The 72,089-nt window shown below is 41.0% G+C and overlaps 1 protein-coding gene across 1 annotated transcript; it reads left to right on the forward strand.

Annotated features, from left to right (window-relative positions):
- Nucleotides 1–54,136: 54,136 nt before the first annotated feature.
- Nucleotides 54,137–59,678, forward strand: LOC149146328 (uncharacterized). Its single transcript, XM_089452722.1, has 2 exons — nt 54,137–55,154; nt 55,606–59,678. Exons 1-2 carry the CDS (start codon nt 54,137–54,139, stop codon nt 59,676–59,678), a joined length of 5,091 nt encoding a protein of 1,696 aa, XP_089308848.1.
- Nucleotides 59,679–72,089: the final 12,411 nt, after the last annotated feature.

Genomic DNA, 72,089 nt, shown 5'->3' on the forward strand with positions numbered 1-72,089 from the left:
GGGGTATCCAGTGAGCTTTTCCTTTGGCTAAAGGACTAAGAAGTCCGCAGGGTACTCCCAAGAGTCAACAGAGACCAAGACATCTTCCACAATTCCTTCGGGAGTCACCGTGGAGCGATCTGCCAACTACAGGACTGTCGAGGTCTTCCTTAAGGAACTTTGAAGGTTGAGTTTAAGCATGGTGTCCCTGGTCATCACATTAATGGCAGCCCCTAGATCAATCAAGGTATGGGGGATTATAGTGCCATTGATGTGGACATCAACTACAGGACTCCCAGGGTCCAAATACTTTGGACAGATTACTTGCCCCAACATTAAATCAGACAGTTGTCCCATGACATTGATAATAGAGGCATCTCTCTTTCGCCTGCCTGGGTGCCTGAAACACTTCTCCTTAATCAATTTGTTATATATTGGTACATATTTTATGGCCTGGAGAAGTGGTATTTTCACACACAACTGTTTAAGTTTTCCCAAAAGTTCAGTCTCCTCTAGGTTTGGTTGCGTGGTTACAGTTAGTCGCTCAAGAAAGGGTGGAATGGCTTTGGGTTCACTTTCCTGTTTCTCTTCCTTATCCTCTGGGGGAGGAGGTTGGCGATCTAGAAGGGTCTTCCCAGATCGCAGGTTGATCTCCTGGATCTCCACAGCCTAGGTAGGGCATGTTGCCTCCCCAGTGTATACCTGTTGGGCCTGTCGGTTATTGGGGTTCGGGTTCGGTTGAGCAGGCATCTGGGGTTGTCTTGGAGGAGCAGGAGGCAATGGTTGTGATTAAGCCGGTGGTGGAGGAAGAATGGCGGGAGGAGAGTTGTATTGGGGCCTCCACCCCAGTTGAGGTGCATTCCACTGAGGTTGTGGCTGGACATGTGAGTGAAACGAATGAGTAGTGGGCTGAGTATGGTATGGAGGTGGATAAGACCACAGAGGAGGTGCGGACCAGGAAGGATGAGCAGGGGGACCCCAAGAAGGTATGTGAGCAGATTGGTTGGGGCTATAATAAGCTTGGGATGTCCCTTGCATCACCTACTGGTAAGGTCTGGGCCCATGCAGCCTCCTTTGGTTGAGGAAGTAGAGAGGTTCAGTGGTTGCCTCAGTCCCTTGGTACATGGCTTTAAATCCAGACAAGGTTGGGAATTGGTTCGTGGGGTGGTTTTCCTCACAAACGAAACATACCACTACTGAGTGCAATGGAAACTCATTCTTAGGGTGCTTCCTCATACATCTGGGACAAAAAATGGCCAAAGCCCTCTCAGCTTTCTCTTTCTTTTGTTGGATTCGGAAGGTATCAAGTTGCATGGCAATGGTCTGTCTCATCTCACTTTTGAGGTCTTCCATCTGATTAGCAAACTCATGCTTGGAGAAGGTAGTACTAGCTGAAAGTGGATTCACCCTACTTCTTTTTCGGACTGCCCTAGATTGGTTTCTAAACACAGTCTTTATGTCCTCATAAGGTAGTTGGTAGATGTCTCCTCTAGCTAGCATGTGAAGGGTATCTAGAAGGTCTTCAGGAACTCCTCGGAGCAGAACCAGCTTTAGAGATTCAAGGTCAAGTGTGCACCTGGCCCGTTTATAGCTAAGTTGGAACCTTTCCTCGTAGTCTTCTAAAGACTCATCATTTCCCATGGTCATTCGAAAGATTTCTCCCTTTGTTTCCTTTGACCTACAGTAATCCCGGTATTTGTTGTTAAAGGCTTGCTACATCTGAGTCCAAGTGGTGATACTATTTCCAGGTAACCCCATGAACCAGCATAATGCTGCATCCTTGAGGGTAGAGGGAAAGAGTTTCAACTATTGCTCGTCATCTGCATAGTCATAAGTTCGACAAAGGACAACAAACTCAAACAGGAAGGTATCAGGGTCTTCAGTGGTCAATCCATGGAAATGAGGTAAGGCTGAGGGACTTATGTTCTTCATCTTCATGTCCCCGTTGGTCTCTCGGATGGGGAAGGTACCTTCTATTCTCTCATCATCTTCTCTACCATTTCTTTTTTCAGCCATGGTCTTAAAAGGAATGTTTTCTTGCTCTTCTTCTGTTATAGGATCTTCGTATATCTCAGGAGGTTCACCTATAGGTTCTTCTGGGTCACTGCCACCAAAGAAGAGAGAAGGGTGACTCAGTGAAGTGGTGGGGGTGTTGGGTAGGAATTTTCTGGTATTATCTCTGTTCCTACGAGGCATGAAAAGATTTTTGGTTGCTTTTGTTTGTTTGTTTTTTTTTTTTTTTTCTGCTTGTACCTACAAAACTGAAACGGATGGAATTGTAACTAACTGAAATTTATCTTGCGGAAATGAAAATGTGGAATTGAAATGAAAGCAGGAAAGGACTAATCTATTTTGCTACAATCAAATTGCGAGAATGAAATCCTAGAATACACTTGTAGAATTGAAATTCTATTCTACGCTTGCAGAATTGAAATTGCGGAATTGAAAGGCTAATCTATGAAAGCAGAAAATGTCTAATTTACTTTTGCAGAAATGAAATTGCAGAATGGAGCTGAAATAAACTACTTAGCAGAAGGTTAAAGTAGGAAAATAGAAGAAAAGCAGCAATCACAAATACTCTGACGCTTCCCCGGCAACGGCGCCAAAAAGAATGGTGGGCTCCAGTATTACAGCAATAATCCTGCAACTCCTAGGACTCCCTTCTTTACTTTTATCAACCCGGTAGTTCATAACAAACTTGGAAGCGACGGTGCTGTATGCAAAGTAATAGCTCTTGCCGCAGCTGTCACTTGGTCAACTGGCACAAGTCCGCTAGGAACTTAAGCCAACTTCTATGAGCTCTGAGAAGAAGCTTTTTAATTGATGGATGGAAGCTAACTCAAAGAAGGCTGATCTACTTGCAGAAAGAAACTGGAAAGCTAAAAGGAAACGTAAACCCTAGCAAACCCTAATTTTACCAGCTAGCCCTACTAATGCAAGAAAGAGGGTGCAAGCTATTGAAAGAGATGCCATTGAATTCTAGGAAGGTAAATACATGTATCTAAGCTACTTCTACAGTAACATCTGAAAAAACATCTTTTTGTATTTTTGAATAAGTTGCCAGAATTATCATGCATGCGATTTGACTGTTTTTTACTGTGCAAAGGTGGATTGGCAAGAGGAAATGCTTGGAGGAAGTAGGGAAGGTTCGGAGAGGGCCTAAGGGGTCCCTAACACCCTTCTAGAGAGTTTCACAGAGTTTGGTTATCAAAAAACCTCATTCGTGAGCCTCTATAGGAAGTCTGCAAGGGTTCTACAGGATGTTCTGGAATTTCTACAGGATGTCTGTAATTTTCTACAGGTTGTTCAGAAATGGGATTTTGGAGGATCGATGGAGAGAGAAAGGTGAAGGAGTGAGTATGGAGATAGGACAGGGGTGTAAGGAGGTCTAGGACTTGGCGGATGGAGTTGAGGAAAGATGAAGATGGTTGGATTTGTTCAAGGAGGAATGAGGCAATGTTGCACAACAATTAGGGTTGTGTGAGCAAGTGTGGCAAACGTGAGGCAGGAATCTGAGTTAGGGGATGGAGCAGATGGGATTGATGGAGTATGGCCAGATAGAGAAGTGGTACAGGTGCTCTGAAAGTTTCTTTTCCAACTGAAGCAACAAATACTTGTAAAATCAGAGACCTAGTTACGTTGACCTAATCTGATCTAGCTGACAGTAAAGAGAATGAACATAAGTTTTAATTGCAATGAAACCATGTATACTAACTATGCAACGAAGCAATCAAGAATCTGAACATGTAACCAACTTCTGCAAATAAAAATCAAACACTAATGATTGCATGGCAAAGAAAAGTCAGTGTTTTTGTTGGCAGCAAGGTCACCTTGATCCCAGCTCCTGATCCCACTGAGGGAGAGGTGAAATCAGAGGTGCTTGATGGCCCTTTTCTGAAGCTTTTCCCTGTTAATAACCTATCAACTCAATCTGAACATCAAAAGTCTTTCTAATCATCAACAGTGACTTAGTTAACTAGCAAGATTTAATCTACTTAACAGAAATGATTTTGCAAGGACATAAAGAACAAATAACAATACATAAAGGAGGCCTTGGCACTCGGGTTGGGCCCAACCCCAAGAGCTGTCGGCTCCTATAAAGAACTCAGATCTGATGCCAAGTAAAGCTGCTTTTCATTACTCAAAAATAATCATCACAAGAAAGTTATACAGCAGTAGCTACAAGAAAACGAGCTGAGAAAATGACAACACTATAGTGCAAATACCAACAGTTCCAAAAGTAAACTACGAAGGCTGAGGCCTTCCTATTTATACACTACGAGGGGCCTAGCAACCCTCCTTAATTCAAGGGACTCGGCTGTTCAAACTGCCAGTAAACAGTCACTCTTTCCAAAGCTGCTCGGCTGCCTTCAGGATTCGTTTTGGTGGCCTGTTGAGCTCGGAGTTGAGGGTGGAGATTTCGAGGAAGGGCCATTTAATGCAAGAGACAACCTCCCTACGAATCCTCACCTCAAGCTTGGCTATCACCTGGCCCATAATTGCTTGGTTTTGCTCCAAAATTTGTCCAAAAAACTTGAAATAACCACGTATTAGCCTCCTTGGTAGAGTGACCACCCTTATTCATTCAAATAACATAAACATACTAAAAAACATGCATAATCTATGAAAAATGGAGGATTGAACAAGGACAATTAGGCAAAATGAGCCCAATAAGTTACCCAATTCGGGGCTCATCAAAACACAAGTACCTGAGTAGTTCAAGACATGCTGCTAAGATTTTGAGGAGAGAGGCTCCAAAAGAAAGCGAAGGAAATATTTTCGGGGGTGGTTGTAACCGCTACAACACCACCATAATTTGAACAAGTATTTACACAAAAAATGGATAGGAATAAGAAGTAAATTAATATACTTGCTAGGAGTTACTATCCACCATTATTTATGTGTTTCTAAACACTTTAATAAGTAGGAGTAAAAATGTAAATATAGACATACTAGTGATTACTACCCACCGAAATTCATGCAAGGCCTTGTCCCTGATTAGGTAATTAATTTCTCTTCTTCATATATTAATATATTAGTCCTTGCAGAATTATAACAATGGATTTGGTAATAAAATTTGGAAATGTGATATATACACCTATTATTTAAGTGGTGTTGGAGGATTATTAAATTGAATATCAATTTGTTTGAATTAAGATTTATTATATTATTATTATTAACTGGAATGGAATTTGATATTAAGAAAACTTCTATTCCTAAATCAGAGCCTATACATTGAAATTCCATTTTAGGTAAGAAATAACTATAACCTCATCAAGAATGTCATTTATAATATATACATGACTGCGAACTTGCAAGATAGATGTTGCATATTTGGATTTATACACTCTAGATGTTGTGTATTTGGAATTATACACTCTCCAAAAGACCAACAAGATCATACAAAACTTACAATACATAGCCAAATTGATGCAAGTTCCACTAACTATGTTTTAGAGTTAGTTTTTGCTACAAGAGGTACATTCAAATCTAATTTTTTTACATTTCCTGCACTTTTTTCACCTATGTTGGAGGAGATATGAAGAGACAAGGATTTAATTGTTGCCCACAAATCCTCCAGTTGTTGGAGAAGGCCATCTGCCTCATCCTCTAATTGTCTCTAATGATTTTTGGCTTCCATCGATAATTCCATTATTGTCGGGACATCAACAAAGACACAGTTCAATTTTGTACACAAAGAGACATGGTTCAATTTTGTACACAAAAGTTCTTGGTTTGCCTCTAGCCTATCCATTCGTTGCTCCAACTATTCAATTTCAATACCTTCACCAAAAATTCTTGTATCCCACTCCCCATTGTAAATTCGCGACTCAGTGTCCAATTGTTAGGGGCCCGTAAAACACTAAGGACTAGTAAGCCCCTGCACCTCTCCCCATAGAAATAACTCATTAAGATAAGAATAAAGCCATAACATTAAGGGTTCCTTAAAGGGTTGACAATGGGAAGAAATTGTCTCCAGAAGTACACATATCATCATTCCCAAATTAAAAATTTACACCAACTCAATGCCAACAAGAAATGCTTGATAAGACTTGCCTCTACTACTTCAACAATAAAGAAATTTTGATTGACATGGAAAGTTTGCAAATTACCATGTGTTGTAGCGACTGCAACACCCTCCAATATTTTAGCCTGCATCCAATTTCAGATCCTTCCTTGGGTTTTTCCTTGATGTTTGAGGGCACTCGAGAACATCCTGTGAGCTCATGTTGAGTCTTTGCACCATCCTTACTTGACTGTTCATCATAAATATGTTTGCATGTTTGTCACAATGTCATGCTTGCAGCCATGTTCTAGCTATGCATAAGGTCTATTTTCATGTGTACAATTTCTATTCTCTATGTAAACATATGTAACACTCACACAAAAATTTATATGCATTGTCGCGCAAGTGTCTTCACGGTCATTCAACGATCTATCACAAGTGTCGCACTTGTCACTAACACCATTGGTCAGTCACACTGAGTGTATTTTGTCTTGATAGTTTGAGGCGTCTTATCACCAAGTCATGTTGAGTGTGTGTTCACAAGGTCATGCATGTACAAAGTCACTCGTTCACACACTTAGTCATTTTGCTGAAGCTATGTCGACTGGACCAACCCTAACAGCCGGACCTCTGCTGAGATGCACTGTGCAATTTCAACTCTTAGTGAACATGTACTGCTGCCCATTATTGCGCAAAGCTTGAGGTTTCTTCCCAAGAAGTCTCAGCTACACAATGCTGGAATCGACTCGACTGACTGTCACCCAGAACAACACAGAAGTTTCCCAACAAGCCATCTCAATCTGCATTGCCCACAAGAAAATCAACCAAACCTACAACTAGTCAACCAAAGAGTTTGACTGCGCAGTGATCCAGAGCCTCATTCCTCCAAAAACACATTGCAAAAAAGCTACCAAGCATTCCCACTTACATTGAATAAAGAAGTTGCACAGACATGCCAGACAAACACCCGCTTCCTGTCACTCCACTGCCCTAAAAAATTGTGCAGTTTTTCCATCCAGTCACCTTGTCATCCGACCTACTGCTCATCCTGAAAACTATACATTTTTCATGAGTAGTCTCCTAGCTTTGTAGCATCCTGCTAAACTTAGAACTACACAGGGATGTCTAGTAGGCCAACCTCCCAGCTATGCATAGTTATTTCCAGCATCCTCCCAGATGTAGAATTTTGTAGAATTTTTCCTACAAATCAGCTAGCTTGGATACCATGTAGAACTTTTTCTACAAATCAGCTAGCTCCGATACCATGTAGAAATTCCCACTGTAGATCAACCTGGTAATGCAATGTACTAAAGCAAAACACTTGATCTACTTCTACAAACAATTTAGCGGAAGCTTAATCAACCATGAGCAACATCAATAAGAATACATATAACTGAGAAGAAGGAATCAATCACACATAAGACAGAAGAATTTACCCGGGGAAAGCATCTGCCTAAAACCCCATCTCTATATTATCATACAAGTGGAAATATAGTTCGAATTACACAAAGTTTTAGCTCGGAAGCTATCCAGGTCTCAATACGATCCCTCTGCTACTCATAGACAGTCAAAGGCTTCTCACAAACCTTCTCCTCTACCCTCCAAGCCTCCTATTTCCTTGCACGGTTTCCTTGAGGTCCAGTGCTGCCAAGTGTGTCAATTGGCCTCTTCACACACTCACTAACCTCTAATATAACTGCACAAACTTGAAGGAGATAAATCCTCATCATGGATGAGATTACTTTATAGGAAAAATATTCATCCAACTGATAGTACACTGTCCCTTCTTTGATCTCAACTAGGTCTCTAACAGAACTGACATGCATCAGTTATCCATAAGTGAATACACAGTTATCTGAAAATAATAGTTGTCACATGCATGCAAGCATCAACAAACTATATCTCATTAATTTAACAACTTGTTAAATTAATCTAACTGAACTTGACTAAGTTAAACTAAGTCAACTGATCCTCTCAATATAGAACTCATCCCTAATTCCTTAATCAGTGGAGAAAATCAATGACACATTCCCCAATTAGTGGAGAAATAGTTGCATGTTCTCACAATGACTTCAAGTTTGCTTTTCCTTAACTAATTAACTCATGGAGAATTAATTAATTAATATTCCAAACTGCTGGTAAGACTAAATTCGAATTTACTTCCTATAGATAGACCAGGGACTACTATAAATAGGAAGGGATCATGAAATTCTATTTTTAGAAGATGTTATTTTTAGCAGTTTCACCGCTCACCCAAGGTGGCCAAAATTCTCAGTGGCCAAACTGCTATTTTTAGAAGTGTTATTTTTAGCAGTTCTATTTTTAGCAATTCCTAAATTTAACCTTTCTTGCTGCACACTTTTCAACACTACCTCTCAACAAGAAAGGCTTCCTCTCGAACCCAATCTTGTAACTCTAGAATGTTCTGCATGCAACACATCTACCAAGTGCGGTTGCTCCAGCAACAATCGGAACAAAAAAACTCCCAACTGACCTCTCTGTTGGGCTCGAAACATACTCTGATGCTGAAGTTCTACCTGTTGCTGACAAGTTCTCCCTCTCTGACCTCTGCGCTACTACAACATCTCGATGCATCTCGCACTGTTGCACCCTTATCTGTGCTACCCTGCATTGTGCAACACACTTGTGTCTCTTGCATTGCTGCAGCCTGCATGCTCTACGCTGTCCTGGGATTCCCTGCACTATAGCTCTCTCTGCCGCTCCATCCGCATTTGTATTTACCCAATCAGTCAGTTCCTTCTTTTCCACATCGGGCCTCCCATAGCAAGGTCTCATCCAAGAGGTTGGGTACCTCAAGGATCCTGCCCCTCCTCCTTGGGACGATCACTCTACATCGCCCCACCTCCTACCTAGAGGTATCGTAGCATGGGATCCCTCAGCCCACCTGGCTCGAAGTTGCACCCTAATAAAGGTCTCTGTATGAGTAGATGTCTCTATTCGATCTCCACTCAGCTTCCCCTGTTGTGGCTGCTCCATAACCTCCTGAAGCTATTGCACCAATCGTGGCTCCTCCACAATTATCTGAGACTTCTTCTGGCTCTGCATGTTGAGAGGTAATTTACTCTCCCTCTCAACCACCAAGTATCTAACCTTTTCCTTGCTCCTCAAGGCTTTGCATGCATCTTGTACCTCAAGTGCATACAGGTTCTTGGCTAGCACACTAATCTATTTCCACTTTCCGTCGTCACGAAATTTTCTATAAAAAGAGCTGATTTTAAATCAGCGATATCTCCCTCATCCGAACTCTAATTCACCCGATTTTTTTTTTTTGGGTATTTTCCACAAGGAATCCAAATCTGCTATTTATTTCTAAAAATTTTGTACAAAAATTTTCAGATGTGCTCTGCAAACTCTCAACCCAAAACTCAAAACTTTGAAATCCCCTCTGAGTATACTGTTCTCTCCTTGATCACATGTGCTCTGATACCATGTAGAATTTTGTAGAATTTTTCCTACAAATCAGCTAGCTTTGATACCATGTAGAAAATTTTCTACAAATCAGCTAGCTCCGATACCATGTAGAAATTCCCACTGTAGATCAACCTCGTAATGCAATGTACTAAAGCAAAACTTGATCTACTTCTACAAACAATTTAGCAGAAGCTTAATCAACCATGAACAACATCAATAAGAACACATATAACTGATAAGAAGGAATCAATCACACATAACACAGAAGAATTTACCTGGGGAAAGCACCTGCCTAAAACCCCATCTCTGTATTATCATACAAGTGGAAATATAGTTCGGATTACACAAAGCCTTAGCTCGGAAGCTATCCAACTCTCAGTACAATCCCTCTACTGCTCATAGACAGTCAAAGGATTCTCACAAACCTTCTCCTTTGCCCTCCAAGCCTCCTATTTCCTTGTGCAGTTTCCCTGAGGTCCAGTGCTGCCACCTGTGTGAATTGGCCTCCTCACACACTCACTAACCTCTGATCTAACTGCATAAACTTCAAGGAGATAAATCCTCATCATGGATGAGCTTCCTTTATACGAAAAATATTCATCTAACTGATAGTACATTGTCCCTTCTCTGATCTCAACTGGGTCTCTGACAGAACTGACATGCATCAGTTATCCATGAGTGAATACACAGTTATCTGAAAATAATAGTTGTCACATGCATGCAAGCATCTACAAACTATATCTCATTAATTTAACACCTTGTTAAATTAATCTAATTGAACTTGACTAAGTTAAACTAAGTCAACTGATCCTCTCAATATAGAACTCATCCTTAATTCCTTAATCAGTGGAGCAAATCAAGGACACATTCCCCAAATAGTGGAGAAATAATTGCATGTTCTCACAAAGACTTCAAGTTTGGTTTTCCTTAACTAATTAACTCATGGAGAATTAATTAATTAATATTCCAAACTGCTGGTAAGACCAAATTCAAATTTACTTCCAATAGATAGACCAGGGACTGCTATAAATAGGAAGGGACCATGAAATGATATTTTTAGAAGATGTTATTTTTAGCAGTTTCACCTCTCACCGAAGGTGGCCAAAATGCTAATTGGCCAAACTGCTATTTTTAGAAGTTCTATTCTTATAGTTCTATTTTTAGCACTTCCTAAATTTAGCCTTTCTTGTTGCACACTTTTCAACACTCTCTCTCAAAAAGAAAGGCTTCCTTTCGAACCCGATCCTGTAACTCTGGAATGTTCTGTATGCAACACATCTACCAAGTGTGGTTGCTCCAGCAACACTCGGAACAAAAAAAACTCCCAAATGGCCTCTCTGTTGGGCTAGAAACATACTCTGATGCTGAAGCTCTACCTACTGCTGACAAGTGCTCCCTCTCTGACCTCTGCGCTACTACAACATCTCCATGTATCTCGCACCATTGCACCTTTCTCTGTGCTACGCTGCACTGTGCAACACACTTGTGCCTCTCGCATTGCTACAGCCTGCATGCTCTGCGTTGTCCTAGGATTCCCTACACTGTAGCTCTCTCTGCCACTCCATCCACATCTGTCTCTACCCAATCAGTGAGTTCCTACTAGTCCACATCGGGGCTCCCGTAGCAAGGTCTCATCCAAGAGGTTGGGTACCTCAAGAATCCTACCCCTCCTCCTTGGGACGATCACTCTATATCGCCCCACCTCCTATCTAGAGGTATGGCTACATGTGATCCCTCAGCCCACCTGGCTCGAAGTTTCCCCCTACTAGATGTCTCTGTATGAGTATATGTCTCTACTCGATCTCCATTCAGCTTCCCCTATTGTGGCTGCTCCACAACATCCTGAAGCTGCTGCACCAATCCTGGCTCCTCCACAATTGTCTGAGACTTCTTCTGGCTCTGCATGTTGAGATGTAATTTACTCTCCCTCTCAACCACCAAGTATCTAACCTTTGCCTTGCTCCTCAAGGCTTTGCATGCATCTTGTACCTCAAGTGCATACAGGTTGTTGGCTAGCACACCAATCTATTTCCACTTTCCCGCTATCACAAAATTTTCTAGAAAACGAGCTGATTTTAAATCAGCGAGGTCTCCCTCATCCGAACTCCGATTCAGCCGATTTTTATTTTTATTTTTTTGGGTATTTTTCTACAAGGAATCCAAATTTGCTATTTATTTCTGAAATTTTTGTACAGAAATTTTCAGATCTGCTATGCAAACTCTCGGCCCAAAACTCAAAACTCTGAAATCTCCTATCAGTATATTGTTCTCTCCTTGATCACCTGTGCTCTGATACCATGTAGAATTTTTCTTACAAATCAGCTAGCTTTGATACCATGTAGAAATTTCTCTACAAATCAGCTAGCTCTGATACCATGTAGAAATTCCCACTGTAGATCAACCTGGTAATGCAATGTACTAAAGCAAAACACTTGATCTACTTCTACAAACAATTTAGTGGAAGCTTAATCAACCATGAGCAACATCAATAAGAACACATATAACTAATAAGAATGAATCAATCACACATCACACAGAAGAATTTACTCGGGGAAAGCACCTACCGAAAACCCCATCTTTGTATTATCATACAAGTGGAAATATAGTCCAGATTACACAAAGCCTTAGCTCGGAAGCTATCCAGCTCTCAGTACATTCCCTCTGCTACTCATAGACAGTCAAAGGCTTCTCAAAAATCTTCTCCTCTGCCCTCCAAGCCTCCTATTTCCTTGTGCAGTTTCCTTGAGGTCCAGTGCTGCCACCTGTGTGAATTGACCTCTTCACACACTCACTAACCGCTGATCTAACTGCATAAACTTGAAGGAGATAAATCCTCATCATGGATGAGCTTCCTTTATAGGAAAAATATTCATCCAACTGATAGTACACTGTCCCTTCTCTGATCTCAACTGGGTCTCTGAAAAAACTGACATGCATCAGTTATCCATGAGTGAATACACAGTTATCTAAAAATCATAGTTGTCACATGCATGCAAGCATCAACAAACTATATCTCATTAATTTAACACCTTGTTAAATTAATCTAACTGAACTTGACTAAGTTAAACTAAGTCAACTGATCCTCTCAATATAGAAATCATCCTTAATTCCTCAATCAGTGGAGCAAATCAAGGACACATTCCCCAATTAGTAGAGAAATAATTGCATGTTCTCACAAAGACTTCAATTTTGCTTTTCCTTAACTAATTAAGTCATGGAGAATTAATTAATTAATATTCCAAACTTCTGGTAAGACCAAATTCAAATTTACTTCCTATAGATAGACTAGGGGCTGCTATAAATAGGAAGGGACCATGAAATGATATTTTTAGAAGATGTTATTTTTAGCAGTTGCACCTCTCACCCAAGGTGGCCAAAATGTTCATTGGCCAAACTACTATTTTTAGAAGTGTTATTTTTAGCAATTCTATTTTTAGCACTTCCTAAATTTAGCCTTTCTTGTTGCACACTTTTCAACACTCCCTATCAACAAGAAAGGCTTCCTCTCAAACCTGGTCCGGTAACTCTGAAATGTTCTGCATGCAACACATCTACCAAGTGCGGTTGCTCTGGCAACACTCGGAACAAAAAAGCCCCCAACTGACCTCTTTGTTGGGCTAGAAACATACTCTGATGCTAAAGCTATACCTATTGCTGGCAAGTTCTCCGTCTCTGACCTCTGCATTACTACAACATCTTCATGCATCTTGCACCATTACACCCTTCTCTGTGCTACCCTACACTGTGCAACACACTTGTGCCTCTCGCATTGCTGCAGCCTGCATGCTCTGCGCTGTCCTGGGATTCCCTACACTGTAGATCTCTCTGTCGCTCCATCCGCATCTGTCTCTACCTAATCAATAAACTCCTGCTACTCGACAATGGGGTTCTTGTGGCAAGGTCTCATCCAAGAGGTTGGGTACCTCAAGGATCCCGCCCCTCCTCCTTGGGACGATCACTCTACATTGCCCCACCTCCTACCCGAAGGTATGGCTGCATGTGATCCCTTAGCCCACCTAGCTCGAAGCTTCCCCCTACTGGAGGTTTTTGTATGAGTAGATGTCTCTACTCGATCTGCACTCAGCTTCCCCTGTTATGGCTGCTCCACAACCTCCTTAAGCTGTTGCACCAATCGTGGCTCCTCCACAATTGTCTGAGACTTCTTCTGGCTCTACATGTTGAGAGGTAATTTACTTTCCCTCTCAACCACCAAGTATCTAACCTTTGTCTTGCTCCTCAAGGGTTTGCATGCATCTTGTACCTCAAGTGCATAGAGGTTCTTGCATAGCACACCAATCTATTTCCACTTTCCCGTCGTCACGAAATTTTCTAGAAAAGGAGCTGATTTTAAATCGTGATATCTCCCTCATCCGAACTCTGATTCAGCCGATTTTTTATTTTTATTTTAGGTATTTGTCCGCAAGGAATCGAAATCTGCTATTTATTTCTAAAAATTTTGTACATAAATTTTTAGATCTACTCTGCAATCTCTCGGCCCAAAACTCAAAACTTTGAAATCTCCTCTCAGTATACTGTTCTCTCCTTGATCACCTGTGCTCTGATACCATGTAGAATTTTGTAGAATTTTTCCTACAAATCAGCTAGCTTTGATACCATGTAGAAATTTTTCTACAAATCAGCTAGCTCCGATACCATGTAGAAATTGCCACTGTAGATCAACCTCGTAATGCAATGTACTAAAGCAAAACACTTGATCTACTTCTACAAACAATTTAGCAGAAGCTTAATCAACCATGAGAAACATCAATAAGAACACATATAACTGATAAGAAGGAATCAATCACATATAACACACAAGAATTTACCCGGGGAAAGCACTTGCCTAAAAACCCATCTCTGTATTATCATACAAGTGGAAATATAGTCTGGATTACACAAAGCCTTAGCTCGGAAGCTATCCAGCTCTCAGTACAATCCCTCTACTGCTCATAGACAGTCAAAGGCTTCTCACAAACCTTCTCCTCTACCCTCCAAGCCTCCTATTTCCTTGTGCAGTTTCCTTGAGGTCTAGTGCTGCCATCTGTGTGAATTGGCGTCTTCACACACTCACTAACCTCTGATCTAATTGCACAAACTTGAAGGAGATAAATCATCATCATGGATGAGATTCATTTATAGGAAAAATATTCATCCAACTGATAGTACATTGTCCTTTCTCTGATCTCAACTGGGTCTCTGACAAAACTGATATTCATTAGTTATCCATAAGTGAATACATCGTTATCTGAAAATAATAGTTGTCACATGCATGCAAGCATCAACAAACTATATCTCATTCATTTAACAACTTGTTAAATTAATCTAACTGAACTTGACTAAGTTAAACTAAGTCAACTATTCCTCTCAATATAGAACTCATCCTTAATTCCTCAATCAGTGGAGCAAATCAAGGACACATTCCCCAATTAGTGGAGAAATAATTGCATGTTCTCACAAAGACTTCAAATTTGATTTTCCTTAACTAATTAACTCATGGAGAATTAATTAATTAATATTCCAAACTGTTGGTAAGACCCTATTCGAATTTACTTCCTATAGATAGACCAGGGATTGCTATAAATAGGAAGGGACCATGAAATGCTATTTTTAAAAGATGTTATCTTTAGCAGTTTCACCTCTCACCCAAGGTGGACAAAATGCTCATTAGCCAAAATGCTATTTTTAGAAGTGCTATTTTTAGCAGTTCTATTTTATCACTTCTTAAATTTAACCTTTCTTGGTGTACACTTTTCAACACTAGAGCCCGCTGCCAACTCCTCGGAGAAATTGCACAGTTTTTACTGCCACTCTCCCTCTACTATCTGCATTTCCTCCCTAAAAAAATTGTGCAGATCTACCCTCCACCCGAGCCAAATCTCGTAGACAGCCACTTCTAATCTGGATTTCCCATCTCAACCTCCTAGTGACCTCTACGTAGTTTTCATGGACAGTACCTGGATTCCGCATCCCGGTTTAAAATCTTCCTTGCACAGTTGTAGAGCCTTGTCCTCCCTCCCAGTGACCTGCATCTCAAAGAGAAAGATGATGCATCATGGTAGACTAGGATATTTCTAGATTTTATGTCGTCTCATCTTGAGTGATTGGAGACACAGGTACATGGATGATACATGGTGCGACGACGAAGGGGATGAAGAAGGAGCGCATGCAAGGAGACTTGTTCGCGAACAAACGAACACATGAAGCATGCCAAAGTACAAGTAAAGGAGCAATGTGAACATCAACATCAAGCGAACACCAAGATCATCAAAGACTTTGCACACCTTGCCATGTGGAGGTGAAGCTATGATACACCCAGAGCACATTCATCACTTAGTAGCACTGTAGCTTGACATGGACACCACTAATAGCATGAACATACCATCTCTATCGTGTCGAGTCATATCATGAGTCATCTTGGCCACATCACTAATGTGGGCCATACTGTTGTAATCAATGTAATGTAACGTCGAATTCCAAGATACACACATGTAAAGTTGAAGAGTCATGTAAGTCAAACAATCATGAGGGAAGTCAAACAGTCACAAGAGTCAATTTCACCCTTGGCTACATATACCCCTCATTTGTACATGCAAAATACTTTTTCACCTTGGCTCCTCACGCATAGCCTTAAGAGTCTGTATTCTTTTCTTTGAGGAGCGAGCAGTGGCTCCAACACCCCACTATTAGGGCTAGTAATGTAATGTTGTACAGATGTGTCTTGGGACTTTTGCTTAATTCTGAAGCTTGTTAATAGGCCAGCATGTTTTCACACATGTATTGTATTTGTTTGTATAACTATTCTTTAGACGATTGGAATGCATGTTGCTTCAACTTGTATTAAGACAGTTGAACTATCTTGGTTGTTTTAGTACATATGTTATTGGAAATGTGTTGTATTAGGTGCTAACATTGTCTCGCCTGTGTGGGTTATCCCTATGGACACTCGATAGATTCATTCTTGTAAACTTGTTATAACGCCCGTCGCACTCATGTGGACTATTCCGTAGGGTGTTGTACGTGCTATCTATTCATCTTGTTTTTGTGACTACCTGATCCATGTGGACTACTCCGTCGAAAGCTACGCATGTCCTGTTGTGTTGTGTGTCTCTAGCAGAGTTGGGACTATTCCCTTTCAACCTGAGACTCACTTCCACTGTCTCCCTTTGCATTGAAAGAACTTTGACACAAGCGGCACTAAGCACTCAACAGGCATGTGAACCTTGTTGTTCGAAGACAAAGCAAACCACTCTCACGTGCTAACAAGAAAGAGCTAAGGCATATCTTTAAGATAATGGAAACCAGACCATCTTACCAGATGGGTCTCCTACACCAAACGGTGTGAGCTCTAGTTGGGACTGCATACCAAGGAGATCCGCTTAATGTTGGCTGGTCCAGCACCCTTAACATTTCTAGTGCTAGAAGGAGGGCCAGATGACAAGCGAAGCCCTTTACATTTGGGTTTAATCTCTTACCAAATGGATCATACACAGTTTGTGCTCCCGATGTGTTTCTCTCATTTCTCCCTTAATCAACTATCAATCCTCAATGAATTTCTCGATCACTCGTCCTTGTTAAAGTTTGACGGTGAGGACAAAACATCCGTAACCAAGCACATTTATGATTTTCTTCAATTCTTTGAATCTCATGAAATCGATAGTGAAGATCTTGTTTGCGTACTTTTCTTCCTCACCCCTGAAGTTCGTGCTAATCGGTGGTGTCATACCCTACTACCTGCTTTCGTCCATTCCCTTCTCACTCTCCTCAAGGAGCCCCATCAAGCCTTCAACAAGCATAACCACCAAGATGTCCTTGAAAGAATCTGTCATTTGATGAAAATGAGTTGATGACTTTGCTACCTGCTTCCTTCAACTCTATCATGAAATTCCTGAACAGTTTCTGGACCTTGACTTCATGAGCCAAGAGTTAAAATGTTTGGTTCATGTCTCCCGAAATAGTGAACCTCCCGATTTCCCTTCTTCCTCGACTCTTGTGGATCATGAGACCCCTCATTTTGCAAAGGAGGAGCCCAACACACCATTTGTTCCTTTTCCTCCTCCCTTTTTGGTCTCTAAGAGGGTGACCCCTCACAACGGCTGCGAAGCTAAGAAATTTACGCTGTGGGTATCCCCTTGTAGAGGTCACAAAGATGATCAATTTGTGCAGTGGATACCCCCTCGTAGCAGTCGCAACACTGAGAAATATGCACAACATGTTCCCAACTCATCTTCTCAGTCATTTCCTGCTCCAATGCAGGAAATTACCAAATGGCTCAGAAAGCCTATGGCGAAGACCCATTCCTCCATTCCACAAGAGGACCTCACCATTCATAACCCAAGCCTCAAGTCTGATCTGCATATTTGTTGTCCTCCATCATCTACAAGCCATGATTCCTTGTACCATGACTCACTTGATCAATCCGCTTCACCAACCAATTGTGCGCATTCACTTGATTCTCAAGATGTTGGCTCAAATTGCAGTCATGTGCAAGGAAATCTCATTACATAGGCAGGGGAGAAAAAAGGTGAAGACATAATCAATTCCTCTTCTATGTTTCAAAATGGTTCACATAAAAGCATTGAGCTTCCATTCTTGATCGATTCTCCATCCGCGAATCTTGGTAAAAAAGCATGCACAAATAATTCTTTCAATCAACCTCTAGGCTTGGGTTGTCATCATTGCCATGCTTCTATTGTTGTGATGAACATCCAAGCACATCATGTGATCTATTTTCCTTTCATATACACTCTAACACATATCTGTAATGCGCACTGGTCAAAGCATACGTCCATATCGAAAATTCATATGCACCTCACTTGCCTTTGTGTCCTACCATTCGCAGTGCATCTACATGCGGTGGAGATACTCCCTATTCTCTTGCTTCTTCATTTGATGAGTTATCTCCTCGGTCGGTACCAGGCAGTGAGGATTTCCATTATGAAAACAATAGCAATGAATAGGACTCTTCCCACTCGTCATCATCTTGTGTGTTGCATGAAGACAACTCATCCAGTTAGCTTGTTGAAGCTGAAAAATTTGATGAAGCATGTGGAAGAGATGGCTGCCATCCTAAGAACATTTTTGAAATCAGTGACAACAACCATCCTCAAGCCATGCATGATCTGGTTCACATCTCAAAATGCCAATTTTTCAATTCTAGAAAATTCTAGGATGTGTCAGGGAGTTGAGGCACTTCAACATCCGTTGATGGTTATGTCAAGACCTCACGACTCTGGTATGCCCCTCAAACCAAATCAAATCTTCTTTCTCATGTACAATCCATCTATCTACATGGTTTCACTCGATGTGGACCCCTGTGTAAAGAAGATTTACTATTCCGGGTGTGATATTTCGAAATTTCAAATTTTCACTAATCATTGAATCCACAAGTCTATTACAACATGTTCATCTTTATGCACTTCTCTTATATCCATATCGGGATGGGAGTGTCCATCCCTCATGCAATCATAGAACAATGAAGTTGATCATCTAAAAGACTATCTTTGTCTGGAATCATACTTATCGGGTGCTCTCTCTTGTGATAAACTCCTTGTTCTTCTTGTGAAATTTTCACATCAAAAATGCCCACTCATCACACCAGTAACCTCCATGTGTGATCACGACCGCACAACCTGTCACGCGAATCAAGTTGCTCTCATTTCACCACACTCCAACTGGCTTCACACATTCATAGTGTTGGCATCCTTTCTACATTTATATGATGACCATGATGCCTGCGTAATTTTTCACCAGTTGCAGGTGGGTGTTCTGTCATATCTAGTGCACAACAAATTTGGTTCCCTCATTTAGAGTGTTCGCAAGATTGTTCAAAAATTTTCTTTTTTCATGTCAAACTGGGAATCTGGCATCTCGACCAATTGGTCTAATTTTTCTTCTACTTCAGGTGGTTGTCATGTAGTTTATCATTTTCCAACAATACATCCAATGACAGTCACTTCGCACACTATGATCTTCACCATGTAACATCTTTCTCCTCAGAATTCTATCAAGCAAGTGAGGCACTTTAGCCTGCACTGATGGCTATGGCAGGCCCTCACTATCCTAACATGACCGACGAGAATCAGATCTATCTATCCATACCAGATTCCCATCGTGATCCCCTCTCTTGAATCATGAATCCATCTTTTCAAAGATCACCAGTCTTTCAAAAAAACCATCACGAATTTTATGATCCAATCATTGAATGGTTCGAACAATCTTACTTGGCGAGTCGTATTGCAGGTTACAAGCTTCAGTCCTTCCTCGCACTCGCTAAGAAACTTGGTGTAGAAGAACACACACTCACAAGAGGCCTTCGAGGTTTGTTGAAAACGGTAGTCACCAAAGAGGTAAGCATGTGTATTGGCTAGTTGTGACACATCTTTCTGCCCACAGGCAAGACCTTCTCTCTCGTGTGCAAGTTTTTCAAGTTTCTGTGTTTTCTGTTGCACACTATTTTTTATCTGTCTTAATTGCTTGTATCTTTTTGGTTGCAGGTCGAGTACACCTATGGTGGCTTCACTAGAAATTTCATTTCACATAACCCCGACTACTTAGCGTAGGAGTAGGAGTAGTGTTTCCTTTCTTGCTTGCATTTTATTTCTGGTTTACATGTTTGTTTGCTTGCTGACTTGGTTTGGTTTTTTTGCTTGCTCGCTTTTCTTGCTTGTTGTCTTTCTTCTTTACTTTGCTATTTTTTTTCTTCACTTTGTTTTGTTTTCTTAATATCATGCTATTTTTTGTTTTTCTAATAAGTGTTGCCCTCTATTGAGTTCTAGCTTTTGAATGAGTATGTGGTTGAGATCCAAGGAGTCTTGTGACATTGCAACACTTGGCCAGTCATGTGTCCATCTTCTCTGTGCTTGGTTATAACCTTCGGTCAATGAAGTCCTGACGGAAAATATGAGCCATTTATAAGGGAAGCCTGGGTTCAACCATGAACCTGTGTCCACACTGGGAAACCTCATGCATGTACTCAACCTTCTACTTTGTGTGTTCAAGCTCAACCAACTAGTAGAAACGAAGAAGGGGAAAATCGAAACGAGCAAAACTATGTCAGAGGTCTTACATGCTTCTTTGAAGGAAAAACCTCTCCTCCTCTCAATAAGTTAGGATCCCTCTTCTGCCCCACAAATAAATAAGCACCTATGCACATTCCTCTTTTAAAAGACAAAGGAAAAAGAAGAGAAAGGCTTCTTGCAAAAAGAGGTGTACCATGCAAATCCACCGAGGTACCGACTAGGCTCACTGGAAGTGGAGAAATGCGTAAGTTCTTGCGTGACTCCACTGGGGTACTATCCAGGCCTACTAGCAATGAAGAAATACCAGAGGTGCAAACTTATACTCTGAAATTTTTTAACTCGCAAGACAAACTACCCTCCCAATTTTGAAACACTATGATCAAGCTGAAACTTGTTATTGTGCTTGACTGAGTTGGCGAAAGGTGAACCATGTCTATCCATGGGGTAAGTGGGAAAGCCAAAGTAACCCACACAATGATTCAATACTTCCTAAAAGACCAAGGCCTTATGCTGTCAGTGGACCAAAACAGAGAAGATGGAGTTCAACCAGTATGTCACCAAGTGTTGTAGAGGCTGCAACACCCTCCAAAATTTTGGCTTGCATCCAATTTCGGAGCCTTCCTTGGGTTTTTCCTTGATGTATGCAAGCACTCGAGCTCATCCCATGAGCTCGTGTTGAGTCTTTACACCCTCCTTGCTTGATCGTTCATCGGACATCTTTTTGTATGTTGGTCACAATGTCATGCTTGTAGCCATGTTTTGGCTATGCATAAGGTCCATCTTCATGTGTACAAGTTGTATTCGCTATGTAAACATTTTTCACACTGACACATGAAGTTGTATGCACTGTCGCGCAAGTGTCGTCATGGTCATTCAACGATCTATCACAAGTGTCGCGCTTGTCACTCGCACCATCGACCAGTCACACTAAGTGTATGTTATCTTTATAGTTCGAGGTGCCTTGTCATCAAGTCATGTCGAGTGTGTGTTTGCAAGGTCATACATGTATGAAGTAACTCGTTCACACACTTATACATTTTTTTGAAGCTATGTTGACGAACCAACCCCAACAGTTGGACCTTTGCTGAGTTGCACTGCACAGTTTCATCTCTTAGTGAACATGTACTACTACCCTGAATTGCGTAGAGCTTGAGGCTTCCTCCTAGGAAGTCTGCACTGCACAATCTTGGAATTGACTTGATTGATTGCCACCTAAAGCAATGTAGGATTTTCCCAACAAGCCATCTCAATCTGCATTTCCCACAAGCAAATAAACCAAGCCTCCAGCTGGTCAACCAGAGAGTTTGAACGAGCAGTGACCTCAGGTCTCACTCCTCTAAAAAAAATTGCACAGAAGATGCCAAGCATTCCCACTTCTGATGACTGAAGAAACTGCGCAGACATGCCAGATAGACACTGCTACTTGTCACTGCACTTCCCTAAAAAATTGCACAGTTTTTCCAGCGAGTCACTTTATCAGCCATCTTGCTGCTCATCTTAAAAACTGCGTAGTTTTCATGAGTAGTCTCCCATCTACCCAACATCTCGCTCAACTCAGAAACTACGCAGGGATGTCCAGCATGCCAACCTCCCATCTCTACACAGTTTTTACTAGTAGCCTCCCGCATCCTGCTGCTAGCTCCCCAAAGAAATTGCGCAATTTTTACTACCAGTCTCCCTCTGCTGCCTGCATTGCCTCGCTGAAAAAAATGCGCAGATCTTCCCTCCAGCCAATCCAAATACCACAGATAGTCACTGCTGATCCGGATTTCCCTTCTCAGCCTCCCAATGACCTCTACGCAGTTTTCATGGACAATGCCTGGAGCCCGCATCCTAACTTAAAATATGTCTTGCACAGTTGGAGAGCCTTGTCCTCTCTCTTGGTCACCCGCATCTGAAATCGAAAGATAATGAATCATGGTAGACTAGGAGATTTCTAGATTTTATGTCATCTCGTCATGAGTGATTGCAGATACAGGTACATGGACGAGACATGGCGTGACGACGAATGGGATGAACAAGAAGTGCATGTAAGGAGACTTGTTCGCAAATGGATGAATAGATGAAGCATGCCAAAGTACAAGCGAAGGAGCGACATGCACATGCAACATCAAGTGAACACCAAGACCATCGAAGACTCCACACACCTTGCCATGCGGAGGTGAATCTATGATACACCAAGAGCACATTCATCACTCAGCAGCACTATAGCTCGACATGGACACCACTAGCAGCATGAACATACTAGCTCTGTCGTGTCGAGTCATGTCATGAGTCATCTCGGTCACATCACTACTGTGGACCATACTGTTGTAATCAATGTAATGTAACGTGGAAGTCCAAGAGACCCACATGTAAAGTTGAAGAGTCATGTAAGTCAAACAGTCATGAGGGAAGTCGAACAGTCACAAGGGTTAGTTTCACCCTTGGCTATATATACCCCTCATTTGTACATGCAAAAGAATTTTTCACCTTGGCTCCTCCCACATAACCTTGAGAGTTTGTAATCTTTTCTTTGAGGAGCGAGCAGTGGCTCCAACACCCCGCTATCGAGGTTAGTGATGTAATGGTGTATGGATGTGTCTTGGAACTTTCACTTAATTCAGAATCTTGTTAACATGTCAGCATGTTTTCACACATGTATTGTATTCGTTTGTAAGGCTATTCTTTGGACACTTGTAATGAATGTTTCTTTAACCTGTATTAAGACAGTTGAACTATTTTGGTTGTTTTAGTATATATGCTATTGGAAATGTGTTGTATTAGTTGTTAATGTTGTCTCACCTGTGTGGGCTAGCCTTTCAGACACTCGACAGATTCATTCTCGTAAACTTGTTATAACGCTCGTTGCACTCATGTGGACTATTCTGCGGGGTGTTGTACATGCTATCTGTTCACCTTGTGTTTGTAACTGTTGCACCGATGTGGACTACTCCACTGGAAGTTGCGCATGTCTTGTTGTGTTGTGTGTCTCTAGCATAGTTGGGACTATTCTCGTTCAACCTGAGACTCACTTCCACCCTCTCCATCTGCAGTGAAAGAACTTTGACACAAATGACACTAGGCACTCACCAGGCATGCGAACCTCATTGTTCGAAGACAAAGCAAACCACTCTCACATGCTAACAAGAAAGAGCTGATACATATCTTTAAGATAATGGCAACTGGGTCATCGTACCGGATGGGACTCCTACAACAAATGGTGTGAGGTTTAGTTGAGAATTCATACTGGGGAGTTTGATCCAGATTTAAACAAGAACACAAAAAATTACAGAGATAATCATAAACACAGAGATGCAATGGAAATAATACTTCATTTCATTAATGTAAACTAAAATATGCTTACAAACAGGAATGGAAATAAACTAGCTAGGGCGATGGTAGCTTATCTCTAAGAAGAGATGTGGTGGCTACATGCCTATGAACTGCCTTACAATGAGGCTTAAGGGCCTTTTTATTATTGAACAATAAGACCAAACCCTAAACAACGAAAACCCTAACACGAGGAGATGTAACACCAAGAGTTTATGGGCCCCGTTGGGGTGAGTTGGACAACCAACTTCCTGGGGTCGTGACTTGGTCATATTATCTCCGTTTTACGCGCATGATAGCCCATTGGAAATATCTCTGCGAGGACTACGATGAAAAATACACTTTTCAATAAAAAATTGCTCGCAGTAGATTTCCAAAAAAACGTCGTTTAGGGCCTCAAAACAACTCTGGAAGTTTAGGACCCGAAAAATGCTAAAAATAGTAAACTATGCTACAATTAAGGAAACTGAAAAATTGAAAGAAGCAATGGTGAGGGTCCAAGTGGAATTGGTAGGTGGCCACCAATATCCACTTGGATCATTCCTCCCCCCATAGGAAGCAATGGTCCCCATTCCGTTGAGTTCCTCCATGAGATGAGGGAACTTCTGTTGAACTTGGTCCCTGGTGAGCCACATGCCCTGGTGAAGGAGTTGGCCTGCTTTGAAAACTCGATACAATTGGATATTCTGCTGGTGAGTGTGCTTGATCTATGTGTCCATGATCTGATCAGTTGTAGCTTGTTCCATGCAATCTGGATTTAATTATGTGGCTGTGAGTTGTTCTGCAATGTCAGATGTGTCTAGTAATGGTGGAAAGTATGGCCGAAGGTGGTCCACATTGAACACTGGGTGCAGGCCAAGGAATGGGGGAATGCTGAGCTCAAATGCATTGTCTACCACAGCCTTGGTAATGGTGTAAGGACCATATCAGAGTGGTCTAAGTTTCCGATAGGCTCCAGTAAGGCGTTCCTTTTGCAAATGCAACTAGACTTTGCCGCCCACCTAAAACTTGTGTGGCACCTGATGTTCGCTGCTTGTACTTGGAATTTGATTTCTCTAGAATGTCATGGATCTGCTGGTGAATATGTTGGATGTGCTCAATGAAGTTGTTTGCCTGATTTGTTTATGACTGGACATGAGTCGAATTTTCCTGAGTAGTTGCAAATGGCATGGCCACATCAATGGGACATAGTGGCTGGAATCCCAAGCCCACCTGAAAAGGGTTGTGGCTAGTCGAGTTGTGAAGAGCCCAGTTGTAGCTATGCTAAACATAGGGGAGGCTCTCATCCCATGTGTGTGGATGCTTTGAGTTGTACATGCACATAATGTGTACAATCATCCTGTTGACAACCTCTATTTGGTCATCCGTTTGAGGATGGAAGGCTGTGGACTTAGTGAGTTTGGTGTCCAACATCGACCAGAGACTGGACCAAAATGTACTAAGGAACCTACTGTCCTAATATGAGATGATAGACTGTGGGATCCCAAAGTGTACCCACACTCGTTCAAAGAAGAGTTTAGCAGTGGCTTCTTCTGTGATATTCTTCTTGCAGGCCGCCATAATGGCCATCTTCGAGAACCTGTCAACGACCACAAAAACACAATCATTTCTGTTACACAGTAATTTGTCACCATCCCTGTTACTCCTCTTGTCGTACCTTGGAGGACACATCCCGAGAGTTATAAGAAGTGACAAAGGCTAAAAACACTTGCATTATGTTCCCCTGAGTATGTACTCCATGTTCCCTAAAGACACCTTCTGCAGATCATCCCTAAAAAGTGCTATTTTTCCATTGGCGCAAGTCCACAGTATTCTACCCGTGCCAATGATGGAGATCCTCAAAAGGGGGCGCGACCATTGGCGCTCTGTCTTAGAGCAACAGTCGCGCCAACCAAATTTAGTCGTGCTTTTTGCCTTAATGCACGTCCGACTGTTGTTTCCTTCATTACATGGAGCTTTTCTGAGGATAAAAAATCAGTCTTTTGTCGAGCTTTATCCATCTTTATGGCTTTTGCTAAATCCGCGAAAGGTGTCTTGGTTCATCGCATCCTCCTCCCTTCTTCATCTATATAAGCTTGTCATTATGCATTGGACAAGCTAGAGAGTGTTGGTGTTAGTGTTATGATAGTGATTTGGTGATTGAGTTATAGTAGTGATGATTATTGGTCATGGAGTGTTAGATGTTGAGTTCTTGGAGGAATGCTAGTGAGTGCTAGAGAGGTTATGCTGCCGAAGAGGAGATGCATGTCAAGACACATATAGTTATTCGCCTAGCCAGGAGAAGGGTCGACGTCAGAACAATGGTTGTAACTTTTCCTGTTTATTAATTGATGAGCGACTGCTATTATAGTTCCAATCTCATTATCTGTCATGGTGATATGTTGATTTATTTCCTTTCTGACTGAAATATAGTTGTGCCTTGGTAGTTTCTATGTTGGTATCTGTCTCTTCCTTTGCATGTGCAGGTGTTCGTTTATGATCTGTTGGAGCAAGGGAGCGAGGATATCAACTCTGCTTCAATCATAGCGTTGGACTCCAGGTTAGTCTTCTTGATTCACCTTTGATGCATAACTAGGAACTTGCGTAGCAGCGTGGTTTGTTTGTGGCTAGTTCTGTGATAGGCTAGTGGGATTGCCTCTGTCCGCAGAGGGGATTTACCTTACCAACAAATTGGCAACTCCGCTGGGGAGTAACTCTTTGATTTCTGTCTTGCATGTTAATTTTCTTCTGCTTGCTTGAGTGCATGAGCTTCCTGAGTCAGTTTTGAGTTGATTCTTCACTGTTTGACCCATCTGAGCACTGTCAACCCAACCTGAGGTCGTATCTTTTATCTTTTTAGTTGGCAAGCTTAATTGGCGCGGTTATTTCTCTGACAGTTGCGCCAGTTGGCGCATGTTGCTCAAAAGAAACTCGCGCCAATTCTGTGGTAGCGCAAGTTGCAGGCTGACAGTCGCGCCAGCTCTGTAAATTTTGCCTGTGTGTGGGTGGAAAGCTCATTCAGTCTCTTTATATATCTCTTTCAGCCTCTGGAATTGTGTTGAACCTCTACTTGACTGGTCTTAGCTTGTATCCCTCAGCTGTGTGCTTATTTCCAGTGACTTTGCATGTCTAGCCTTCTGTGGGAAGTTTCGGTCTCTTGATTATCTAGTCAGCTTGTTGATTGTGTTCTGCACTTATTCAGTGATTTGTTAAAGCTTGATCTTCTATACTCTGAATACTTCACTTCTAGCTTCTTTGGATTTCACTAGTCTTTGTGTTTTTCCTTGCTTGCATGGTTCATTTTGTGTTTTAGAATTGGTTCTATTTCATTGACTGAACTTGGATTGTGCATATCTCTTAGAATTTGGTTACATGCATCATGCCATCTTAAAGGAAAGAAAAACAAAAAATCTCTTGCATCATAGTAGTTAGCATTTATTGTTGTTTGTTGCTATTAAAAAGAAAAAGACAAAATTTCGTTTCTTGTTATTAGCTGCATTAGGATCTTTGTTGAAGTGATCGTTTCATTTGTGAAAAAGATCTCAACCCTCCTGTAGATAGAATTCATTGAATCAAATGATTTAATTTTGGCATATAGTTTGCATGTAAGAAGTTTTTGAGATATCACATACGGTAGGACCAAAAAACTGAAACATAATCAAAGATAAACTTTAAAATGAACTCAATGAACATAACAACACATTGGAACATAACGCAAACACTCTAGAGGTCTAGGTTAGAGACGTGTTCCGACATCGTTAAACCTGGTAGTTTATCGTCGAGTGGTTGGGTGATTCCTCCACGGTGAAACGATAGGTGCCAATACGGACTGTGCTCCCACGTACCGTCGAGTATATATTGGGAGACCCCTATAGGAATAAAGCCTTTATCCATAGGAAGCCGTGTCAGCCGCCCTACGATTCGCAATGCAGTGAACACAGCATTCACGAAGATCGACCACCCGTACCCTAAAAAGTATTCTGTGGTTTTGCGAAAAGTTTGGCACACCCTCTACCTAGAATTCCAGAGCAATCACTTTTGATCCTTTTCGGACTCCCTAAACGAAAAGGTGCCTGTGAGCGTCTTGTCACTTCGTGCTCATTAAACATTCGAAGGAGACTAGTGTCAACTTTTATCCTTTTCTCGACTCTTAAAAAATGAAAAGGTTAAGTTCAGTGTCTTAAAATTTATTGGCCACGATAACATTTACCCAATTAGATTTTGTTTGCGTTAGCTTGAGTAGGATTCTTTCTCGTTCAATGGCATCCTTCCCTGAGTCCACCGGCCAAAGTGTTCCCCCTGATGGAAACCCTAGTCCATTTCCTTCTGTTGGAAATGTCGGTGTTCAGTATATCGCAACTTTGTCTTTGCCTGGGTTAACCATCGGTTTTCCCGTATGGTTGTTTTCAAACTCGGTGGTCTCGAGTGTGATAACTTCTGCTCCGAATGAACCCACCTCCCAGGTAATACCCACTTCGAATGTTACTTCCGAGGTCAATGCCGTCCAAACCACCACGGCAAACAAAGCCTCGAAAGCAAAGAAGAAAGGGAAACCGAAGAATAAGCCAGATCAACCCAAGCAGGAAGCCCCTAACCATCCGCCCGAGGATGGTGCCAAACGCAAACCCAAGTATCCTTATCTTATCTGTGATGAGGATCACTATACAAAGGACTACCCCAGGCGGTCCGAAGTTAGTCGTTTGTTGAAAGGCACTCCCGGGACTCCTGCGGTGCTTAAAGAACCCTTTCCCTCACAGCAAACTCAAAAAACTCAAATGGTGGCTGACCCATCTCAGCCTCCCTCTTCCTTTGGTTCTCAAGTGTTTATGACTGGAACGATACCCATCAATATCAGTACTCAAACAAAAGATTACCCACCATCTACCGGGAAGGAGCCTGAGATACCCTCTAGTGCTCCTCCGTTCAGTTCGGGTCCACCACCACCTCCTCCACCCGCACAACGTCTTGCTGATTCCAAGGTGGACCCTTCCCCTTCTTCGCTTACTGCTTCGTCCTCATCTTCTACTTCGCCTGGTGAACCTCTGGATTCAAGGAACCAGGTGGCTAAGAAGAAAAAGAAGAAGAAGACAAAGAAGAAGAAGACTCCTAAACCAGAGGTTAAAGGTATAACCCAAGTCGGGCCACCTTGTGCTCCTACACGGAAGGTCAAATTTCCTTGTAAGTTGTGCAAGGAAGACCACCTTCTCCGCGATTGTCCTGGCATTCCCAGGGTTTTAGAAGTATGGTCTCATGATTCGGACCGCCCTGCATCGTCCTCGGTAGATCGTGGCGATGTTACCTTATCACCTGGAAACAGTAAGGGAAAAGAGAAGCTTCGAATCCCTTGTAAACTTTGTGAAGGCAATCATCCCCTTCACCTTTGTCCATTCATGGATAGAGCCTCTATTGTATTGGAAAGTCTTACAGCTCCCTCAATCCAACTTCCTACTAGTTATCAACGTCTTTCTGCAATTGCAGAACGTTCCCCTGCTGACAAAGAAATCAACCAAGATTCCTCTCTTGTCCAGCCTCCTCTTCCTGAATCTGGCTCTGCCAAGCCTGTTCCAGACCAACCATTGGTCGGAAAGAGCGTCGACTCGAGTTCACCACCCACCGACCACTCTATTTTGGAAGAGCATCAAACTCATGTTCTTCTCATCTCCTCAGATTCTCCTACATCTGCAAATACCCCTACACCTAAGAGTCCTACTGCTCTCTCTCTCGAGCAGGGGGGCAATCATACGATTCCCCCACCAAGTAGTTCAATCGCTTCCTTCGACTGGAGACGTTTGACTACCTTCCGCCTCCCATCTCATGTGCCTTTTTGGGTCACGGTACACGCCTATGACAAGGCAATACCTGGCGCTGTCTTGGATGAGGGCGCATCTGTTATTCTTCTGTCTGCCACTATTTGGCAAGCTTTGGGTTCCCCACAGCTTGTGCCTGTAGCATCGAATCTGTCTGCTTTCAACGGAAGAACTAGCCAACCATTAGGGCTCCTTCCAAAGTTCCCTATTACTTTGGGAGGCAAGACCGTCTATCTAGACGTATGGGTTACCCAAGGTGATTTAGACTTCAATCTTCTCCTTGGCCGTGACTATGTTTATGCCATGGGGGCCCTTGTCTCTTCACTTTTCCATGTGGTTTGCTTTCCACACAATGGACGAATTGTGACTATCGATCAATTATCGTTCGTTAGTCCACGGGTCCCCCCTGCGCAGTCGTCATCCCCTCCTGGTGTTCATCCACCAGTTGCATCTGCCTCACCGCAGGTCAACTACGTGGCCACCTATCCCGTGCCTGTATCCAGCAATGCCACCGTCGTGCATAGTGTCCTAGGGGCATTGGGTCCTGACTTCTGAGATGTTGTCCTTCCACCGAGAGTGGCACTCTTGGAAGCCCCGACTTCCTGTTCATTATGATGAAGTTCGGGTGGAGCATAGTTCGTTTTCCTATGTCAAGCTCCTTAAAAAATGAAATAAGGGTTATGAGGATAGTTCTTTTACTGTGTCAACCTCATTAAAAAAATGAAACAACTCCCTTTCCAAATCGAGTCTTTTGATTAAGATCTCGTAAAATACAAGTCGAGTCTTTCACAGATCTCGAGAGTGAACCTTCATTCCATCCACTCCGTGAATGCCATGAGCTTGGGGGGCATGTACCTCGATTTGCGTTATTATGCTGGGGGCATGTGAACTTATAACAAGCATAGTTTTTCGTTTCAAGCTTGTGTAAAAATGAAACCGAATCCAAGCAGAGTTCTCCATGGTTCAAGCTTGTGTAAAAATGAACCCATACCTGATTTACATCCCGTGATTTCCTTTTATCTGCTAAATTCTGCTAGATGAGCTTTGGTTGTTTCATCCCATCGCCACCATCTCTTGGGACGATCATACGCTTTCACTTGATTGTTTATCCTTTCCTGAGGAACCGCAGCGATGAGTGGTTTTATTAGCCAGCCTCTTAACCTTTACGTGTTTCAAGTGAGTTCCACCATTACCGGAACCAGTTGCTATCCCTTATACCACTCATTCCTTCAGGATGAGTCGCCTTTACGCTCTTTTCTGACTCGTAAAATATGAAAAGATTGCCGAGTATTTTTCCCTTTTTGACTCGTTAAAGAAAATAAAAATGGAGGTCCGCTTTTAGCTCTTTTCTGACCATTTAAAGAGGAAAAGATTGCCGAGTCGCTCCTCTTGACTCGTTAAATGGTGATAAGGGGCGGTCGTTTTAAGTTCTTTTTGTCGACCATTTGATCCAGGTGGATATTGGTGGCCACCTGCCAAGTCCACCTGGACCCCCACCATTGTCTTTCTCAGCATTTTCAGTTTCCTTAATTGTAGCACAACTTACTATTTTTAGCAGTTTTTCGGGTCCTGAACTTCCGGAGCCGTTTTGAGGCCCTAAACGACGTTTTTTGGGAAATCTGGGGGCAACATGGGTCCATGGACCGATGTTGCCCTTCCCAAAGTGGTAGTGCTCGGATAGATCTTTCTAACGAGCTATTGTACGCGTCAAACAGAGATCGTATGCCAAAGTTACGACCCCGGGAAGTTGATGTACCAATTTACCCAAACGGGGCCCACAGTTTGGCGTTTCATCTCCTAGGGTTAGGTTTTGGAATGTTAAGGGTTGTCCATTGTTTCTCAACAATAAATAGGCCTTCGAGCCTCATTGTAACACAGTTCAGAGGCATGTAGCCATCACATCTCTTCTCAGAGATAAGCTACCATCGCCCTAGTTAGTTTATTGCCATTTCTGTTTGTAAGCATATTTCAGTATTTTCCATTAATGAAATGAAGTATTATTTCCGCTGCATCTTTGTGTATATGGTTATCTCTGTAATTTGTTGCGTTCCTGTTTAAATCCGGATCAGTGGTATCAGAGCGGTCTGCTTTTTCTCTGTTTTTCTTTGCATGTCCCCAACAAGGTCGGGATATAAGGAGTTAGGGCTTGAACTGGTTGAACCTTTGCAAGACCAGCCTCGCAAATCCCGACGGCCTCCCATGGCGGACGAGAAGAAAGACGAGGGGGCAGGAGATCCCATCAAAATCTTGCTCGAAGAAGCGCTCGAGCGACAACGGAACGCGATGATGGACAGCTTTGCGCAGATCCTTCAGCGGCTACCCAGAAGCGGCGCATCGGCTTCCAGTAGCTCCTCTGGAAACACCACACCCTTTAAGGTACAAGTTAATTTTGAAATCCCCATATTCGAGGGTCAGATAGACGCCGATGCCGTAGATAAATGGTTAAATCTGCTAGAGGGTTATTTTTCTGTTCATGAATTTTCGAGTCGGGAAAAGATTGTTTTTGCTCTTCTCAAAGCAGCCCCCCACGTCAAGGACTGGTGGGAAACATACTGCGAGCAGAAGGATGAAAGTACTGGCTCACTGTTTTCAGCCGCACCCACCTGGGATTCGTTCCGGGATGCCATCAAGGAGCAGTACTACCCTGTCGGAAGCTATGAGGATGAATACATAAAGTGGACCACGCTGCGGCAGGGAAGGGACCAAGACGTGCCGGAGTTCACCAATCTTTTCCATACCCTTCGCACAAAGTTGGGTATCAAGGATTCGGAGCAACATTTGATACTCAAATACCGTGGCTGCCTGCACAAGTACATCCAGGAAGAAATACAGTTCTTAAACATCCCCTCGCTCGGCGCAGCATACCGGTATGCCGTCAAGGTCGAGCAGAAGTTTAAACAAAAGAAGCGAGACTTTGGATCTGCGAATCCAAAGCAGGGGAAAGGTGCCCCTAAACCACAGAACAAAGGACAAAGCCAAGGCGGGACAGCCCAAGACAACCAGCCGAAGCTGCAAGCAAAGAGCAACGCCGCGAAGCCGAGAAAGGACACTGGAAAATGGTGCGAGTTCCATAAGAGCTCCACTCACAACACAAGTGAGTGTCGGGCCAAGCAGTCACTGGTGGCTGAGCTAAAGGTTTCAGAATCAGATGCATGTTCCGACTCTGAGTCAGAACCCGATAAGGGGTATGAAAAAGGGAAGCAGATCATTGATGCGGATCCCAGCGCCACTGTTGCTACCGCAAAGATCCAGAAAAATGAACCCGAAGATCCAGAGGAGGAGGAGCGTCTCTTCCACTCCCAGATGTGGGTAAAGGGCTCCCCGATACAGTTCATTGTTGATAGCGGGAGTCAAAAGAACCTCATTTCGGCAGAGGTCGTGAAGCGGTTGGGCTTACCGACCACAACACATCCACAACCATACACCATTGGGTGGCTTCACCAAGGGCGAGATCTTCGCGTGAGCCAGCAGTGTCGCCTTCCATACAACATCAAGCCCTTCACGGATGAGGTATTGTGTGACATTGCTCCCCTTGAAGTTTGTGATGTATTACTAGGACAACCATACTTGTGGAAGCGACATGCTGTGTATGAATCAAGGCCCCGTGCTGTTATTATTACATTGGGAAATAAGTTGTTCAGGATACCAGAGGTAGCACCACCTGCCGCCATCTCTTTGATTACTGCAAAACAATGCAGTAAGATCATTTCCAAAACCAGGAAATTTGTTTTCCTGATGATACGCCCTCAAGGGAAGAAGAAGACAGTGGCCACGGCCTCCAAACGGGGTTCCTCTGCACGGCAGCTACAGATGGACAAGATTGTGGAGGAGTACGAAGACATTTTCACCTCCCCGGCAGGGGTTCCTCTGCACTGTCAAGTCAAGCACTCCATCGATCTGACCCCAGGTGCGCCGCTACCCAATGGACCAATTTATCGGCGCTCCGTTCTGGAGAACAATGAAATCAAGAGGCAGATTCAGGAGCTCCTGCAGAAAGGTCACATCCGTCCGAGTTCTTCGCCCTGTGGTAGCCCGATAGTGTTGGTACAGAAGAAGGATGGGACGTGGAGACTCTGTATTGACTATCGGGCACTGAACAAGATCACTGTCCGTAATAGGTACCCGATCCCGCGGATTGATGACCTCCTAGACCAACTAAAGGGGGCGAAATATTTCAGCAAGATCGATCTGAAGTCAGGATATCACCAGGTACCAATTGAACCCTCAGATGTGTGGAAGACTGCCTTCAAATCCAAGGAGGGCCTCTTCGAATGGTTGGTCATGCCTTTCGGATTGACGAATGCTCCTGCAACCTTTATGAGGCTAATGGATGACATCTTGCGGCCATTCACCAACTCCTTTGTAGTAGTATACTTGGATGACATTCTGATCTTCAGCCAGAGTTGGGAAGAGCACCTCCACCACATCCGACAGGTTCTCCAAACACTGCGGCAACACAAGCTATGTGCCAATTTGGAGAAATGCACTTTTGGCATGACCGAGGTTCAGTATCTGGGATACATCATTGATGAACAGGGGGTGCATGTCGATCCAGCCAAGGTCCAAGTCATTCGGGATTGGCCCTCTCCAACCACTCTAACAGAGCTCCGCAGCTTTCTAGGTCTTGCCAACTTCTACCGCAGGTTTGTGTTGGGATTTTCTCATATTTCTTGGCCCTTGAGTCAAGTCACCAAGGGCGGGGCGAAAGCAAAATTCTTTTGGTCTGAATCTCAACAGAAGGCATTCAGGGAGTTGAAGGATCGCCTCTGCACGGCACCAGTGCTCGCGTTACCAGATTTACAACAACCATTTGAGGTCGAGACAGATGCCTCTGACTATGCTATTGGGGCAGTCCTTACTCAACATGGACATCCAGTGGCATATCACAGTGAAACACTTTCAGACACAGTCCGGAAGTACCCCACTTATGATAAAGAGATGTATTCCATTGTACAGGCCTGCCGACAATGGAAGCATTACATTTTGGGGAAGGAAACGGTCATCCACACAGACCACCGACCTCTGCAGTTCATACAGACCCAAGGGAAATTGCAGAATGATCGCCATCAGAAGTGGTCTACATACCTGCAACAGTTTCACTTGAATATCAAGTATAAAAAGGGCAGCACCAATAATGTTGCAGATTGCCTCAGTCGACCACCGATCATGGCGCTAACCACCGTGCTCAACTCTTGCGGGCACGAGACTTCTGATTGGCCACTTCTCTACAAAAGCGACCCAGAATTCGGCCACACATACCAGACACTCTTGGAGGGTCGGCAAGTTGCAGATTTTCACCTCCAGGATGCCCTATTATGCCACCTCGGTCACCTTGTGTTCCTTCAAGCGAGCGTGCCAAGATGATTTGGGAAGCACACTACAGTCGGGCTGCTGGGCATTTCGGGGTCGAGAAAACAGTGGCAGTACTGCAAAACTATTTCTATTGGCCGAATCTTCGACAGGATGTTGGGAAGTACATCCGATCATGTACTGCATGTGCCATTGCCAAACCGACCATTAAGAAGCAAGGCCTCTATACCCCGTTGCCTACCCCTAGTCGACCTTGGGAATCCATCTCCATGGATTACATGTCAGGCCTTCCTTCCACTAAGCATGGAAATGACTGTGTTTTTGTGGTCGTCGACAGGTTCTCAAAGATGGCCATTATGATGGCCTGCAAGAAGAATATCACAGCAGAAGCCACTGCTAAACTCTTCTTTGAACGAGTGTGGGTGCACTTTGGGATCCCACAGTCTATCATCTCAGATCGGGACAGTCGGTTCCTCAGCACCTTTTGGTCCAGTCTCTGGTCAATGCTGGACACCAAACTCACGAAGTCCACAGCCTTCCATCCTCAAACTGATGGCCAGACAGAGGTTGTCAATAGGATGATTGTGCACATTCTGCGCATGTATAACTCAAAGCATCCACGCACATGGGACGAGAGCCTCCCCTACGTTCAGCACAGCTACAACCGAGCTCTTCACAGCTCCACTGGCCATAGCCCTTTTCAGGTGGGTTTGGGATTCCAGCCACTATGCCCCATTGATGTGGCCATGCCACTTGCAGCTACTCACATGAATTCAGCTCATGTCCAGTCCGAAACAGATAAGGCCACCAGCTTCATTGAGCGAATCCAACATATTCGCCAGCAGGTCCATGACATTCTTGAGAAATCAAATGCCAAGTACAAGCAGCGACATGATCAACATCGGGTGCCACACAAGTTTCAGGTTGGCGACAAAGTCTGGTTGCATTTGCAAAAGGAACGCCTTACTGGAGCCTATCGAAAATTGAGACCACTCCAATATGGTCCTTACACCATTACTAAGGCTATGGGAGACAATGCATTTGAGCTCAGCATTCCCCCATTCCTTGGCCTGCACCCAGTATTTAATGTGGACCGCCTTCGGCCATACTTTCCACCATTGTTAGACACATCCGACATTGCAGAACAGCTCAAACCCACAGAATTAAATCCAGATTGCATGGAACAAGCTGCAACTGATCGGATCATGGACACACAGATCAAGAACACTCGCCAACAGAATATCCAACTGTATCGAGTTGTCAAAGCGGGCCAACTCCTTCAGCAGGGCAAGTGGCTCACCAGGGAACAAGTTCAGCAGAAGTTTCCTCATCTCATGGAGGAGCTCAACGCAATGGGGACCATTGCTTCCTAAGGGGGGAGGAATGATCCAGGTGGATATTGGTGGCCACCTGCCAAGTCCACCTGGACCCCCACCATTGTCTTTCTCAGCATTTTCAGTTTCCTTAATTGTAGCACAACTTACTATTTTTAGCAGTTTTTCGGGTCCTGAACTTCCGGAGCCGTTTTGAGGCCCTAAACGACGTTTTTTGGGAAATCTGGGGGCAACATGGGTCCATGGACCGATGTTGCCCTTCCCAAAGTGGTAGTGCTCGGATAGATCTTTCTAACGAGCTATTGTACGCGTCAAACAGAGATCGTATGCCAAAGTTACGACCCCGGGAAGTTGATGTACCAATTTACCCAAACGGGGCCCACAGTTTGGCGTTTCATCTCCTAGGGTTAGGTTTTGGAATGTTAAGGGTTGTCCATTGTTTCTCAACAATAAATAGGCCTTCGAGCCTCATTGTAACACAGTTCAGAGGCATGTAGCCATCACATCTCTTCTCAGAGATAAGCTACCATCGCCCTAGCTAGTTTATTGCCATTTCTGTTTGTAAGCATATTTCAGTATTTTCCATTAATGAAATGAAGTATTATTTCCGCTGCATCTTTGTGTATATGGTTATCTCTGTAATTTGTTGCGTTCCTGTTTAAATCCGGATCACCATTAAAACATAAAAAGATTACCGAGTTTTTGTCGTTTCAAACTTGTTAGTGGTTACGAAACGACGTGGTTTTGACCGCTTTTTTGCTTTTTCAGGTCAAAGTCACTAATCATGAAAAGTACTCCTCGATCGTAATGATCGGGCGGTTCTTTCGGGTATTATTTTATACTTTTTCGGGCCCGAGAGACACAACTTTACGAAAAAGGACATCCCTGGAGTTTCCTTTTCTGCTGTTTTTTCAAACTCTCTAAACATGAAAAGACGTCGAGTTCTTCCTTTGTCAGACTCGTTAAAACTTAATGACATCGGATTTTGTCACAACACAAGCATATGCTATCCCCATCAAGCTTGTTAAAAATAACTGGGGTACTCGCCAGAAATGGCGGGGGGAAAAGAAAATTTTGAACCATAATTATTACCGTAAAGGCAGTATGTCGCTCTTGAACATGGCACTTTTTGTTTTCGTGTCCGGGGTGGGGATATTTCATCTCATATATTTCACTTGCTTCCATGGATTTGGGTACCCGATTTGACCTCTCATTCACTCATTGCCTCGTCATAATGACCTTTGATACATTAATGTCAAATACTGCCAATTCCGTTAATGTGCCGCCGATATGTTCAAGAGAAGTTGACCTCTGCAAATAAACAACCTCCCTCTGATAGTTCGTACAATCTTGATTCACGACATTATCTCTCTGTCTCGTGTCGATGATGTGGGAAACATTATGGCCCACCTTTGATCAAGGTCACTCCCTGGCGACTTCAGCTCATTATTCAGGAAGTTGACCCAGAGACTCCCTTCCGGTGCCTTGGAGCCTGCATGCCTCAATGGCAGGTCTTTCGTGTTCGACGTGAGGTTTTCATCATTGGCCTCCGATCGAATGATTCTACGGATGTTCGACTTCAGCTCATTGATTCACACGCCGTAGATTGTACCTATAGTACCTTGAGGGCCATTGTCATTATTGGTGGTACCTCTCGCGTCTGTTAACAGTTTCCATTATTGACTGGTAATCAGGCAATGTTCACGCATGTTCGACTTCAGCTCATATATTCACATGCTTGGACTTGTACTCTTTTTCGGGTCGAGATGGAGCGCAAGACCCTGGATTGTGTCTGTTGTAATCTAGGCGTGATTCTTGGTACTTGACTCATTCACTGGATGGCTGCGACCATACCTGAGTCAGTTCATTGATCCTAACCAGATGGCTGCGTCCATACTATGGATCCAGATTATTTATGTACTCTCTTATGGATGGCTGCGACCATACCATGTACTTCATGTAATTGAACTATCAGTCATGTCTCTTAATACAGCTCCTCGGCGGTAGTAACTATATGTGCTCTTATGTGCTCGTATGTGCTCTTATGTGTGTGTTCTTGTAAAGCATTTCACCCCTCTCCACCTCTCGGACTTCATGCTTTAGGGGGCATCTGTTACACAGTAATTTGTCACCATCCCTGTTACTCCTCTTGTCGTACCTTGGAGGACACATCCCGGGAGTTATAAGAAGTGACAAAGGCTAAAAACACTTGCATTATGTTCCCCTGAGTATGTACTCCATGTTCCCTAAAGACACCTTCTGCAGATCATCCCTAAAAAGTGCTATTTTTCCATTGGCGCAAGTCCACAGTATTCTACCCGCGCCAATGATGGAGATCCTCAAAAGGGGGCGCGACCATTGGCGCTCTGTCTTAGAGCAACAGTCACGCCAACCAAATCTAGTCGTGCTTTTTGCCTTAATGCACGTCTGACTGTTGTTTCCTTCATTACATGGAGCTTTTCTGAGGATAAAAAATCAGTCTTTTGTCGAGCTTTATCCATCTTTATGGCTTTTGCTAAATCCGCGAAAGGTGTCCCGGTTCATCGCATCCTCCTCCCTTCTTCATCTATATAAGCTTGTCATTATGCATTGGACAAGCTAGAGAGTGTTGGTGTTAGTGTTATGCTAGTGATTTGGTGATTGAGTTATAGTAGTGATGATTATTGGTCATGGAGTGTTAGATGTTGAGTTCTTGGAGGAATGCTAGTGAGTGCTAGAGAGGTTATGCTGCCGGAGAGGAGATGCATGTCAAGACACATATAGTTATTCGCCCAGCCAGGAGAAGGGTCGACGTCAGAACAATGGTTGTAACTTTTCCTGTTTATTAATTGATGAGCGACTGCTATTATAGTTCCAATCTCATTATCTGTCATGGTGATATGTTGATTTATTTCCTTTCTGACTGAAATATAGTTGTGCCTTGGTAGTTTCTATGTTGGTATCTGTCTCTTCCTTTGCATGTGCAGTGTTCGTTTATGATCTGTTGGAGCAAGGGAGCGAGGATATCAACTCTGCTTCAATCATAGCGTTGGACTCCAGGTTAGTCTTCTTGATTCACCTTTGATGCATAACTAGGAACTTGCGTAGCAGCGTGGTTTGTTTGTGGCTAGTTCTGTGATAGGCTAGTGGGATCGCCTCTGTCCGCAGAGGGGATTTACCTCACCAACAATTTCCATTCTTAGTGGAAGGAAGGCCTGACATGTAATCCATGGAGATGGAATCCCAAGGTCGACTAGGGGTAGGCAGCAGGGTATAGAGGCCTTGCTTCTTGATGGTCAGTTTGGTAATGGAGCAGGCAGTGCATGATCTGATGTACTTCCCGACATCTTGTCGAAGATTCGGCCATTAGAAATACTTCTAGAGTAGTGCCACCATTTTCTCGACCTCAAAATTCCCAGCAACCTGACTGTAGTGTGCTTCCCAAATCATCTTGGCACGCTCGTTTGAAGGAACACAAAGGTGAACCAGGTGGCATAAGGGCATCTTAGAGGTGAAAATTTGGAACATGCTGACCCTCCAAGAATGTATGGTATTTGCTATTGAATTTTAGGTTGCTTTTGTAGAGAAGTGGCCAATCATAAGTCTTGTGCCCACAAGAGTTGAGCACGGTGGTTAATGCCATGATCGGTGGTCGACTGAGGCAATCTACAACATTATTGGTGCTACCCTTCTTATATTTGATATTCAAATGGAACTATTGCAGGTATGTGGACCACTTCTGATGGCGATCATTCTGCAATTTCCCTTGGGTCTGTATGAACTGCAGGGGTCGGTGGTCTATATGGATGACCGTTTCCTTCCCCAAAATGTAATGCTTCCATTGTCGGTAGGCCTGCACAATGGAATATATCTCTTTGTCATAAGTGGGATACTTCTGGACTATGTCCGAAAGCATCTCACTGTGATATGCCACTGGATGCCCGTGTTGAGTAAGGACTTCCCCAATATCATATTCAGAGGCATCTGTCTCGACCTCAAATGGTTGTTGCAAGTCTTGTAATATGAGCACTGGTGCTGAGCAGAGGCGATATTTCAACTCTGTGAATGCCTTCTGTTGAGATTCAGACCAAAATAATTTTGCTTTCGCTCCTCCCTTGGTGACTTGACTCAAGGGCCAAGTGATATGAGAAAATCCCAACATGAACCTGTGGTAGAAGTTGGCAAGACCTAGAAAGCTACGAAGCTCTGTTAGAGTGGCTAGAGATGGTCAATCCCAAATGACTTGGATCTTGGATGGATCCACATGCACCCCCTATTCATCAATAATGTATCCCAGATACTAAACTTGGGTCATGCCAAAAGTGCATTTCTCCAAATTGTCACATAACTTGTGTTGCCATAGTGTTTGGAGAACCTCTTGGATGTGGTGGAGGTGCTCTTCCCAACTCTACTTGAAAATCAGGATGTCATCCAAGTATACCACTACAAATGAGTTGGTGAATGGCCGCAAGTTGTCATCCATTAACCTCATGAAGGTTGCAGGAGCATTCTTCAATCCGAAAGGCATAACTAACCATTTGAAAAGGCCCTCCTTGTCTTTGAAGGCAACCTTCCACACATCGGAGGGTTCGATTGGTACCTGGTGATATCCTGACTTCAAATCGATCTTGCTGAAATGTTTTGCCCCCTTCAGTTGGTCCAGGAGGTCATCAATCCATGGGATCGGGTACCTATTATGGACAGTGATCTTGTTCAACACCCGATAATCAATGCAAAGTCTCCAAGTCCCATCCTTCTTTTGTACCAACACGATCAGGATCCCACAAGGTGATGAACTCCGATAGATGTCACCTTTTTGCAATAGCTCCTGAATCTGCCTCTTGATTTCATCGTTCTCCAGAACGGAACACTGATAGATTGGTCCATTGGACAGTGGCGCACTTGGGATTAGATCGATGGAGTGCTTGACCTGACAATGCAGAGGAACCCCTACGAGGGAGGTGAAGATGTCCTCATACTCCTCCACAACCTTGTCCATCTGTAGTTGTCATGCGGAGGGGCCCTGTTTGGAGGTTGTGGCCACCATCTTCTTCTTTCCTTGAGGGCGTATCATCAGGAAAACAAATTTCCCAATTTTGGAAATGAACTTACTGCATTGTTTTGCAGTAAACAAAGAGATGACGGTAGGCAGTGCTACCTCTGGTATTCTGTATAACGTATTTCCCAAAGTAACAATAATAGCACGGGACCTTGATTCATACATAGCATGTCACTTCCACAAGTATGGTTATCCTAATAATACATCACAAACTTCAAGGGGAGAAATGTCACACAATACCTCATCCGTGAAGGGCTTGATGTTGTATGGAAGGCGATACTGTTGGCTCACGTGAAGATCCCGTCCTTGGTGAAGCCACCCGATGGTGTACGGTTGTGGATCTGTTGTGGTTGGTAAGCCCTGTCGCTTCACGACCTCTACCGAAATGAGTTTCTTTTGGCTCTCGTTGTCGACAACGAACTGTAGCGGGGAGCCCTTTACCCACATCTGGGAGTGGAAGAGACGCTCCTCCTCCTCAAGATCTTTTGGTTCCTCCTTCTGGATCTTCGTGGTGGCAACAGTGGCATTGGACTCCACATCGATAATCTGCTTCCCCTTGTCATTCCACTTGTCGGGTTCTGACTCAGAGTCTGAACATGCATCTGATTTTGAAACCTTTACCTTGGCCACCAGTGACTGCTTTCCCTGACACTCACTTGTGTTATGAGTGGAGCTCTTATGGAACTCACACCACTTTCCCATGTCCATTTTTGGCTTGAAAACGCTATTCTTTGCTTGCATTTTCGACGTGTTGTCTTGGTCTGCCCCGTCTTGGATTTGTCCCTTTTTGTATGGTTTGGGGCACCTTTCCCTTGCTTTAGATTCGCAGATCCAAAGTCTCGCTTCTTCTATTTAAACTTTTGCTCAACCTTGACGACATATCGGTATGTCGTGCCGAGCGAGGAGATGTTTAGGAATTCTATTTCTTCCTGGATGTACTTGTGCAGGCAGCCGCGGTATTTGAGTACCAAATGCTACTCTGTATCCTTGATACCCAACTTTGTGCGAAGGGTATGGAAAATATTGGTAAACTCCAGCATGTCTTGGTCCCTTCCCTGCCATAGGGTGGTCCACTTTATGTATTGATCCTTATAGCTTCCGACAGGGTAGTACTGCTCCTTGATGGCATCCCGGAATGAATTCCAAGTGGGTGCATCTGAAAATAGTGAGCATGTACTTTCATCCTTCTGCTCGCAGTAAGTTTGCCACCAATCCTTAATGTGGGGCATTGCTTTGAGAAGAGCAAAAATAATCTTTTCCCAACTGGAAAAATCATGAATAGAAAAATAACCCTATAGCAGATTTAACCATTTCTTGACGGCATCTGCGTCTATCTAACCCTCGAATATTGGGATTTCAAAATTAACTTGTACCTTAAATGGTGTGGCGTTTCCAGAGTAGCTGTTGGAAGCCAATGAGTCACCCCTAGGTAGCCATTGAAGGATCTAGGCAAATTTGTTCATCATCGCATTCCTTTGTCGCTCTTGGGCTTCTTTGAGAAAGATTTTGATAGGATCTCTTGCCCCCTCGTCTTTCTTTTCATTCGCCATGGGAGGCCGTCAGGATTTGCGAGGCCGGTCTTGCAAAGGTTCGACCAGTTCGAGCCCTAACTCCTTATATCCCGACTTTGTCGGGGACATGCAAAGAAAAACAGAGAAAAAAAAGCAGACTGTTCTGATACCACTGATCCGGATTTAAACAGGAACGCAACAAATTACAGAGATAATAATAAACACAGAGATGCAACGGAAATAATACTTCATTTTATTAATGTAAAATACTGAAATATGCTTACAAATAGGAATGGAAATAAACCAGCTAGGGTGATGGTAGCTTATCTCTGAGAAAAGATGTGGTAGCTACATGCCTCTGAACTGCCTTACAATGAGGCTCGAGGGCCTTTTTATTATTGAACAATAAGGGAAAACCCTAAACAACCAAAAGCCTAACCCGAGGAGATGTAACACCAAGAGTTTATGGGCCCCATTGGGGTGACGCTGATAGCCAACTTCCTAGGGTCGCGACTTGGTCATATTATCTCCGTTTGACATGCATGATAGCCCGTTGGAAAGATCTCTCCGAGGACTATGACGAAAAAGACGATTTTAGACAAAAAAAAATCGCTAGCAGTATATTTCAAAAAAAAACGTCGTTTAGGGCCTCAAAACGGCTTCGGAAGTTTAGGACCCGAAAAATTGCTAAAAATAGTAAACTGTGCTACAATTAAGGAAACTAAAAAACTGAAAGAAGTAATGGTGGGGGTCCAAGTGGAATTAGCGGGTGGCCACCAATATCCACCTAGATCATAGATCCCCTGAATGTTGTCGGATCGAGCACCATCAACACCAAGATACTTCTAATCATACATATTTCCTAAATATTTACATTTTTATATTTCATCTAACAAATGTGGATAGGTTTAGGTTTTATTAACTTAGTGTAAATTAATTAAAATTTAATAGTGATAGCATTGCACTCTATTATAGTTTATAAATATTTTATGTGTCATTTAATTCATACTTTTAAAATAAGGGAATTGTGATTGAATGGTCTCAATTAATCAACATTAACCGAAAGCAATAACCTTCATGTGGTTTTATTGAATTAGTGTAAATTAATTAAAATTTAATAGTGATTGCATTGCACTCTATTATAGTTTATAAATATTTTATGTGTCATTTAATTCATACTTTTAAAATAAGGGAATTGTGATTGAATGGTCTCAATTAATTAACACCAACCCAAAGCAATAACCTTCATATTTTGTTACCATAGTGTTAAATTCTATATAAGCACCTTAGGGAGAGAGGGCAATTTGTTAAAGTACAAAGCGAAGATTGTGATATTAAGATAAGATTTTTTTATTGAAATGCTTTAATGAACACATACAATGAGTGTTTTATTCGATGTAAGGTATTACAATGGGGTGAAAGTATCTCACAAGTTATATATTATCCCTTTGTTAAGATGTCATGATTAAAGGTATATTTTGATAAATTCACTTAAAACATGGACATACTACCGTTTACAATGGTAAGTGTTAGTAATAGTGATCCATGATCCATACGAAATAAACATATCGTGTAGTGGAATCGGCACTTACAACACTGGTGTTTTATTTCGTTGAAGAACCCTTTTGACAACACAAATTGACTTAGCAAAGATATACTTTACTATTTATAATATTTTAGTTGCTAAACTATTTATCATTATTATTATTTTTAAATAAAAGATATATTTTAAATATTATTTATTTTATGTTTGAATTTTTATATTTATTATGTTATAGATATGATTTATTTTAGAATAGTATTTTTGGAGGTTCGGTGGTTTTTTTTTTCTATGAATAATTTAAATTTAATAATTTGAGAATATTTTTCATCGTAAATATAATTGAACTCATAAAATCAAGGGTTGTTATATTATTTTTCTTTTTCCAACATACACTCGTGTTTTGGGGTTACATATTCTTAGTCTTACAAATGACACACATTTTAACTGTTATTAATTTTTACCAACCATTTAATTGGTATGGTTGTGCTAGTGTTTATTATTGGAAATCAGAAGGTATTTTTCAACAGATTTCAAAGCCTCAAGACCTTTCATAGAGCCTGCAAAGCGCTGAGAGTTAAATATGCTCGTGGTGATCCTATTGCTAAGGTTCATCTCTCATATATCCAAGGAACCACAGATAGGATTGCTCATATCCTTAGGAAGATTAATGTCTCTTCTTCGTTCAAGCCTCTCAACACCATTAAAAATTCTCTTAGATTTATTAAAGACCCTATTGACCCTAGGGACTCAAAGGGGGTCTACCTTGTTCCCGACTCCTGTGGTATCCCCTATATTGGGGAAACAGACAGGTCTATTAAGCAGAGAATCAATGAGCATGCTGCAGACATTAGACACAATCGCTCCCGCGCATTAGCTATAATGTCCCCAGAAAAACTGTAAATATTTTTATTTTACCACAGTAAGAAACAAATTGAATAATTATTGTTGTTATTGTTTGAGTTAAACAATATTGTTAATTATTGAAATAGGAAATGGTTTGAGTGATAGCAGACCTTGTAACTTCTCATAGAAGGAAGTTGGAAAAAGGAAGTTGCCGAAAAACCCTAACTACCTCCCCTAGCTGTGAAATGCTCCAAAAGAAAAAGGAGTGAGGGGAGGAAAAATCGTGTTGAAATGTCAGACGGTAAGGGGAAAATGCTAAGTCTGGTGATGACCAGATAGCATAAGCACTGAGTGCGAAAACTTGCAGAAGACAGAGGTCTTGTGACCAAGCTTAGGGGAGATTTGGTCCTGTAGACAAATCTCACAGACAGGTGGTTGAAAAGTAGCAGATAACAAAGGTGACTTCTACCATTGAGTTCTCTACTTCTTGGAAACTCAGGTAAGCAGTACCTTCTATAACTAATCTGTTGCACAGTTGAATTATGAGTCTTTATGTGTGAATGGAAAAGAAGGAGCTTTAACTCCGAAAAGATATTTGGAAATATTAACAGTAGGGATATAATTTATACAGAACTGGTTATTTAATGCAGGAAAACAAAAAAACAGTAGGGTATTAACTGTTCAGCACTGGGTATTTCTTCTACAGTAAAAATTAACAGTAGGAATTAATGACTGATTCAGAACTGGTTAATTTACTTTCTGGATGACCCTGACCGCAGGATTGTTAACTGAGTAGAACTGATTATTTTATTTGCTAGAAAATTTATTGTAGAGGAATTATTGTTTGTACTGAACTGGTTAATAATCTCTTAGCTAAACTGTGTAAATTTAAGAACTGAGAACAAATTTGACTAACACCCAAGTTCTTAGTCAAGAAGAGAAAGAACACTGAAGATGCTAGCGCCATGAAAGAGGAAAAGATTAATTTCTTGGGTTAGATAGCACAAAGTTATGCCCCTGAAACCTAAAGCAAGTTCGAATAAGTAGACAGGGCCGTTGTGACCGGGAAAAATAAGAGTATTTACACCAAAGCCGAACTGGGTAGCATCATTAAAGGCGAAGACTACTAATTAATGAACAAAAACTCTGTAAAACCCTTCCTGAAAAACCCTATACAGGAACGAAACCCTATAGCAAATATATCATTGACAGAGTTACGTTCTCGATTAAGTAACTAAAGCTTCAAGATACATAATCAAATGGAGAGATCCTGCTACTCTGTTCTGCAGAAGTAAAATTCCAACAATATTTAAACTCAGAGCCACATTAGTAGAGAAAGCTCTAGTCATTTAAAGAAAGCGGTACAATGTTCACACAGAATTTTTTAACCCACATAAAACTGTACAGAATGAACTGTGCACAAAGAGTAGCATCGATAATCTTAAAAAAGAGCATAATTATTCGCATAGCAGTCAAAAGAAAAACTTAATTACATTTCAAAAGAAACCCGCATTGACTTGGCAGGAAGAAAACTTAAATGGCTTCAGTCCGAAAAGTCTGTTACTACAAGAAGTACCAGGTCAAGAACAGAACCTAAACCTGGAACAATTACACCGGCGTGGCCTTAGTTACAGGGCTCGCAGCTGACTGAAACCCTCAGCTAGACACGGAAAATATGCATACAACTCTTAATATAACAGTGGACATCCACCAGTAAAAGGAATTTAACAAGCAGTTTGCCAAAAGTCTTCCACTTAGCTTCAGAAACCAAAATACAAGAACTAGTACAACTCTGGAGAATTGATGCAAGTAGCCACAAATTATTCCCAAGTGTTCCTTTACTGTCAACAAGCACCAGGACCACCGATAGGCTTACCCGGAAACCCTCGAGCGTAGGAGACAGGAAGGGAAGCCACAGACTCCATTGACAACAACTTGAAACCCTCGGACCCGCTTCCTTTATTCCTGCAGAAGAATGTATGGAAAATTGTATCAGCAATAGGACTGGTTAACAAGAGATAACTGAACATTTGCGGAAAACGTAACCGTAAGATACTCACCTGAACAACTTAATGGGTGCCAAACATTCCACGGTGGGAAATTCCACAACTCCGCTACTTCTATCTTTCAACCGCATCGCAAACCAAGGTCTGCAAGCCGAGCAAACCAACGAGAGGAGAAGGAGAGCCGGATCGGGTGCCAAGGAGCGAGGAAGCACAATGAGGCGTAACTCCAGCAAACAAGGTTGAGTAGCCTCCCGGAAAGCGCCCAACCCTAGGATCAAAATCCCAAATCCTCCACCGTCGATGTGACGAGAGACCCAAGGTGTCCAGATGCAGAAGGACGAGTCTGTCGTGCCACGTTACCATGACAGAGCAGAAAATTAAATGCCAAAACAAGTGGATAGTTTAGCTGGAGTGTGAACTGGTGTGAGTCCTTGGTAAAAATTAACGCCAAATAAATGTGACTGTCAGCAAACAATGGATGAGACTTCCCTATTTGCACGGAATCAAATGTAGCCCAATTATCAGAGACTTAACTTGAGAGCAGTTTAATGATTCGTATGTTATATTCATGCCATGAATTATTGCTAAGTTGATGAATGGTTACTATGTAGAATTTTTTTATTTTTTATTTTTTATTTTTTATTTTTTTTATGTATTTTTTTTAAATATAATATGTAAGTGGTGGAGACATGACATCCACCCTAGCTGAACATGCAAAGAAATCGAAACACCATATTTGCATTGGAGAATCTAAAGTCATTGCTAGCGTTGATCACTTCCACCACAGGAAACTTAGGGAAGCGATTGAGATTGAGAGGCATGCCAAAAATCTTAATAGGGATGATGGTTGGAAATTGAGTAAGAGCTGGATTCTGACTCTCTCTTCATGATTCCGCCTCCCTTTCCTACTCCTCTCTCTTTTTAATTATTTTCTTCTGGTTTCATCATTTATCCCTTATTATCCTTATTAATTTTCTTTAATTTCTTGTATTTAACCTAATATATATTTTTTAACAGCCTCTCCTTAAATTATATTTTTTTCTCTCTAGCAACCCCCCTTAGGTTTTAGGTCGTATTTTATTTCCCCTCTTAACCTTTCCTCTTTTTATTATTTTTGCAATATTATTAAATTTATTAATAAAACTAAAAATATAGCATAGATTATTAATAGTTCTTAACCTATAACTTTATTTTTTATGATTTAACAGTGCTATATTTCTATCCTCTAACTAAGAATGATCATATTTAACTGATAATATGAAACAAATTGATAATATTAATAAATAATTATTAAAATATATTGTAATAGAATATTTTTTATTCTTGACATCTATTTTTTAACTAAATTTATTTTTATTTATTTGGAATAAGTCAACCCCCTTTCAAATAATATTATATAAAGTGATTTTTTATATAAATCAATAAATTTGTAAAAATAATATTTTATATTAAAATTTTAACTAATTTACCAATGCTTAATTTTTAATAACTAGTGAACCACATTAGTTGGTTTGAAAGGTCGACCAAATCCTAACAATGTGATTAATCCAGAAGACTTATATTTGTATTATTCTTGTTAATGTTACTAATTTTCATTACTTGAAATGCATTTTTAATACATAAATGAATTCAAAACTCAAATTCCAAGCATTAAATTTAAGAGTGGTCTTCAAGTGGGACTTTTTGAAAAGTTTTCCAGTTTATTTTTTGATCTAATTTGTCTAGAATTTGGCAACAATCCAATGAAATCACAAGTTTGATTAGTAAACTCTTTACAATCGAAATGACCCAAAATTTTTTGAGAGTATTGAATCTATATATGAAAAAATCACACTTAGAAATTATTTATATTTATACAAATACAATCACTCAAATTTATTATTTTAACCAAATCTTAAACAAAATGTATAAACATGTATTTAAAAATTGAAAAAATAAACATTTAAACTACATTATTCTCGTCAAAACAGGGCAATAACAATTTATATTACAACATGAGAAAAATATAAAACACAATTATATATATATATATATATATATATATATATATATATATATATATAAAATAAAAACTAATTCATATTAATTATTATAATAAAAATGAATTAAAGTTAGGCACAATACTTGCTAAGGTTTTGCAAATGGGGTAGCAAGCTAAGTGGGCTTGATTGTGGGGAAAAACTCCACAGTTAAGCGCGCTTGAGCCAGAGGAGTTCTGGGATGGGTGACCTCCTGGGAAGTCCTGGTTACCGGGTGCAAGCCCCGGAAGTGATGATTGATGCTATGTGATTCGTTCTCCACATTTCACTAGTTTCAATCCCACTTCTTCACCCCTGTGAGCATCACCCGATGCAATGAGTGCTAAGTGAACTATTCAAAAATCATATGCTATGTGATTCGTTCTCCACATTTCACTAGTTTCAATCCCACTTCTTCACCCCTGTGAGCATCACCCGATGCAATGAGTGCTAAGTGAACTATTCAAAAATCATGAGAAATTAGTCACTTTAAGACTACCTCTCATGGAAATGGTCATACTTTGAATGACTTACTTAACGCAGTTGAAACCCAAAAATGATATCTGAATTTTATTAATTATTAATTTAAATAATTAATACAAACTATCATATTTATTTAAAATTTTAAAAACAAAACTTTATTTCACTAGTTTATTTATTTAAATTAAATAAAAACAAACTTACAAAGTGCGATTGTTTATTAATTCATTTCCATATATTAATTTACAATCTTATAATTAATAGTAAATCCAAAATATCTAAAAAGTCATAATACTTTGTAACATCATTTATATATTATTTTATTTATAATTTATTTATTTTTTCTAAAATGATTAATAAGTTAAAATTCCTCTCAATATATTAATTTACAATCTTATAATTAATAGTAAATCCAAAGTATCTAAAAAGTCATGATACTTTGTAACTTTATTCATCATTCATATATTATTTTATTTATAATTTATTTTTCTTTCTAAAATTATTGATAAGTTAAAAATTACAATATACTAAAGATGTTGATGTCTTCTTTTAAAACTCATGATACTTTGTAACTTATTTATGATTTATACATATAATTTTATTTATAATTTATCTCTCTTTTTAATAATTTTATTTACAATTTTTTTTAAATTATTAATAAATTAAAAATTACAATACATCAAAGATGTTGATATCCTCCAAAATCATGATACTTTGTAACATAATCCATATATATCATTTTATTTATATATTTTTTCTAAAATAATTAATAATTCATATATATCATATATTTATAAATTTTTTTAAAAATATTAATAATTCATATATTATAATTTATTTTTCTTTTTAAAATGATTAATAAGTTATAGGTTAAAATATATTAAAAATGTTAAATGTCTTTTATTATTATTATTATTTAAGTATTTGATATCAAATCACAAATTTTATATTATATTGTTTTATATATGTTAGAATTTTTTTACAAAACACATAATTTTTAATTTAAATAGGAAAGATTAAACAAATTATTACAATTTAATCCAACACATTATTTAAAAAATATTATATATTTTTTTATCCACATCGTTTTTATTTTATTAAATATATCAGCCTATCCAAATTCAGATACCGCTCACAATTCCACAACAACATTATTGGTGCCACCTCGCTTTGACTACGTTTCATACCAAATTTTCAGCGTTTAAAGGCGGGCAGTCTTGTAAGAAACACGCCCAGAGATCATCCACACTGGAATCATTCTCATCATTTTCTATTCGAAGGTCCCGGATAAAATTTTAACTTTCCGACTTGTTACTTGTGAAAATATGTAGTCTAGCGAGGTAGAGGAGTTGCTTGGAAAGTTATGGAAAGTCTGGTGATGGAGAAAATCTAGCTAGGATTTTTCTAAATCCATATTATACTTGTTAAACTTCAAAATTTTAGGTATCTTAAACACTTTTGATGGTGCTGAATCCATTTCTACCATCAAAAACACTATTCAAACATTACCTCTATCAGATTTTTTGAAATTTTTTTACTGAGATTCCGACCACTTTTAACCATCCTGGCCGCCTCGTTAGACAGCCCCGGGTAAGATTAGTTTGCACATACCCTAAATGCAGTTGTGTACCTTTCGCACAGGCTGACATTTAACTCAGAGATAGCGAGCGTGCCATGGCTGGATCGAAGCAGAGGAAAGGAACTAAAACGATCTCAGCCGTGGCGCCTAATGACTATCACGTGCGGAGTTCCGGCTGCTTTTATTGTGCTCGTGATTCTCCTATTCACTCCCCGGCTGAAAATCCTCGCGAAAATGGGATCAGTATGGCTCCCGTTGTCTGAGAGAGCAGAAATGGCGGAGCGGACGTATGGGATGCCGCCGAAGTCGAACGTCGGGAGGCACAATACGGCGCGGCGAAGGCATTTCCCGAACATCTCGTAATCATGGTGAACGGATCATTGGAAAGTAAGTTTTGGCTAAATTTTGGTGTAATTTGGTGAAGGATTCAGGATTTCTGGAATCAAGGTTTAAAGATTCAAGAATTAATGAAATGCAAGTGCTGTAGTGGCGAAGTTTTGGATTATTATTAGACAGTCTGGTTAAATTTGTAAAACTTTGGTTAAAGTCATTGGAATGCCGCCTTTCTAGACAAATTTAATATACCAAGATTTGTTGTGGCGAGGGATTGGAAGTGAACACCGGTAGAAATATGTAATATACCGAGTAGACTAATCGTGTGACGAATTGTCTTTGGTTTTTGGTAAGTTTTCTTTATAATTTTGATAGGGGTTTTGAAGTTTTGATGGATTTTTTGAATTACTAGTTTTAATCATTGAAAGTGCGATATGAAGTTGTTTCAATGAGGTTTATAAATCCACCGAAATTGCAAAATATCCTTGTCAAAATCAATAAAATCCAGTGTCTATTTCCATTAAATAACCTATCAAATAACCTGTCAGTCAGATAGGTCTGATTCTAACCAGAACCAGAAAACTCTGAGTTACATCTCAAAGAATGGAAACATTGTGTTTAGCTCTGAGAATAGATAACACCAACAAAATCAAACAGAGAACACTAAGAACAAGAGAAGTAGAGCATAATTTATTAACGCAAACATCTCCATATAGAAACCAACGAGAGAAAAGAGAATCTATTAATCAAGAATGTTGCAAACAAACTTATTCCATAGATATAAAAACATCTAATCCTACTAGGAGGGGAAGGAAATCATATATGAAATAAAGTATATATGCAGCAATTAAATGTGATGATTTAAAATAATTCTTATGACAGTATAAGTACTCATTGGCTGGTCATGAGGTTAAGGGGTTATGAATTTTGATTATTATTTATGGCCTGAGTTTAAAGATTATGTTTTTTTGCCTTGAAAAGTTATTGAAATTCAAGTCATATTTTCAAAAAAAAAATCCAGTAGAGAGTTTTGTAAATCTAAATAAAAATGAATAAACTGCATAATTGTTTTAAAGGTTTTTGATGGTGATAAATCTATTTCCACCATCAAAAACCAGATTCAAACGCTGCATCTACAAATTTTTTTGAACTTTTTACCCGGATTCTAACCACTTTTGGTGGACAATTTCTCAGCCTTTCTCAGCCTCCTTTACTATGATATAAATTACAAATAACCAATGCTGATTACATAATAATATCATGTAATGTACATTACAAAGAACCAATGGCCTACCTGTAGCTTTTATGAACTTCCGTCAATGTCGCTTCGAAGTTTGATTCGTAGGTCCAAGCTTCTAAGTTATATCCAACTTCCAAGCAATTGCAGGTAGATGAAATTATGTTTTTGGTTTAGGGATGGGGGCGAGGAGGACTAAGAATTGGGTACAGGGTTTTTTCTATTTGGATTTCAAATAGTGGGTTTTTTATCCTCTTAAAAATCTTTTTCTGTATGACTGGATCCGTAGTCAAACCTGGACGGTATCTGTTTCAGATTCCTAGGATCCCTTTCGGGTGTTTTCAAATCTGTTTCAGAGGCACGAAATACGTTTCTTGTTGCTAGGTATCCATTTCAGAAATTAATATAGGGTGGATTTGAATCGATTCCCGGGATCGAAGGATCCAATCCCCAAGCCTGGTGGATCTGGTGGCAAATAAAGTATAGGGTAGTTAAACCTAGGATCTGGTTGCAGAGTAAATATAGGGCAGTTTGTAGTTTTAAGTATAAATTAAAATTGAAACTATTATAGAGATTGATATTAGATATTTTGACAAACACAAACATAACACTCACTCATAAAAGGGAGAGGATTTGTGGTTAGGTTTTAGGATTTATTTCATGGTTCTAGATTTCTGTTTTGATTTCAAAAATTTATTAACCACGGTGAATCTTGGTTGTACTAACATTAAATCCCTTCCCATAAAAGAAGCTCTTTCTGAGTAAACAAAACATCAAAGTGTTCCTAGTAGAAAATCTGTAGGAAACATATTTTTGAGTTTCCTAGACATTTCTCTTTTGAAAAGATTCGAGGACGCCATACAAGTATTTTGCCATAACTTTTAGAATTTGAAAAAAAAGGTGTTTCGACAAATGTCAAAAGTAAGGTATATTATGAACGAGTCACTATTCTAGAATCTAAATGTTAAAATATAGGACATGAATTAAAAAAAGGTGTTTCGACAAATGTCAAAAGTAAGGTATATTACGAACGAGTCACTATTCTAGAATCTAAATGTTAAAATATAGGACAAGAAATTCATGGGGTTAAAGATGATTCAAAAGCTTTGTCAGTTATGGTTAGTAATGCTACATATTAAACTATGAATGGTTTTTAAAAGTCTACACTATTGCAACATTGCAAATTTAGTTATAGTAAGGGTATTTGAGGGTGTTGAATCCATTTCGTTAGATTATTTTTCAAGGGCGAAAATCTTCTAATTAATTATTTTTTGATGATTTTTTGAAAAAATTATTTGTCTAATTTTTTTCCACGGACGCGTCTGCAACCCTAGCGCGTCTTCTGAGAGATCCCGCTTGCGCCCTCCCTCATGGAGCATGGAGGCGGCCCTGCGGCCCCTCCTCCCTTCCCTCCGGAGATCGAAGCCTTCAAGGCTCTCGTTTCAGCATCAGGAAAACGTCAGGCCTCTGGCCAACAGCAAAAATTCGTCAAAAAACTGGACAGCATACCCAAGGTAGCCTTACCTGAGGAGGAAATCTGCAGATCCGCGCTAAACCTTGCAGAAAAAGGTCTGATCGGTCAGTTCACCGGTTTGTGGCCATCCCCGAGAGCAGTCGAAGAATGGGTCAAAAGGAATTGGCTACCCTTGGTAAACGAAGGAATCAAGATCTATTTTGTAGGCAAAGGGTTTTTTGTCTTCTTGTTTGACAGTACAGAGGACAGAGGCCTGATTTTCAGAAACGGGCCATATTTCATGGGGCCTCAAGGTCTCTACTTGAACAAATGGTCTACTGATTTTGATCCAGCGCAAGACGTGCCCAAGGCGGTTCCTGTTTGGGTGCGCCTCCCGCATCTTCCTTTGCATTGCTGGAATCAAAGCTCCCTCCAATCCATTGGAAATGCACTTGGAAAATACATAGACCAGGCCCCACGGAAGGATCAGTACTCTTGTGCACGGATCTGCGTGGAGGTCGATTTGGAAACAGGATTACCCGAAGCGATTCAGCTATCGGTGGCAAACTGGACACACATACAAGAGCTTGATTATGAACAGCTGCCATTCAAGTGTCGATTCTGTCATGAGTACGGGCACTTTGCAAGATACTGCAAAAAAAGAAATGAGGAGACATCAGAGAAGGAAAAAGAAGAACAATGGAAACAGGCAAAGAAGACAACATTCAGCAGGCAGAATAACAAAAACAAGGCTAAAGGGACAGAGAACAAAACAGATAACGGAAGCACGAGTAACCAAAACGCTGGTAGCAGTGAAAAAAAAGGCAATGAGGGGGACAAAAACCCCTTTGAAATCCTCGCGCCTCCTTCAGATCCACCGGAAGCAGGGGAAGAAGAACCTCCACAGCAGGAGAATATTGAATCCACAGAACCAGGTAATAACCCAATCCCCAACTCATGCAATATCTCTTCCCCTACATACGCAGATATAATAAAAAAAAGAAGAAAACCATAGAGAATATGGGATCATCAGATGATGAAACATTTGAAAGGTCAACAAAAAGGGCTGGGAGAAGATCAAACAAGGAAGCTAGAGAAGAGGAGTCAGAAAGACAAAAAACCCTAGGCAGTCAAGCTACTATCGAAATGACACTAGGGAGGAATATCAGGCCTAGAGCCTCCAAAGGAGGAGGGCCTATCCCTATTAGCGGTAAATGATGCAGTTGATCTCTTGGAACTGTAGGGGTCTGGGTAATCCCAACAAGGCAGAGGCTATCAAAGACTTATTGAAGATGGAGACCGCGGACATCCTAATGCTCCAAGAGACCAAAATAGAAGGGGAAACTCTTCTAAACACCAGTGCTATGAAATGGAAATTTGATTCAGGAAAGGCTATTAGTGCAAGAGGCACAGCCGGAGGAATAGGTACTTTTTGGACAAAAGACTTCTCCCTTGAACGATTCTTAGCAACCCAACATTGGATCTTCATAGAGCTGCGACACACAGTAAGCAATCTTTCCCTCGCTCTGTTCAACTTGTATGTCCCTGTTCAGTATGAAGAAAAGAGAGAGTGTTGGAGGACACTCCTGGATTATATAGCGCAAATCAGCCCCTCAAATTTAGTCATAGGTGGTGATCTGAATATAACTCTAGATCCCAAAGAAAAGAAAGGAGGGATTCAGTCTAGAGATCCTTTCATCAAAACAGTGGGCAATCTGATTCTGCAATGGGATTTGGTAGAATTTAAACCAGTGAAAGGCAAATACACCTGGACAAACAATAGAACCGGAGAAAATCATATTTCTGCCAGATTGGACAGGTTTCTCATCAGCAGCTCTCTAATGATGGACAAAAGAATAATATTCACCAAGATTCTCCCAAAGCTCACATCGGATCATAAGCCTATTCTCTTATGCCTAAAAGAAGAAGAAGACTTAGGTCCCCTTCCATTTCGCTTCAACCCCCTTTGGGCAGGGAAAGAAGGGTTTATAGATACAGTTCAAGCAGCATGGAGGATAGATGTATTCGGTTCCCCAAGCTATGTGTGGGAACAAAAAATGAAAAACACAAAAAAAGAGCTCAAAAGCTGGATAAAGAAATCCATGCAATCTCCCAATAGACAGAGGAAGGAGGCAGTTCTTCAATTGGAAGGAATACAACTTGAAATGGAGGAGAAAGATCCCTCTTCTACAGATTTAGCTAATGAAAAATCTGCACAAAGGAATGTATACTGTTCCTTCAGAAATGAAGAGGAATATTGGCGTTTAAAGTCTCGAAGCCTGTGGCTCAAATCTGGGGACAGAAATACCTCATATTTTCACAGACAGTGCAGGGCCCGTCTTTCGCGTAATCATATAACAGAAATTACCAGCACCAGTGGTCAGGTCCATAAAGGATTTTCTCAAATCAAAGAAGCAGCTGTAAATCACTTTCAGAATCTTCTGAGTGCAGAAAGTAATGGGAATGAGGAGGATGAAGTAGAGTTTCTCTCAACCATTCCAAATCTAGTCAGTGAGGAAGATAATGACTCTCTGATGAGACCTGTAACGGAAGAAGAGATAACTAATACAGTCTGGGCTATGGAGCCAGACAAAGCCCCAGGTCCCGACGGTTTCACAGCACATTTTTATAGAATTTGTTGGGAGATTATCAAAACCGACCTCTTCAGAATGATAAGAGGAACCTTGAGAAAGGCAAAAGTGGGTGGAGGAATAAAATCGACATTCCTTGCCTTAATTCCAAAAGAAACAAACCCAGGATCCTTTGACAGATACAGGCCGATTTCTCTTTGTAATACATCATACAAGATCGTAGCTAAACTGCTGGCAAACAGAATTAAGCCTCTTCTCCAAAAACTCATCTCTCCAGCCCAAGGAGGATTTGTGAAAGGCAGGCAAATTTTGGACAATGTCATTCAAATCCAAGAGGCTCTCCATTCCAGCCACTCTCGGAAAGAGCAAGGTATGATTATTAAACTAGATATGAGTAATGCTTTTGATCGTGTTAACCGTTCTTTCCTGCTTAGGGTGCTTGCAGCCTTCGGGTTTAGACAGGAATTCATAAACCTTATTAAAGCCTGCATTGAAAACATCTGGATTGCTCCAATGGTAAATGGGAGACCAACAAAGTTCTTTTTAGCCACCAGGGGACTGAGGCAAGGTTGCCCCTTGTCTCCCTTTCTCTATATTCTGATGGCGGACACTTTAAGCAGAAAGTTGACACGGGAGCAACAAAGTGGCATCATTCCTGGGATAAGAATCGTACAAGGCGCAGCCCCAGTAAACCATGCGCTTTTTTCCGATGATTCCCTTTTGCTCGGGGGCGCTTCCATGAGAATTGCTAAATCCTTCAAGACAATTCTCCAAAAGTACTATAGTGTCACTGGAGCACTTATCAGTGAGAGGAAGAGTGCAGTCTATGGATGGAATACCGATCAACAAACAATTGAAAGGATAGCCAGTGAATTGGGATTCAAAGGCTATGCAGAGTGGGATAAAATAAAGTACCTTGGTCTCCCGTTGACGATGGGATCCAACCGAAATTATTTATGGGAGGAGGTAATATCCAAGTTTAAAAAAAAGATAGTAGCGTGGGGCGGAGTCTGGCTTTCCACAGGCGGCAAGCTCACTCTCATCCGTTCGGTGCTCTCAGCACTGCCCACTTTCCAAGCCTCCTTGTTAATGGCTCCAAGGCAAATCGCAGACCAGATCTCTTGTTTAATGAGGAATTTTTTGTGGAATGGAGGGAAGGGGAACAACAATCGTTTTCACTTAGTTAATTGGGAAATGGTGAAGCGCCCCATTGCTGAAGGTGGACTCCAAATCAGAGACCCCCAACATGCAAATCTCGGCTTGGGTTGCAAACTTCTGTGGCAGCTTATATCTGAACCCACGCATCCAATAAGCCAGCTCCTAAATTTAAAATATCTCAGAAATCAGTCGATCATTTCCTATAACCCAGCGCCTTCTCCTGGAGGAACACAGGCTTGGAGGCTTTGTTGCAAAGGGTTAGACTTCTTCAGGACACATTTGTATAAAATTCCAGGGAACGGCAAAAAATCACTGCTGTGGAGAGACCGAATCATGGGCCACCCTCCTCTTTCGGTCATAAACGAAATCACAGATCTAAGAGTATGGTTAAGATCAAAAGGAATCAGGAAAATCGAGGACATTGCAGAGTGGGATAATAAAGGCAATTGGCAGTGTTGGACTCTGCCCAACATACCAGCACACCTAAAAAATCAGTTGAACTACTTCATGGATGCAATCACAGATTTCACTCCAGTGCACAAAGACGAGGAAGATTCATGGGGTTGGGGACAAACAGGGGTTTACACAGCCAAGCAAGGGTACTTACAGATGCAAGGCAAAAAGGACTCTTTGCATCCGGAAGTAGTGTGGAGGCAGATCTGGGAAAACTTCAGCATCCCGAAGATCAATTTCTTCTTCTGGACCTTGTTTCATAACAAAATACTGACTGGAGAAAATCTTTGTAAAAGGAACATTGCAGGTCCACATCGATGCGTGTTCTGCAAAAAAGCCTTGGAGACCTCAGCTCACATGTTCATTGAATGTGAGTATGCACAGATGGCCTGGGCCAGCTTCTTGGCGGGACTGAATGTTAGTCCACCGGTGCATTGTTCAATAACAGACATGTTTCTGTCTTGGAAAGCTCGGTATCCTTACAGCATCGCAGACAAGACTCTTTGGCATAAGGTGTGGATTGCAGCTCCAAAATATGTGTGCTGGAAGTTGTGGCTCTCCCGGAATGAAATTGTTTTTAACCAAAAAGAAATGTCTGCAGGAAATGTCGCAGAAAAGGCCAAGAAACTACTTATAGAAACTCTGAGACAAACCAATGTCAGAGACAGCAACCTAAGAGAAGAAGAAAGAGCATGGCTGGGTGATTACATTCCTTCATCGAGCCCTTCTTTAATCACTCGCCCAAAACACAAGGAAAACTGGCAGATTCGAGACACTTTGGAAAACTTCCAGAAGTGGTGGAAATCTCAAGGAAAATGCACTATTTTCTTTGATGGAGCTTCGAAAGGTAATCCAGGCAGGTCAGGAGCTGGGGGGGTCATCTACTTCCCGAATGGAAGAAAAGAGGATTACAGCTGGGGTCTCGGAATTAAAACCAACAATCAGGCAGAAGTCCTCAGTCTTTTAAAAGCTTGCCAACAGGTCAGAAAAGGAAACCCAAAGGAAATTCTAGTGTTTGGAGACTCAGAATTGCTGATAAAATCTCTATTAAATAAGAAAGGGCTCAAGGATCCAATATTGAACAAACAGATTTTAAGAGTGAATAGACTCTTGAAGGACTTCTCTTCAGTTCAAATCTACCACATCCTAAGAGAATTAAACACAGAAGCAGACAGCCTGGCAAATATTGGATGTAATCTAGAAAAGAACATGATCAGCATAGATGCAGGAGAACCGTACATGGCAGCCATTCCTTGAAAGGACAAGTTGATCTTGTAAATGAAGAAATCTGTTCTTTTAGAAACAGGAAATTGTAAAACTTGATATGGCTTTGGCCACCCTTTAATAAAATATCCGTTGCGGTTAAAAAAAAAAAAAAAAAAGTCTACACCATTGCGAATAGTAGTTTTTGTTGCCTCGCTTTTAGATTACCACTTTTTACTTTCTCTTTGTTTACTTCCTTCTATGTTCTTCGAAATAAAATTCTTCATATCCAGTAACTGATTTGAAATAATTTAAACATGCTGTGAATAGTAGATAGTGTTTTAACTTTTATTGCCTCAATGCAAGTAGAGCAATATGTCGGTTATTGCATCATAATTCATGATATAATAATCTATGGTTTCTTGATGTGTTATATATGTTGATATAGCAAGCGAAATTTATAAGTTCTTCTTTCTTGAATTGTTATATGGATTCAAAATAATTTGAACTTTCTCTGTCTACAATGCAACCAATTGGCGGTATGTTGTTGATCAATTTGTAAAGAGACTACCCAACAAAGTTGTTGTCCAATGTAAGATTGACTATCTATTCGTTTTGTTCATTTTAGTACTTCTTTCAGTTCATTTTAGTACTTCTTTCAGTTCATATTGATTGAACATAGAAGATTCACTGGAATTGGATTTCCATACACTCTTATGACTATTTTAGGTTCACATTGGAGTCAAGGATAATTTTAGGGGCGAATGTTCGCCCTTTGGCGAAATTAAGGGGTTTTAAATTTTTAGTGGGCGAATATTTTGTATCACAGTACATTTTTACAAATCACCTCAAATAGCCCACCTTATTTTAAGGGAGAGGGTAAAAAAGGTAAATTTAGCCCTTGAAATTATGACGTACAACCTTCCATTCGCCCATTTTCAAGAATATGTTTTATTTAAGTGAATCCATTCGCCCATTTTCAAGAATAGGTTTTATTTAAGTGAATCCTATGGGCCAAATACCATATTTATAAAAGAGGTATGGTAAATAAATAAAACATTTTTTATATTTACTCCATAAGTCACCTTATATACATGTAAGGGTGTAAACAAATAAAAATATAAGTAAAGTGGAGGTATGGTAAATAAATAAAACGTCTTTTTATACTTACTCAATAGGTATGGTAAATAAATAAAAATATAAATAAACTAGACGTATCGTAAATAAATAAAACCTCTTTTTATATTTAGTCCATAACCCTCGTTCTATTTATGAAGGCTCAAGAAAGAGGTTTTATTTAAGTGAATCCTATGGGACAAATACCATATTTGTAAAAGAGGTATGGTAAATTAATAAAAATATAAATAAACAAGAGGTATGGTAAACAAATAAAACATTTTTTTATATTTACTCCATATGTCACCTTATATTTACGAACACTCAAAAAATGGGTTATATTTAGGTGAAACCTATGGCCAAAATACTATGGGACAAATACCATGGACTAGATTGTTATTAATACCATGCAAAAAACCATTATTAACCCTAATATTAGAATTAATAAAAATAAAAATGGCACATGGTATTGACCCATGGTATTCACCAAAATGGCACATGGTATTGACCCATGGTATTCACCTGGAATGTAGCCTATTTAAATGGGGGAATTAAACCATCATGTAGCCTATGCTAAGATTCACTAGGACTTTACAAAGTTTTATTATTTAGTGAAAGACTCGCCAAGATCTTACAAGATTTTATAATTGAGTAAAATATTCGCCATGCTTGGTGAGAGATTCGCCAAAAAATTATATATACATATTATATTATTGATAAAATCGCCTTCTATTTTTCCTATATACCATGGAGATTCGCCCATTTATTATATTTGTAAATTTAGGGGGGTTCTTAAAATTTTCCCTGATTGGAGTGCCATGGATTCATATATGTGTTCTTCATACATGCCAAAATGACTTTAAATTTACAAGGTTGTGTCAGAACAAGGTTAAACTAGTTGAAAATTGAAGTTGTATTACTATGCATAATTTAACACTACCTTTTTTCATAAACTAATGGACTTATTGGTTCGTCCATAATTTTTGTTCAAACTCTATAGGAATTTCCATCTATGGAAGTACTTCTCCTCTGTGAGGCCTCTCCAACTTTAACTGAAACCCTAAATGAACTAAGCCTTTCTTCGAAGAGACAAAAGAGTGGAGTTATATATGTGGAGGCATGGAGAATATTTAATGCATGTCTTTGTTAGTGATATTATGTCTACCATTCAAGCTCTAAAAGAAGTCCTAAAAATAGCTTGCAACATGATAGGTGTTGATGTTTGTAGCATCAAAAGGTCTTCTGCATAGGCTAATTTTCTAGCATGCAAGACAGAGTCCTCTTTAGGTGCTTGTTTGAAAGGATCAAGTAACACATTAATTAATTTATTGATTTATGTTGGCTATTGGGCTAAAGTTTCTTAGGATTAATAATTTAATTATTTAAGTGACTTAGATTTAATCTCCACTATTGATCTAAGTCGGTTAGGATTTGATCCTAGCCCTCTCACTTTGGAGATTAGGGATTTGGCTCAAAGAGAAATTATAAAGAGAGCCTAAGGGACGGGATGAAGACACAACAATGAGTGATAGTGCAGGTTTGTTGAAGACTGAAAAATAGAAGAGTGTGCAATAGGTTTTTCTGGAGAGAAAAATTATGGAGGCTGAGAATTCGGGGCCTAAACTTCAAGAGGGCTAGAGGGCCATATTAATGTTTGCTAATCCTTTCTTCCTTGTAGAAATTTGACCTCAAAGTCTTGACATCTCATAGTTGGAAAAATTAAAATAATTTCTGCAAGGAGGTAAGGATTAAGAAGGCGCTAAGAATGCCATATAATTTGTAGCAAAAACGGAGTGGTGAAAAGGAAAAATAGGGTCATCATCGGAGCAGCCAAGGCTATGATCCATGATCAACATTTGCCTATGTTTTTGTGGGTAGAGGTGTGCAACACGACTGTCTATTTGGACAACCTCAAATTGCTTACAAGACCAATGCCTGGGCACATCTAAATTTGGAGTGTCTCATATGATTTTCTAGAAACAGAGACGTCACGTATAGTTTATATATATATATATATATATATAATGGGTTAGTTCATTCACCTAAAGGAGTAAGACATGAATTTCTGGTACTTCTTCACATGTACAAATCTCAAAAATATGCATAAAATAGTGGAGGCTGAGTAATTCAAGGACTTACAATTTAATAAGCTTTTGTAGACAAGATGAGAGAGGATAAGGAGAAAGAGCAACTCATCACATAGAGCATAAGGCTTCAAGAATTCTACACTTGACACATAGAGCTTGAGGCATTAAGAATTTCTATACTTATTTGAGTTACAAGCAGATACAATGGATAAAGGAGGGACTGGATGCTATGATTCATGTAGCGCATATTTAAAGATATAATTTCAATAACCCGCATAGGCACATGCATTAACAATGTTGATACAAATGAATCTATGATATAATTACAGACACTTGCATTAACATATCGATACAAATGAATCTGTGAGGAAGCTTGAAATATTACTAGTAGCTATGATTGCATGAATTCAGAGAAGAAGCATGAACATAAAATGGGTTTAACAGAGGGATAACATACTGTAATACTTGAAGGGGGAATCACCACCATTTCATTGATATTCTGAAAGATCTGTATTACAAAGACATACAGTCTTAAAATAACATGTCATGTTTTCTTTGGAATTTATGAACCTTGGTTAAGTCTTGCTTCCTCATATTTATCAGGAGAGGAGGAGCGTTGAACATTCATTACATCAAAAAATATCTTCAGCTGAGTCTTAGCTATCAAATTGATTAGCTGTCTCGGCTGGGGATGGCTCTGTGGCCCAAAAATATTATAGAATTAATGGCCTCATTGAAAGGAGGCAAATTGCAAGACGTCAAATAAGTAAACAATCAGAAAGAAGCATTAATAAACTATTTCGGTGCCCATCCCTATAATTTCTTATGATTCAAGTTGCAGTGGGCTCATCATATGGTCTCTTATGTTGCTCAACCGGCTCCCGTCATTTCTGCCTTTACTACTCGAGCCATTCATTATTCAAAGTTGGGAGTGGGCACCATCAACTTCATGTTGCAGTACTGGAATAGAGGATCCTTGGGTGCTACTTCGTCTCTCTCTGTCATGGTACACCATGCCTAAAAATTAAATCCTCTCAGGCTACCAAGTATCTTTTCACTCCTGTTAGCGTCGACCCTGATTCCGTGTCACAATGGGGTTTTCTGAATCAACCCATGCCGGTTTTAAATGCACCACCTATTTCCCTTAAAGCCACAGTTATCGACCCATCACGCCTTTAAAGCCCTGCCTTGTACTTGTTAGGGTCCTATAATTTTTATAGGGTCACTTGATTATAGCTAATGATTATTATATTTGAAATATTGTAAATAATATTTCATCCTCCAAATTATTTCCAAGAAGGTGGTCAAAAAGATAAAATGTGGTTAATTTTACATGCAATCCTAATATTTCAGTTCATTATGTCTCTATCCAAAGTTTGAAGGCATTATGTATTATAACCAAAGTTTTCTGCTCATTTCGTAAGGGTCGAAAATGATAAAAGGAGTTTGTTGCTTGTGTTTAAGTCACATGCACCATCCAACCTCCTCCTCGTCACTCCATTAGATCAATGGTCAACAGGGTTTTTCGGCCCCCCCTTGCCATCTTACCTTTATTGGCGGAGGGGGTATAAAAAATGGTTTCCTCATAGTTGGCCCCACCCTTACGTGTCCGCTCCTCAACATTTCAAATCTCCCTTCACTAATACCACAATCCGCCTCTACCCCCCTCTGAAAGCGGTATCTTCTCCTTATGTTATAGACAATTTTGTGCCTTGCAGCATCAGGCATGAATTGTCAATAATCCAAGGGATCCGAAGTCCCTAAACATGATGTTCCTACCCCTAGAGGAACAAGGTCAGCAAACCAACAGCTCTCAGATCAGTTCTCCACCTGAAAACACTCAAAAACAAGCAATCCTGAAATCAAAGCAGGTGCTCCACTAGGCTTCTGCGCTGAAACTCAACTCCTCCATGGTGTACCTGCGTTGCAAAGCAGGTAGAACAAAGGCCACCTGCGCTGAGCGAGATGGGACAAGTGGCACATTGAGTCATTGCTCTGGAATCTTCCAAAAATGACACTTGGATCAGGGATTTCACCTTGTGATGAGTCAGAGGCTCTGTTTCTCCAAGTGGAAGCAAGGTTCTCCAAGTGGACTCAAGAACTGAAGAGAGAGAGGACACAAGGCAGCTACACATCAGTTGCAAGCTGACTCATCCTTTCTCAATTCATCTATATATTGAGCTCTCTCCTATGAGCTTAGGAGGCTGGAATTTTGTGCAAAGTAATGATATGCTGTTGGTTTCACTATAGAACTATTGGGTGATTGCTTGAAGGAGGTGAAGAGGAGAAATTATTTCTGCTGGGAGGTGTTGCTGGATTGGGGCCTTCAATGGTTGTAACCTTCTCAGAACTTTACTTCTTCCATTAATAAAATCTATTGAGGTTCTTCTATATGCATTTGTTTCAATGATGTATTGTGATGATTGTATATTTGATTTATGCTAATCCTTGAATCAGTTATGAATGCATGTTTCTTGTAGTTTCCTTCTTTGTTATTTTGCAGGATCTCATTATAGCTGGGCCAGCAAAAGAGCAAAGAGCTAGGAGCAAGCAGCAAATAGAAGAGATTGGAGCAAATATTAAGCGCAAGGCAACGATTAGTGCATTTCTTCATTCTCTCTTGCTTTCATAAAGAAGTAAACCTTAAGTAGTTTTGTTTACAGTTGTTGCTGAGGTACTATCACCCTTAGAGTGGGATAGGGTCATCCGAATCGGATACTTTTCCCTACAACAAACTGGCGACTCCACTGGGGATCGTATCTGTTTGATTGTTTGTAGTATTTTGCTATTCATTTCCTGAACAAAAGAGTACCAAATCGAAAAGCTTTTGACTATATCAAAAGCGAAGTAGAGGGCAGCTACTCTAGCTCATTTCTGAGTATGTTCATGATTTTAAGAGCTGATCTACAAGGATCCTTGTAAGCTCTTAGTGATAGCTTTTCATCCTCCTTGTCATCCCTTAGTGTGTACTTGACTGATAGCTTCTGATTTGAGCAAAAACTGTGAATTTTTGAGAAAATTGTGACCCGGAAACTGAGAAAACGCAACTTTCGTTTTCCAAAGCAGGTAGTACACAGGCTACCTGCTTTGCAACACAGGTCCCGAAGGGGCTACCTGCGCTGAGAGCCAGACTGGCTGTGCAGCACCTGCGTTGGCCCAATTTTGCCTTGTGCAGTTGGGGTTTCCTCCCTTTTTCTTGCCTTTTTCACTATAGATTTTGCAGCCAGTTACCAGTCTTGTACCTATTCTGAAACCAACCTTACTTGCCATCATTCCGCCTCTGTTATATAACGAAATTGTACTTGTTCTTTTGTATTTCTTACATCATTTACAATTTCCCATAACGAAAGTGAACTAGTCTTGCTTTGGCCTCTTAGATCTGAACCTGTGTTAGGCATTTTGCTGGTCTAAAGAGTTAGCTTGTTTGCTGTCCATAGCTGATTAGTCTTTTTACTTTCGTCATTATGGTTTGATTTCATGTATTTCTAGTGATTAAACAAGTAAATCTTAAGGTGTCTTTTGATTTTGGACAAGCTTGTTTGTTTTCGCTTTAAATCGAAATCAAAGTTAAATAACAACTTTCTTTTTGTAATACATCAACATTAAGAAAGGGAAAAGAAAATACATGCATTGTGCATTTTGCATTTGAAAAAGTTTGCATGATGATTTAGGAGAAAGTGCATTAGTTTGTGCTGTATGAACTGTGTGAAAAGATATGCCTTTCTTCTCCCTCAGTAGTTAAGATTTTCATCAGTCAAGAAGATTTGAAAAAGCTTGCTTCTCATCTTAGGCTGCATTTAGGAATTTGTCATATACATCTCGTGGTGAACCTTGAAAGGCAAACTTTAAAAAGATCAACTTAAAATATACTGAATGAACCTAACAACGCATTGAAACATAACGCAAACACATAGATGTCTAAGCTAGAGACGTGTTCCGGCGTCGTTAAACGTAGTGACTGTCGATCTCGAAGAAGGTGGGTGATTCCTCCTGAGAGTCGGTGGCACTAATACGGACTTGTGCTCCCACGTACCGTCGAGTATATATTGGGAGACCCCTATAGGCATATATCCTTTATCCTTAGGAAGCCGTGTCGGCCGCCCTACTGATCGCAATGCAGTGAACACAGCATTCACGAAGATTGACCACACGTACCGTAAAACGTATTCCGTGGTTTTGCGAAAGGTTTGGCATACCCTCTGCCTAGATCTCCAGAGCAGTTTCTTTTGGCCTTTTTCAAACTCTATAACTGAAAAAGTCCAACCGAGCATTTGTCACTTCGGGCTCGTTAATACATCGAAGGAGACTAGAGTCATCTTTAGCTTTTTCTCGACTCTTAAAACATGAAAAAGCAAAGTTATGTCTAAAAGCGTCTAATAAAATTCATTCAAATCGGAAACACAAATTTTCCCCTTTATATTTTAGTTGATCGAGTAATCCGCAATCGTGGAAGAAAGTCAATTGAATATCCGTCGTTCGCGGAGGCTTGTGAGTCAACCGTCTTTGTCTCCGGAGTCGAAAACAGTCCGGGCAAAGCGAGCTCGTCGAACCAGTTCAAAATCTCCTTTAAAAGTTAGAACAAGTGTTCCAACAACATCTGAGATTCTGGTTACTCCAAACATTTTCCGGAAACCCTGCCTCTATAGAAGAAGTTCAACCGCCACAGAAGGACAGTAATACTGATCCTAGTCTGGGGGCAAATACTTGTATAACTGAACCAGTTCCATCGGTAACCGGTCCAGAGAGTTTTGTTCCTCAAACATCTGTCGCTGTCGATACAACCCCTTCTTCGGCACCGGAAATCTTTTACGGACCTAATGATCTTCCTCTTCCACCTGGTCTGATTGCGATAGAGGAAATTATAGAGGAACCGCAAGTATCCACTCCAACTCATTTTGGAGTAGGGGTCACTCTATTTCCTGCTACAACAGAAGTTTGTCCATCACCAGTGGAAGTTCCTGTAGAATCACTAGGCAATCAATTGGATAGACTCAAAATGTCTGAACAACCGTCGACATCTAGGACTGTGTCGAATGACACGGCGACGACAGAATTACCTGCTGCAAATCCAACAATGTTCGCCGGCATGCCATCTGTCCCAACTAGCTCTCAATCGCTAGAAGGAGTCCACCAAGGGACTATCTCGGCAGTATGGTCTGTTCCTGTTTGTTCCGGAGTAATGTTTGGTAACTCTTATGGTGAGACTCATCAAATTGACCCTTTTGGGAATCAATTTAGGCCATCCAGTCCTCCAGGACAATCAATTGCCTTGAGTTCTGGATTACCACCGTATGGGGGGCAGTATGCCTTTTCATTACCCCCTCCGGGAGGGTACCCATACGGGAGTTCTCAACCTTATTCAAGTTATGGTGGAATTGCAACAAGTAGTTGGGTACCTATGCTATCCCAACCACCAAGAGTTGTATATTCTATGCAACAGTGTGTACCTGTGACGAACATCCCAACTACACCGGCTATTGTAACCGTGTCGCAAGTTCAAACGATGCCTGTTGTATGTCAACCTCAGATTTCTCAGGTTCTCATGCAACAGCCCTTTGACCCTGCGACCCAACCACAATTGCCTACTGGTGGGGCGACACAAGTACAATCGGGTACAATTACCCCACATCTTGGTCCAATGGTTAGTGTAGCACAACAACCCATGGTATTGCAACCGTGGATAGTGCAATACCAACAGCCACAATTCCAACAAGTGTACCAAGGTTCTGAACAGCAAATCTTTGCGAATACTGGACAACCATATATCCAAAATGGTCAAAATCAACCACTTTATAGTGGTCAAGTCCATCAACCGTATCAATCATACCAACATCAACTCCATTATGCTGGTATGCAAAGACCATCTGTTCAGGCAATTCCATCGTACCCTGGTTACGCTTCCCCCAACTTGAATCAACAGTTACCATTCGTGGCGACTTTAGAGTTGCCTGATTTACATCGGTTAACCAATGATCCAATTGCTTACGCCCCATGGTGGCCAGTGATCCCGCACAAACTTCCATCCGACATTCCTAAATTCAATGGAAATCCGGGTGAAGACCCGTCGAATCATGTGATGACATTTCATCTATGGTGTTTGTCGAACACTTTAAATGATGATTCGATAAGGCTTCGCCTCTTTCAGAGGACATTGACAGGTCCAACGGCGAAATGGTATATAGAATTGCCAAGAGCTTCGTTCGACAATTTTAGCTCCCTTGCCACGACATTCTTAACCCACTTTCAATTACCAATAAGGTATGAAACGAGAACAGAGATATTGACCAACTTCAAACAGACAACCGCAACTCATATATCAGATCATATACATGAGTGGCGACGTCGACGAAGAATGGTTAAAACATACGTTCCTGATCAGCTTTTAGCTGAGTGGTTTATAAAGTCGTTACTTCTGGACATAACGGAAGATGTGGCGAAGGGGGGAGTCGTAACAGAAGAGCAGGTTATTGCTCGTGCGCAATATTTAGACTCAGTATATACTCAGTCCGACACGCTCTATGACAAAATACCAGACGCCCCTAGACCAGAGTTTTCAATCCCTCCTCCTCCTAAATCAAATAGTGACTCTCATGCCGGCGATGGCGTGATTGGCACGGCAAACACGAATCCAAAAAGGGCCAATCAAAAGAAGGCCTGTAAGGATTCGAATCAAAATGCGCATGAGGAAATTCTTGCTTCGGAAGTAAATGCTGTATCGACAGATAAAAGCAAAGAAACCAATCAACCAGGAAGCAAGAAGAAGCAAAACAAAGGGAAGAAGAAAGACCAAGGAGAATCATCTCCTAAAAAGTCTTCTTCGAACTCTCCTCGGAAAGGGAAACCAAAAAGTCCATGTTTTATATGTGACGAAGATCATTGGACAGCGGACTGTCCATACAAAGCTGAGATAAAAAGATTCTTCAAGAGTCCTAAAAATCCAGCTGTGTTAACTGATCCATTTCCTAATCAAGGTCAAAATCTGGTTGATAGTGGAAATGCTTCCCCGCGCCAGGTGCTAATGGTGTCGACCTCTGAGCAACAGGATGATGCTTTGATTTCGACAAGATGCAAAAACTGTGGGAATCCGCAGTCGTCGAACGGCAAAGGAAGTGATCAACCGAGCAGCTCGACGGCAACTTCGACAGAAGTTGTGCCACCATTTATTACGGGAAGCATTCCGATGATCCAAGGAAGGAATCATTCTCTCCAAAATACCGGAGTCGTTTTCCTAAAAGACCCTAATTTAATGGGTACTTTCGCATTGCCGCCTTCAACTAATCTGGCGGAAATGGCCACAGTGGAATATGAAACCTTCTGTTTCTAATGGATCTAAAAGATCGAGGATGGTTCCTATCTCAGGTCAACCTCGTTAAAAAATGAGAAATTAAGAGGATAGTTCTTTGTTGTGTCAACCTCATTAAAAAATGAAGCGGCCCCTTGGAGTCTAGGGGGCATGCAAAAGGTTCGAGCAGTTTTAGCACACAGTTCATGCTCGTTAAAAAATAAACGCAAGATCCGAGCAGTTTTAGCGTCATAGTTCATGCTCATTAAAAAATAAACATAAGCTTTTGAGCAAGTTTAAGCTCGTTAAAAAATGAACTGCCCGGTAAATAACCATTTAAAGAATGTAACCTTTGACAGCCATATAAAAGCCTTGGTCGTGTTTTGCTGCAGCCATCACCTCCACCGTTCATTTGGCCAATCGTTCATCTCCATATGATTGTTTACCCATTTTGAGGAACAGCTGCGAAGAGTGATTTCACTTAGCCATCCTTGTGACACTGCCGTGATTGGAATATTCCAACCTGTACCTGGAATCTGCTGCTATCCCTGTTTATCACTCGTTCCTCAAAAGACGAGTCTTCTTTGAGCTCTTTTCTCCCGACTCGTAAAATATGAAAAGTTTGCCGAGTTTTGGCCTTCCAGCTCGTTAAACGACCGGAAGAGCTATCCCTCCTCTAGATTTTAATCTTTTTGGACCTGAGGGATTATTGCACAAAAAGATCGAGCGCTTGTTTTGTTCAGCTCGTTAAAGCAATCGAAAATTCATCCCTTCTGTATTGTTTTATACTTTTTCGGACTGAAGGGATTAGATGACGAAAAAGGAATTCTGGAGTTGACTTTATGTACCTTTTCAGACTCTCTAAAAATGAAAAGGACCGAGTTTTCCTTGTCATTAGACTCGTTAAAATGATTAAATAGCGACAAACTTGTCTTTAGACGAGAACGAGTTTCCCTATCGCTAGGCTCGTTAAAACATAGCGATGGGCTTGCCCGAAGGGCAGGTTATAGAACAAGCATATGTTATCCTCCTCAAGCTTGACAAAAATAAAGAGGTACTGGTCAGCAATGACTGGGGAAAAATTGGGAGAACCTCACAGCTTTAATGGTAGCAAGTCGCTCTTGAACATGACACTTTGTCCTCCGTATCACATCGGGTTGGGTTGTTTCATTCACCGGTCTCATCACCATGGTCCTCGCCACACCATCCACATTTGGGGTAATGCTACCGATCCATCACATCAGTGTCATTATATGTTCAAGAGATGTTGTTCTGCAAAGAGGCAACCGTGTCCCATCCACTGCCATACATTGTCCTTCATCCATTTCATGACCGCCACCCTGAATCATACATCACAGTTTGTTTTCACCTCATCACAATCACTAGCTCCATTCCGTGTCACTGATGTGGAATTCATTAAGGCCCTCCTTTGACGGATCGCTCCTTGTCGACATCAGCTCATTATCCAAGGAGTTGATCTAGGAACAACCCCTTCAGTACTTTGAAGCTTGCATGCCTCAATGGCAAGTTTCTCACTTCCGGCGACAGGTATACATCAATGACCTTCGACCAGAAGATTTTGCATGGTGGTCGACACCAAGTCCTTTATTCCCACCATGTGAATTGTACTGCTGTACCTTGAGGGTCATCATCCTTATCGGTGATTCCTCTCGCGTTTGTTAACGGTTTACATCATTGACCGGTAATCAAGCGATGTCTTTCCATGTTCGACTTCAAGAAATTCTCACATGGATCGACTTGTACATCGAGTGAAGATCGGAAGAGATTGAAGACCCCAGATCTAGTTCCATCCATCCGGGCTGCGATATATATTCAGGATATAAAGACATTTGATGTGTACATAATTGCAGCAGATGATCATCCTTCTCAAAGGATGATAATTTCAGCAGAGAATTATCAGTCTACCATCAGACGATCGTCTGTTCTATGTACCAAAATGAATCTATAAAGCTGAGCATG

The sequence above is a fragment of the Pinus tabuliformis genome, chromosome X (genome assembly GCF_031772625.1).
Source record: "Pinus tabuliformis cultivar Carrire ecotype Pingquan chromosome X, CPIR1, whole genome shotgun sequence".
NCBI lineage: Eukaryota > Viridiplantae > Streptophyta > Pinopsida > Pinales > Pinaceae > Pinus > Pinus tabuliformis.

Excerpts from the sequence above, each read along its gene's own strand:
- LOC149146328 (XM_089452722.1), top strand. The coding sequence starts at position 54,137 with ATGGAGCATGGAGGCGGCCCTGCGGCCCCTCCTCCCTTCCCTCCGGAG. Across the intron at positions 55,155-55,605 it reads TATTGAATCCACAGAACCAG|GAAAGGCTATTAGTGCAAGA; the intron begins GTAATAACCCAA and ends AATTTGATTCAG.